Source organism: Glandiceps talaboti, chromosome 1 (assembly GCF_964340395.1).
Source record: "Glandiceps talaboti chromosome 1, keGlaTala1.1, whole genome shotgun sequence".
Classification (NCBI taxonomy): domain Eukaryota; kingdom Metazoa; phylum Hemichordata; class Enteropneusta; family Spengelidae; genus Glandiceps; species Glandiceps talaboti.
Window position 1 is genome coordinate 2155427 of NC_135549.1, and position 72089 is coordinate 2227515.

The 72089-nt window shown below is 36.4% G+C and overlaps 6 protein-coding genes across 7 annotated transcripts in view; 3 read left to right on the forward strand and 3 right to left on the reverse strand.

The window, feature by feature from the left end:
* The window catches only part of LOC144439819 (retinol dehydrogenase 11-like), a 6357-nt gene extending 5929 nt beyond the window's left edge, over nucleotides 1-428 (reverse strand). Inside the window, exon 1 of the mRNA XM_078129055.1 lies at nucleotides 156-428. The gene's annotated coding sequence lies outside the window, so the exon portion shown is untranslated. The remainder of the gene's footprint in view (nucleotides 1-155) is intronic.
* Nucleotides 429-2196: 1768 nt separating this feature from the next.
* On the reverse strand, nucleotides 2197-14681 carry LOC144437205 (DNA replication licensing factor mcm2-like). Its single transcript, XM_078126103.1, has 18 exons — nucleotides 14629-14681; nucleotides 13167-13363; nucleotides 12075-12244; nucleotides 11734-11819; nucleotides 10987-11161; nucleotides 9659-9878; nucleotides 8924-9131; nucleotides 8091-8225; nucleotides 7631-7822; nucleotides 7299-7392; nucleotides 6589-6839; nucleotides 6148-6312; nucleotides 5744-5818; nucleotides 5275-5361; nucleotides 4373-4525; nucleotides 3727-3909; nucleotides 3027-3182; nucleotides 2197-2601 (listed from the first exon to the last, which is right to left on the reverse strand). Exons 1-18 carry the CDS (start codon nucleotides 14632-14634, stop codon nucleotides 2488-2490), a joined length of 2667 nt encoding a protein of 888 aa, XP_077982229.1. The 5' UTR covers nucleotides 14635-14681; the 3' UTR covers nucleotides 2197-2487.
* A 269-nt stretch (nucleotides 14682-14950) lies between these two features.
* Nucleotides 14951-33659, forward strand: LOC144444725 (transmembrane protein adipocyte-associated 1 homolog). 2 transcript variants are annotated; one of them, XR_013481869.1, is made up of 11 exons: nucleotides 14951-15017; nucleotides 20300-20587; nucleotides 22539-22671; nucleotides 23083-23172; nucleotides 23905-24057; nucleotides 24538-24654; nucleotides 25109-25169; nucleotides 25473-25575; nucleotides 26316-26396; nucleotides 27322-27704; nucleotides 29242-33659. XR_013481869.1 is itself a non-coding variant. In XM_078134326.1 (11 exons), exons 2-11 carry the CDS (start codon nucleotides 20385-20387, stop codon nucleotides 29278-29280), a joined length of 1044 nt encoding a protein of 347 aa, XP_077990452.1. In that variant the 5' UTR covers nucleotides 14951-15017; nucleotides 20300-20384; the 3' UTR covers nucleotides 29281-33659. The 2 variants fall into 2 exon arrangements, 1 of the variants encoding a protein (XP_077990452.1); XM_078134326.1 differs by having other exon boundaries at nucleotides 27322-27385.
* Nucleotides 33660-37616: 3957 nt separating this feature from the next.
* On the forward strand, nucleotides 37617-49631 carry LOC144442105 (retinol dehydrogenase 11-like). Its single transcript, XM_078131377.1, has 7 exons — nucleotides 37617-37752; nucleotides 40217-40544; nucleotides 41119-41284; nucleotides 46078-46203; nucleotides 46772-46936; nucleotides 47250-47408; nucleotides 48236-49631. The coding sequence occupies exons 2-7, from the start codon at nucleotides 40341-40343 to the stop codon at nucleotides 48385-48387; spliced, it is 972 nt and encodes a 323-aa protein (XP_077987503.1). The 5' UTR covers nucleotides 37617-37752; nucleotides 40217-40340; the 3' UTR covers nucleotides 48388-49631.
* A 3284-nt stretch (nucleotides 49632-52915) lies between these two features.
* LOC144442096 (F-box only protein 7-like) lies at nucleotides 52916-59785 on the forward strand. Its single transcript, XM_078131369.1, has 9 exons — nucleotides 52916-53340; nucleotides 53753-54269; nucleotides 55157-55379; nucleotides 55891-55971; nucleotides 56213-56302; nucleotides 56766-56818; nucleotides 57419-57574; nucleotides 58271-58413; nucleotides 59200-59785. The coding sequence occupies exons 1-9, from the start codon at nucleotides 53240-53242 to the stop codon at nucleotides 59450-59452; spliced, it is 1617 nt and encodes a 538-aa protein (XP_077987495.1). The 5' UTR covers nucleotides 52916-53239; the 3' UTR covers nucleotides 59453-59785.
* A 3604-nt stretch (nucleotides 59786-63389) lies between these two features.
* Nucleotides 63390-72089, reverse strand: part of LOC144443174 (wnt inhibitory factor 1-like) — a 24675-nt gene continuing 15975 nt past the window's right edge. Inside the window, exons 4-8 of the mRNA XM_078132556.1 lie at nucleotides 67007-67150; nucleotides 66148-66252; nucleotides 65515-65610; nucleotides 64794-64889; nucleotides 63390-64203 (exon numbers count right to left, since the gene is read on the reverse strand). Coding sequence (XP_077988682.1) covers nucleotides 64121-64203; nucleotides 64794-64889; nucleotides 65515-65610; nucleotides 66148-66252; nucleotides 67007-67150 — 524 coding nt within the window. The 3' untranslated portion in view covers nucleotides 63390-64120. The remainder of the gene's footprint in view (nucleotides 64204-64793; nucleotides 64890-65514; nucleotides 65611-66147; nucleotides 66253-67006; nucleotides 67151-72089) is intronic.

A 72089-nucleotide genomic window follows, 5' to 3' on the forward strand; every position in this document is an offset into this window, starting at 1 on the left:
CAAAAACACGTCAAGCTGGATACTTTTTGCAATCTTTATAATTTTGATGTCTAGTTTGTGGAACTTAGACCATGGTAAAATTATACATTTATATTGTTGATCAAGAAGTTGAAAAGAACCAGATTTGTGACGGTATACTGGTATTAAAAACTCACCTATATCTTAGTATAAAGAAGAATACTAATACTATCTCGTGACGTTGAAGTTGAGCAAATACCTACGAGTACAGCTTACACAATGACGAGCACAATAATCATGATAATGTCTTCAATGTTATTAACACAGACGATGGGGCCGGGGAGAAATTAGATGTAAAAGTAAGTTCGGTCCACTCCTATTACATAAAGTTGTCGAACAGAAAAGAGAGTTCACGCACAAACCGCCGTACAAATACAATACAGACGACCAACTATACAGGACATGCAATCGTACACACGTCCAGTCGCTGACCTCCTATGACCTTGACAAGAGTTCAAAACTTTGATGTTTGCCATGTCATCTATAGAGGGCGGTATACCATACCAGTGCACTGCACTCGACTCGTGACAGTGTTAGTTGTAAGAGTGTTATGTAGGGCACAGGCAAAATGCGCGCACTTGTCCTTCAACATAGTTCCTTATTTGTTCTTTCTATGATGAGGAATATTTTGTAATTCATATTTTCATCTGGTTATGTAACTACAATATGGGAGAATCTCACAAAATTTGGATTGACAGTATGTTTTATTTGCGAGACAACTAAAATCAAAGATTTTCATATATCTCAAATGATGGCAAGAATAAATTTGTATATTGAGGCATGCAACAGCAGCTTCACTCTATCTGGTGGCAGCAATAGCAAGATTACATGATGTGTGATGCACAGTGTGTATGTTGACACATTATAAATTACTACTCTGTTGTCATATTACAATGTTCTGGAAACATTCTTGAATGTATGTCCTCTCAATCCTTGCAGTAACCTTTCTCTACATATTCTGTACAAATCACATAGTATGATTTTGTCTCATTGCATACCGCTATGAAAACAATGCTGTAAAGTGAAGGCCCTCACATGTCCAAGGTATATCAACTTACACAGTTCAGTACAAATATTCATATGTTTCTGTAACTTTAATAGAGAGAATTTAAAACATGGACACACTTCTGAAACAATGTCAATTATAAAATGGCAGCTTTATTTGAAAGGCAGTGAGTGATTCAAAATACACTGTATAAGATTTCAATATTAGGAATCAATTCAGTCTCTCAGGTAACAGTTCATAAAATATATAATATTCAGAGGTGCTATAGTGTGTTTGTAATGTATGTGTGCATGTATGGTTTATATGCATGCATGTGTGTGTGTGTGTGTGTGTGTGTGTGTGTGTGTGTGTGTGTGTGTGCGTGTGTGTGTGCGTGCGTGCATGCTCGCTTGCTTGCGACCAAGTGTCTCAGTCTGGAAGATTATTGTTGTATAGGGGCATCCCTTGAATGTTTATCTTGACATAAAGAGTTTCAAAGGCAGCAAGAGAAAACTCAATCCATTTGTAATACAACAAACTTGTAGCTACTTCTATAGCAATAGTATATTAAAAATAACACAATGGCAAAATAAATATATCAAATTTCACTATCTCAATTTGTTACCACAAGATTCAAGTGTGAATTTGTTAAACAGATGTTAGATACCTGACAAAAGTAGTCCGTAGATTATTCACACACACAAAAAAAAAACCCACCTCCATGAAATATCAGTGATGGTAGAGTCTGATATGATGTACAATATAAAGTTGAAGGACTATTGTTGACAAGAACCACACTCCATGAAATAACTGGATTCTAAACTACAAACTACAACTGTGCTAGACACATCTTTTTTTGTGTTCATAACAACTTTCTTTTTACTTTTAACACACTTACCATACTATTTTGTACATTAGTATCAAACAACACATTAAACTCACATGATTATGATTTCATTTTTTAAGAAAACTTTATACAGTCTGATATTTAGTACATAAACAAAATCCAATGTCTTCAACAAACTGTTCTCGCTGTTCATAGTATTTTGTGAAATTTTACAAAATGTTTCCCTAGTACATGTATGCCACATGACACAAATAGCATATGTCAGATTATACCTTCTGATATGAATACTCTTCATACACAACCAAATAGTTTTTTTTTTTTTTTTTTTTTTTGGGGGGGGGGGGGGGATTTGTGAACAACTCGTAAGTTGCTGTATACAAATTGGGAGTAGACTTATTTTTCTGCAAGAAGTTTCAGAATACAGTGCAAAAGTCAGAAAATGGTGGATTCATTGATGTAGACAATGGCAGCCATCTTGTTTATGCCATTTTCACAGTATTGTGTTCCACACACATAGCGTCTTTATTACAGTACACATTCAATTATGCAATCACAATACTGAATACTTCTGATTGTCTTCATATATATCACATTTATCCTTTCAATATATAATAATATATCATGTTCCTTAGCAAAGTTACACCACAGACTGTACAATGACTTTTCTCCTCATATCGTGTGTAAATCGGTGAGCTCTGAAAATCTCGCTGTCATAGAAACCAGCCAAGTTATGGATGTTGATCTGTCTTGCCTATAAAATACAGATAAAGAAAAAGAGGACATTAAATTCCTGTCAAATTAAAATAAGTGGGTTTTTACTCAGAAAGTGGAGAAATCTGGTGAAATTTGAATAGATTTCTAAAACACAGTTGTAATATTGAACAAAACATTTTGTAATGATCAGAAGCATTTTATTACACCATGGAAATCAGCCAGAAAAAATATGACAAACTCTGTAATTGTTAAGTTATCTAAATAGACAGATTAGACAGATGAGATCAGGATGAATGAAAATAAATTACCAATATATTGAAGGTATAAAAAAAAGAAGAAGCTGCCTTAGGCTTTATTTTGAATGAAAATTGTGGACAGACAATAAAATGAACATTGAAATTCTTTCAGTACAAATGTGGTATATAACAAACTGTCCGTTGCTATGACAATGGCTGTACTCACTTTTTCTGCAAGGTCTTTTTCTGATATTTCAATGTATTCTTGTTCACCGCCATGGCGTGTACGATGAAAACTGCTTTGTTCTTGTACCAACTGTTTCAAGATAAACAACAACAGTTCATTGTTGTCACGACGGAAGCCTAAATAGCGAGAAAAGTTCTGCAAGACAATGACAGGTAAAAGAACAGTTATTACATGTAATGTTTGGATCAAGTTCAAGCCATTATCAGACAGCAATCTCACAAACTCAGTCTGCAGAAAAAAATGAAGAATTTGTTTTGTGGGGAAATTACCAAGAGTTGTATACCTGTATTTTCTGATAATGCGATTACTGAGTTTTGGTAGACATTACTTTGTGCACATTTCACTGAGAGCCAGTATATCTTAACCTAGAATTGGACACCACTGGAAGTCCAGACATGTTAGTCAGATATTAGTACATAATCAACAGACATAGCATAATATATTCAATGGACTGAAAATGACAAAACTCTTTCTTCAATCCTTGGCAATCTGAGTGTGTATGGTAATAACTGTAGGATACATAACTTTGATTTCATACTCTGTATCGATGTGCAAATGTTCTCAACCGACAACACAAGATAGACTCAGAGAACTGACTTGTGAATCAAAAGAAAACTCTACAAATGAAATGATACTAAAATGATGTCCAATTTTACTTTGAATTCATATCTTCTCTTACCTTTCTCATACTACGCATAACACTGTATTTCTGTGTATCTATGAAACTCTCCAGCATTACACGTATTGCCATGTTCACATCATCTTCATTCACATGATCTCTTAAGTGCATCCTGGCATGAGCTTCTGCCATACGGATCATAGATTCAATGTGTCGAACAGTGATGGGAATACTTCCGGTTGCCTGAAAAGCAGCAAAGATGTGCATGACTATTGTAATCACGGTCTTCTTACAAGAATACAGTGTAACAAAATTATCTCCAAAACTACAAGTAACTATAACATTGACTGAGTAAATTGGTCAAAACCTTTCAGTTGGGTTCCACAAAAGTTTGGAAAATGTAGTAAAAGAACTTGGGCTCATGTAGATCTTTGATTTATGCCTAAAAGATATTGGTGACAGTGTTTTTGCTAAGGTGTGGTAACCCTGGTAACAGGCAGAGGTAAATTTGGTAAAACTGGCATAGTTCCCATACATTGTAATAGAATTTTGGAGGGAAACACCCCAGCAAAATGTTTGGGGAACTCAGGTAAGTTTACCTTCTTACTGCCCTTAGAAAAAAATTGGGTGAATACAAAAGCTGTGTGTGACTACTAAACAGAGTAGACATGCGTTAGAAAATTTCAAGTCAAATAGTCAGACTTACCATGGACTCTCTTCTAAGCTCAGAATACATCTTGGCAACTTTATCTTGATCCATTTGATGCAGTTTGGGGTGAACTTTCTCCTTGGAGTAAATCAAGTACTTTTTCAGTAAATCTTGGGGGATTTTTTCAACTCCAGAAATGGTAGGTAGTTCCTGTGTCACCAGAAAAAGAATAAAAAATGTAAGGAAGGAAAGCATAGGTAGTAATATTACAAGGAGTACACCTCATTTTACACAAAAGTGTCTAACATTTTTTATAAACTTTTCAAAACTTCTCAACAAATAAGATATCCATCCTAACAGCATAGCAAGACTAGAAATCTCAAATTGACATTTCTGGGTAACTGCATGAAATGTATGTGATGGGAAATTATGAACTGACTCATGAAAATGCTTTTACATTTTTTCCTGGAGTTGCATTCCCTGTTAATCCTCTTTCTCCTAGGGGTATTCGATTGTACACAAATAAATACTAGTTAGGAAAACCAGGATTGAGAAATCACAGATTCACAAACTAAACTAAGTTTGCAAAGTCATTTTCACTATATTTCATGGTCAAATTATTGTGATTTTTGTAGTAATTCTATCCCAGCAAACAGGCAAACAATCAGTTGACATTGTGAAAACTTTACTTATGACAATTTACTGTCTATGTACACCTGATATGCTAGATTGTAAGAGATGTCTTGTTGTTCAGCATAGTCAGTCTTCCTCTCTATATAATAGGGTGGCACAAAACATTGTGACTTACAAACAGATATACTGTCCATACTAGGAATCACAGTTAACATTCATTGTGTCTGTCTGTCTGTCTGTCTGTCTGTCTGTCTGTCTGTCTGTCTGTCTGTCTGTCTGTCTGTCTGTCTGTACACTTGATATGACTCCATAAATAACATACTTACAGGTAAAGGTGCATCAGGGTCATTGGGGTTACTGGACGGATGATGTCGTATATGACTGCTAACCACAAATCTTGCCAGTAACTCATCCTAAAATGAAATGTACACATAGTAATGTCATTTAGTGCTCAAAGTTTGTGACTTCTAACCATAAATCTGTCAACAATGTTTAACAACTTGTAAATTGTCACCGACTAGTATGCTAATATAGATGGCATGAAATGTTATCAATGAGTATGTCACACAGTGGGATCACTTTACTTGGGTGCTATGGGTTGTACACATTTCTATGAAAATTTACCATCATCAATGCGTCTACAGTGGCTCTTTCACTACACACAACACATCAAATTGACATACCTCTACTGGATCTACAGTCTCTCTTTCACAACACACAACACATCAAATTGACATACCTCTACTGGGTCTACAGTCTCTCTTTCACAACACACAACACATCAAATTGACATACCTCTACTGGATCTACAGTGTCTCTCACTACACACAACACATCAAATCTTGACAAAATTGGTTCAGTAAGGTCAACCTGTAGGTACAGAAAACAATAAACTTCAGTAACTAAAATATGTAAATGCATAAACAATTTGAAAGCATGAGACAAAGTCTACATTTATGATATTTATTGCAATTGAAAATTAACACAATATACAGAATCTGACATCATATAGTGTGCAATATTTTTAGTTTTATCAAGTGAGTGACCCTGTGTCTGTTGCCAGGGTTACCAACTTGTCACCTGACAATGTTAATCATAGGTCAGTGTTTTTGTTAGGGATGTCATATCTACCCAAGTTCCTTATATATCCTTATATTAGTCATTTTACTGGGGTTCCCAAACCAAATTTTCTGACTTACATTTTCAGCAAATGTGAGTGACGGGTTGTATCGCCCACCAATAGGGTTAGAGGCTGCAATGATAGAACACCTCGCCTGTAGCGACGTCACTATGCCAGCCTTGGATATAGAGATACTCTGCTGTTCCATGGCTTCATGGATACTGGTACGGTCTGCATCATTCATCTAGTGATATCAAAATGTATCAAAACACACATTACTGTAAATGCACTGCTTTATAAACTGAACTTGAATGGAAAGTAAAAGTGGTATTAATCAACGTGGTAAAACATCGTGTATTCAAATCCTGTCTTATGTATGTCAGGGACATATGAACTTCCCACTTAGCATTAGATGATCCCTTTTACAACCTAGCATACTTTGCATACAGGAGTTGCATTTTTCAGATCAGGTACATTTCTGCAATATTATTCATTGATCTATATACAGGCATACACTTACCTTATCAAACTCATCAATAAGGCATGTTCCTTTATCAGCTAATACTAGTGCTCCAGCCTCTAAGGTCCATTCTTTAGATACAGGATTTCTCTGCACATATGCAGTCAAACCAACAGCTGATGCACCCTGGCCTGTCGTAAAGACCGCCCTGGGTGCAGTCTTTTCTACATATTTCAAGAACTGTGATTTGGCTGTTCCTGGGTCACCACAGATCAGTACATTGATATCACCTCTGACTTTGTGTTTCTGACCTGATAACAAAACCACAAGATATGTGACTGGTTGGTTGGTGATGTACCATGTCTGATTGGCTTGTGATAGGCCACAACTGATTGGCTAATATGTCACCTCTGATTGGGTGATGATATGCCAATTCTGATTAGCTGCTAATAAACCACCCTATTTCACAATCATTGCAGTTGGAAATTGTAATTTGGAATTCTAGAAATCATAAACTTCAAAATTCACATGATTACATGGTTAGCAACAGACTGATTGATGACAATACCAACTATCTGATTGAAGTACTTTCCGTGGAAAAAATACACATGTATCAAAATAAAAAATAATGTGTACTACAACAAACATGAATATCTTTTCTCATAATCATTCACACTGAATATTGTTCATGTAAAACCTATTGTAATTAGTATTTCTAATTAAAGTCAGGTTAAACTAATTAACATAAATCTGATTATTCATAAACTTACCAGGATTCTTGGGTTCACCACCAAACATAGCCAATGCTATACCTCTTCTGATGTCCTCATGTCCGTAGATAGAGGGCGCCATACTTGCAAAAATCTGGAGAAAAAAATCAATGTTCGTTTTAAACACTATGTAAACAACATGGGATTGTTCATATCAATATTTGAAAAATTGTAGTTTTGATGAAAGAAAAGTTGCATTTACAATTATATATGTCTGTAATCATCACTGATTTGATTGAGATGTGAAGCATACCATAACAGCTGCTTGCACTCTCAGAGTTCCAATTTTCAAACTGAGAATATCTGACACAGATTTCAAGCATCATACTAACCCTTTCACTGATAGTTTCATCTTTAGACAGGGCAATGATAGTTTTGACATCATCATCTGTAAGACTGCCGACGGCCATCTTGTCATCTCTCCTGGTGATATGGTTGGCCTCAATAACTGTGGCAAATACTGGGAAACCATTGGCTGTGTTGAGGGAGCCATCATAGTTGTTATGATAAACACCTGTCAATTCCTACAGACAAATGATGAAGAACCAAAATTTAAAAAATTTAAAAATTACCGGTGATCACCACTGATTTGATCTACCAACTGTAACAAATACGGTACACTGTTGGCAGTTAAAATATTGCTACTTCAACAAAAGTATGGACAAGTCAATTTTCGAAAACAGGCACTCTTTTATTGCAAATAAATATATATATATTTTAGATTTAAAAAAGTCTGTATCCAGCCATTATTCTATAATTCTATTTGGCAACAAACACATTACATATACTCACAATTTCATCCCCTGGTTTACAACAGTCAACCAAATCAGCCAGCAATATGGCATCTTTAGATCTTGGTAGTCTGCCGGCAGCTACTTTACCAGGACTTTCCTGAATTGTAATACGCTGGTAGTTCTGGTACACTGTCTGTAGCAACAAACAAACAAACAAACAATGATGAGTAAATAGTTACTGTAATACGCTGGTAGTTCTGGTACACTCTCTGTAGAAACAAACAAACAATGGTGAGTAAATAGTTACTGTATATGCTATACTACTAAATAGAACATTTTACATCTAATGGTAGATCTCTCTAAATTATCTCGAGTATTAACCACCGATATAAAACTTTTCCTATTCCATAGAGGTCATATGGTTCCATATTGGTTGTCACTACACTCTGATATAAATCCTTCTGATATATGGAATGAGAAATGGTGGTATTTGGTATCAGTTTTGGACAAATTGGCTGATTATCAATGCTTGACTTTTGAGAAATTCAAACGTTAATGTGGAAATTTCATTCTACTCTGGCTTATACATAATTGTGCCTTCTAAGTTCTATATGAAGCCAATTTGATGTAGCACTAATGCATAGCAATTTCTTGTGACACTCCAAAACATGGTGTTACCCTATCCCTCACTACGTGACAGCTCACAAGTAAACTCTGTTTTATTTCAACCCCCACCACACAATTTTTAACTCATTTAGATGACACACTGGTGATAAGGTGTTCCTTGGAACCTACTAACTCTACTTTGTTTGGAATGACAAACACTTCTAAACTGACTCTGTGAATACAACAATCAAAACACTGACCTGACTTAGAGTGAAATTCACTTACTTGTTCCATGTTAATTTCAAATGGACCTGTTGACTGACATTCAGGGCATGAACCAGGTTTCACTTCTTGGTTTTGACTTTGATGAAATGGTCCCAAGATAAAACCACACTTACTACAGTCGTATTTAATCATACTAAGCTGAGGAAGTATACCTGTTGAACTTGTAACAACACCACTTGTACGAATCAGTTGATTTAAGTGTAGTTGTCTGGATAAAAAAAGTCAAAATTGTTGTTTGAACAATTAGTGGCACTTTTTTCATGCAAATTCTGCAATGCATGTTTTCTACTTTGTCTTCTTGAGATTTTGAAAGTAATGAAGTATTGGTTGGTTCAATGAAACATTTTCATGCATATTCCTTTGTAAAAACAGTGTCTACTACAACATAGATCTAAAGTGTGTATTTCAGGCCCCTTGTAAAGTAAATGATAAAGGTTTACATGAACAGTTATTGATGATCATCTAGTGCAATGTGTAGGCTGATCTTATTTTCAGTCATTTTGTCAGTACTAAACTCAAATGAAAACGTTTATTATACACATTGGCAGACAACCAATGTTTGTTTCCAAGTTTGTCTCAACATTCACTGCGGTATAACAGGCAACAGAATTTTGTTCGCGTTGCAGTACATCTCTAACTGATTGAAAACTCACCAATAAGTGATAAAAACATGGCAAAGAAACTCTGGATATTTCTCACCATCAAACATAACATGTACACTTTGAGCCCCCCTACCTTAAAGATCTGAGTTCTTCAACAAGTGGTAATTCAGCGATTCGTACATGGATTTCTTTAGCAATTCTCTCATACATTGGATACATAGACAAGACAACTTCTTTAGCTGCCTCATCAAATATCTTCAGCATCTCAGTTGGTGCTTCTGGTAGAAAGTATGCCAACACTTGTTCCCCTGATGCCAGCTTGTTGTAGTCTATCACTAAACTTTCTTTGTTGCCTGAAGGATAAAAAGAAAGATGAATATCTAGAAATGAAGGCAATATCTATGGCTATCACATTTGAAGTTTTATAATGTTGCCTAAAGGATAAAAAAGAAAGATGTATATCTAGAAATGAAGGAAATATCTATGGCTATCAAATTTTAAGTTTTATAATGAGTTGAGTTGACAAAGTATGATATAGATACATAAAAAGGTTAGGTATTAACCAAGCCTGTCTTTTTCCAAACGTTTTAGTACCACTTGGATATGCTGCCATTTTTTTTACCACATCTGAATACCTGGTCAGAGCTTTGTACCTATTATGAGTGAATGCTCTAGTAGTTAGAATAACACAAGTATATTTCACAATGAAGTTGAATTATTCATCAAAACCCATTCACTTATAGAATGTGCTTTTCAAAAACAAGAGTAGGTAAACACTACTCTACCAAAGCAGGAGTAAGCAGGAATAGACTGTGGTTTGATTGGTTAAATGTACATGTATGGGTACTGTGGTTTGATTGGCTACATGTATGGGTACTGTGGTTTGATTGGCTAAATGTATGGGTACTGTGGTTTGATTGGCTAAATGTATGGGTACTGTGGTTTGATTGGCTAAATGTATGGGTACTGTGGTTTGATTGGCTACATGTATGGGTACTGTGGTTTGATTGGCTAAATGTATGGGTACTGTGGTTTGATTGGCTACATGTATGGGTACTGTGGTTTGATTGGCTAAATGTATGGGTACTGTGGTTTGATTGGCTACATGTATGGGTACTGTGGTTTGATTGGCTAAATGTATGGGTACTGTGGTTTGATTGGCTAAATGTATGGGTACTGTGGTTTGATTGGTTAAATGTATGGGTACTGTGGTTTGATTGGCTAAATGTACATGTATGGGTACTGTGGTTTGATTGGCTACATGTATGGGTACTGTGGTTTGATTGGCTACATGTATGGGTACTGTGGTTTGATTGGCTACATGTATGGGCATGATGCCAACATACTAGTATTTGTATTCTAGCTTTGGAATACAGGTTAGGGAAGTACGTTGAGTCCTTTATCATCAAAGAAAGTGAAAGAAAACACAACACTTGGACATAAAAAGATAACAAAACTTACTTTCACACATCTGTCTAATCTTTTCTCTGTACAAATTATGACCTTTGGAGTCTACAAAAGACCTGAGGAAATTCTTGAAACGGTTGTAGATTTCTAATCTGGGTGCTGCCATGGAAACCCATTCTCTCACTGAATGTCCTTTCATATCTTCTAAGTTTTCAATACTCTCCAGCATCTAAAATGATACACAGTTTATATCTAAAATGATACACAGTTTATATCTATACATGATACACAGTTTATATCTATACATGATACACAGTTTATATCTATACATGATACACAGTTTATATCTATACATGATACACAGTTTATATCTATACATGATACACAGTTTATATCTATACATCACTCATGCTTTGCAAGTTCTCAATATTGATAGAAAAGGCATTAGAATAATTCTTACCCTCGCTATTTGGTAAAAAGTGAATAATACCTAATGATTGCCAGCATCATAATAATAGTCAATATTTATTTCTATGTTATGCATTCATTTTTATCTGACTTGGAAGAAATTTTTTACATTTTAATACATCGCTGTCATTCAGTGTTACGACAATATTACCAAACAGCAAATAGAATGCGACTAGTGTCCCTATATGCAAATTGAGGTCACTATGGGTCAATAGTCCATACAACTTGATATGATCTAAGCCAATCACTGAAGGCTATTATTATACTCCTTAGTACAGATAGAAGACCTAATAATAATATCACTTTAAGTACAATAATAAAACTTTCACTCACTTCTTCATCTTCTTCAACACCTTCAGCAGCTCTTTCAGCAAGACGTCTACGCCGACTTGGTCTGTCCTCTTCCTCGTCACTTTCATCTAGGTATCAAAAGAAAATTCTTAAACATCTGTAAAAGGTTCTCCCCTTCTTTTTGAAGCACTTGCTGAATAAAAATTAGTCAGTATTTTAGTTGGAATCAAAATAAAGCTAACCAATGAAAGAAGATTATATAATCAAATTAATTTAGTCGTGATTCACTCTTCAATATTTTACACAAACAATAAATCAGAAAATACCAAAATAGTCTGTAATATTTGAATTAAAGATAACAATCTCTACAAAGTCTAACTTACCATACAACAACCCTCTTCTAATACGTCCTGTTGCCAGTGCTTCATCTCTGTCTCTCTTCCTCAATTTTCTTTCTACTTCAGCACGGACTTCAGGTGCCAAATCATCGTATGATTCATCATCAAGCTCTCCTTCCTCATAGATATCCAATGCAGGAATAGGACGATAATCCCTGTAGTCATAGAAACAAAATTTGTTATCATTAAATGGAGAATATATTGTTCATGGTTCCAAGAATCAATTAGACAGTACAATGTAGTTACTATAGAACAATAAATTGGAAACAAATGCTACGTTTTCATCTTTCCAGATAGAGACATCAACACTGAATAATTAAATCGTTGCGTGATCAATGTCCGTAGTAGACGGATTAAAACGTTGCATTTGTTTCCAATTTATTGTTTTACAACTTACTGTTCTAGACGATCTCCAAATATCTACAACTTACTGTTCTAGACGATCTCCAAATATCTACAACTTACTGTTCTAGACGATCTACAAATATCTACAACTTACTGTTCTAGACGATCTCCAAATATCTACAACTTACTGTTCTAGACAATCTCCAAATATCTACAACTTACTGTTCTAGACGATCTACAAATATCTACAACTTACTGTTCTAGATGATCTACAAATATCTACAACTTACTGTTCTAGACAATCTCCAAATATCTACAACTTACTGTTCTAGACGATCTCCAAATATCTACAACTTACTGTTCTAGACGATCTCCAAATATCTACAACTTACTGTTCTAGACAATCTCCAAATATCTACAACTTACTGTTCTAGATGATCTCCAAATATCTACAACTTACTGTTCTACACAATCTCCAAATATCTACAACTTACTGTTCTAGACAATCTCCAAATATCTACAACTTACTGTTCTAGACAATCTCCAAATATCTACAACTTACTGTTCTACACAATCTCCAAATATCTACAACTTACTGTTCTAGACAATCTCCAAACATCTACAACTTACTGTTCTACACAATCTCCAAATATCTACAACTTACTGTTCTACACAATCTCCAAATATCTACAACTTACTGTTCTAGACAATCTCCAAACATCTACAACTTACTGTTCTAGACGATCTCCAAACAACTCTTCACCATCCTCCTCTTCCTCCTCCCTCTCCTCCAGTAATTCAGATTCGTCCTCAAATGGTGGAAGATCGCTACGGCCTGGACTTGAGGTAAATAAACCCCTCTCTGATCTACCCTCCCCTTGACTGGCTGGATCTGAAAATGGTTCTGATGATAATCTGTCTCTACGGTCCTGAAAGTAACATGTATCAATTGGGATCAAATCAGTAATGTCTACATACTTTCCTAAAATCAAATAAGGCAACAATGAGAATAATTCTTTTCTCAAAAGACTAAGTCTCTTTTGAAGAAATGTCTTCTTCTTTTTTTCTCTTTTAATTTTATGTCAAGGTAACATCCAATCAAATCATTCAAGACATAAATCTAAACAATTTTTTTTTTTTTACAAAATTAAGTCTTTGATCTTGATGGAAGGCTTTAATTTATCAAACTTGTAAATTTCATCTCCATCAATGAGGTGTTATTTCCAAACACATGTTGCCATGGTTACAATCAAACCAAAAAAATCTGTCAAGCTGTTCAAGTTCCTCCTTTCTGGAGTGACTTTACAATACCTATTTATGTGGAATGATCTTTGTGAGTATACAGTGACAATGAGTTGATGACATAGTTTGGGTGCCAACATGGTCTCTAGTCTAACCTCCTAGAGAGATTTGAAAGATTCGATGTAGGATAGCAAGACTACAATGGCATTTGTCCCTTTGTACAAATTGGAGTTGACCTGTTGACATCTTCTTTATTTTTATCCTTTGAAGTTTGCAATTCAGCAATGCAACAATTTGGTAAAAAGAGTCAGGACAATTTGAATGCAATGACGGTATGGTATGTTTTGTAGCTCTGTTTACTAAACATTATAGGGGCATTTGGATAGGACAAAATATTGCACAACTAGAAACATTTCTTCTAGCATGGAGGTATAAGGGGACTTCAAGTATTACAACGTCACCTTTAATAGTGTAATTTGATATAAATACCATTTGGAAACAGCTGGCAGAAAAATTGACAGATACCACGTGTCAGATCAATTTACACAATAGACATTCAAATTCAATGTTTGAAAGTTTTATTACTTGCACAACATACTAAGATCGTAGATAAGGGAAAATATTAGACCAAAAATAAAATGTTGACGTTGACAATTTTAACAATTCTACACCTAAACCAAGCACACATATCTAAATTCGTTAAAATAAGAACAACGTACACATTGCTCGATTCGCAGCTGACAATGGGGCACATGCTATTGATAGTACTCTGAATGTGTGATAGCTTTAAAATTTAAAATCCACGCTCGGTAAACAATTTGCAATACTCACAAAACATAACATGTAGTCCAAAAGTTTTATACACACACTATTTTCACATCACAGTACACACCGAAATAACCACTTGTGATAAAATTTCGAAATAAAACAAGTGAAACTTTCGAATACTCACCGCCATGGTTTCGAGCTTTGTTGTGAAGTTTAGAGTAGTTGAACTCGTGATCAAAAAACGCGGGAAAGGAAGGTCAGGTCAGAGGGGTCATAGATCTAGGAAATAGCGCCAAATAAAATGGCTGAAAAGATAGAAATGACATGACTATTGTGTAATATTTATTGAATCTACTTATTTATATAATTAATTTCATCGGATAAAGAATTTTATTTTATCTCTTTCAACAAATATCGGCCCTTTATCGGAAATACATTTGAAGAGGTGCGCAGTCATGTAAACCGTCGATATCGATAGATCACTACCCATGACGTCACTTCCGTTAGGAAAGTACGTCCTCAAATGAATGCAAATCTTCAGGTTGTGTGTGTCAGTAGACAACACAGAAGCAGGTACGTAAGCTTTTTACATGTCGAACGTAAATATTCTTTCGTTCCTCCATAGATATCGTTCTAATCGTATGATTTAATGTTCTGATGCCACTTTCGAGCCAATTTACTTTGCACAGCGTCGCTTATTTTATCGAAATTGTTTCATACTGTATGTAATATCGCCGTTATATTCATGTAGTCTATAGACAGGTACTGTATGTGTGAAACTGTCCGTTTGTCAAAATTGATTTGTGTACAACTTCGAATGTTTTTATCCCAGATGAAGTGTTACCACAAAGTAGCTAACACTATAAAGGGTACAAAACACAGCTTACACTTACACGTTGCTATCTGACCCCCACTCGCTACTGATAAACAGAGTGACACTTACTGTTATCATGTAGAACGATTGACGTACATTGCAAATTTAAAATGAAAATAAACACACACTGGCGTGATACTGCAACGCCCCGTTATTACTCGTTAATGCTTGTAATGCTGTGTATACACCGTGAGGCAAATCAACTGCTAATTGGAAATAGTTTATTTCGAAAATAAATCCCAGAAGGTATTTAATGTATTTTAAAATCTGTTAACGGTACGATAGTAGTGGTATGTGCGGACACGAAATGCCCGAATTAACGTATAAACGAATGGTGTGGTGTATTGTTGGACGTCATAATCATGTGGTATGATGTGATGTGATTGTGAAGGAACATTGTCCCATAAACAATGGGTTCACTGCCACTGTCAGTGACTCAGTGCGATAGCTTAAATCTCAGTCACTATGTAAGTTTTTAGCTTGTAAGTTGAAGATCGAAGATACAAGCTTGAAATAAATAGAACAATTGTATTTCTAAAGTTTCAGATGTCGTGAGTTTGACGTTTGAACGTCGCGTCATCACCCACACTAAAGTCTGTGCAGTAACTAAAATAAGGAAATGTATCTATTTGACTGGGTACAACATGTAGCTGGTGCCTGAGATCATAGTAATTTTACATTTAACCCAGTTGATAATTGTTCTGTAAGTTTAACTACATAGTATACCATGTCATGAAGATGCAACAACCAATTTTCATTCAATATTTTGGTTAATTACAAATAAATATTCATAGATTTTATATTCAATGCAACTTATCAAAATTTGACACTGAGTACAATAGCTGTCATCAGAATTGAGAATTGAATATGAAATTTAGATACAAAGTGTAATTTTTGTTCATACATGTACTCAAAATTATACAAAATATTTAGATAATTGTGATATAAAAAAAAAGTTTTGTATCTCAAATGGTGAGGAAAGAATTATGTTTGAACTTTTTGTTATAAATGTGAATTAGTTTTATTCTGTCCTTAACTTTCTTCTGTTTATAATTATTAGAAATGTTAGTATGTGTAAAATGCCCAGTTATGTGTATGGAGTGAAGAGCTTTTCCTTCAGAAAATAGTCACTGTAGGTCTGTAGCATACTTATTACTAGCTTGGGGACTTTGCTGTCTTCTGGTTTGACAATGTGTTGCTGCCAAGTCAACATGTTAAGTCAAATAGCCAAGTTTCTATGTAGCATCATTATGTCAGTACCAAACCTGTCTGTAATCAATAAGAGACACACAGGGCATTTCACTTCCTGTAAAGTTACTGCATAACAAAACAGGGTAGTAGTGAATACAATAGGAGACTTCAAAGCTTGGCTAATATAAAATCTACAGTGTTAGTTAGTTTCTTTTTCCTTTTTGTTTCATTTTCATTTCATTTTTCTAAAAAATGAAAATAGAGTTGTGAATGTCACAAACTATAAATTCATAAATTTAAGAAGTGAAAGGGAATTGAGGTATGTGTGAGTTTAGTGGTAGGTGGAAAAACTTTACAAATACATGGGTATGGCACAACTGTTTAGGACATTGAAGGCAGAAGAAGCCATGTTTATAGAGAATGAATGTCAGACCTTGGATCCATTTATTTGCATTTATTCTCTCATTGGTTTAACCAATGTACACCAAAATCAGATGCCATTTTAATACTATATACATAATATATGTAAGTTTTGACAAATATTGTTTCAGTATGAATCTGTCATCGGTACTAAATGATACAGGTCAGATCATTTTGTGTGGAAGTGCATGACCATATCACAGTAGTATTGTTTGTTTTTTGATAACAGATGGTTAACTCTGTACAGAGTGAAAATACATAATTATAGCTGTAGATGATATAAAGTGTTACATGGTTACTCAATATGTAATTATTTATTTATAAGGCTATCAACATGTACATATTATATGCAGATATTATTTTTAATAGAGAGTATTGATATTCAGCCTAAGGTCATACTCTATTCATGATTTGGGCGGCCCTTTTTATTTTTCTGTTTCTCATCTCCCGACCGACCCTAATTTGCAGCTCCGACATCAGAAAAAAAAAAAGTTTTTTTATTTCCGACCGACCCCTGAGCACAGCAAATTTGTAAGGTTCCCCATGGCGTCTTAGGCCAGTTCTGCCGAGGCCACGACCTTGCGACATTGGCCCCCTAAAATTACAAATGAAGCAATAATTTTCCCACCTTGCGTCGCTTTGGCGCATTCATTTTACGGCAGACATCAAAATTATCTAAGTCCACGGCCGGACCAGGCTAGGCTCTGACTCGACGTGAATCCCACAAGAAGTAATATAAGATACAGTGACAACGCGCAGTTCTATTGTTAACATAAAAAATGCCACAAAAAGATCAACTTTGATAAACTTGATCTACAAATTAAAATATTAGAGGGAGTAGATGAGACGTCGAAATGGACGTCTCTCCTCACATGTTTTGTCTACTGTCACTGTCGTGACCTCTGACCTACTCACTGACGTGTGCGAAACACTGAACTTGCTACCGGAAATCTATCTGCCATGCCACAGCTCAGAAGCCTTCGTGAACCAAATTTATGGGACAGGTTGTGAATTTCATTTGTTGATGGGTTAAATTAAATGAGTACAAGTTATTTTAATTCCGAAAAAGCTGTGTTAGGGGATCGTGTTGCATGATGTTGACAGTGCTAGTGACACATGTGAATGTTGGGCACTGAATCAATGCGTAATCACTGGCATGGCCGGGCCACTATAGACCGCCGATGCATGTGCGCCCGGTCAGACATGAAGAACGAACTTGTTGTGCAAATCAGAAAAAAATTAATGTAATATTTACAGAGCATCCCAACTTTGACTTTGTTGATAGTTTTAGTTAAAGATTCAAGTTCTGAGTTTCAAGGACACCTAGTGTCAGCTTTCCGTATCATTGCAAGTTTACGGTACGTAACTATGCTGTCATTTGATATAGCAGGACCAAATCATGATACACAGCCAGTAACGGTTAATTAATAAAAAAAAATTATTTTAAAGTTTGTTTGACTATTATTTGTAAGTTTTCGTTCACATTTGGTACTATTTAAAGTCAGGGATTTTTTTCTTCAAAATGTCATGAATTTGAAGAGGGAATGATAAACACAGCAGTGTACTAACAATTTTAAAAATGAAACAAGTGGTTACAAGTTTAGGATTTCTCAAAGTTTTTATTCAATCATATGTTCACTGTGACTTATTTTGAAGTTCATTGTCCTTGTCTGAAAAAAGGGAATTATAAATTTGAGCACTGCTATTCATTGATATTCAGATTAAAAATTGTGACTACCTGGCTGTCCAATCTTTCTAAACAATATATCATTCATATATATATATATATATATATATATATATATATATATATATATATATATATATATATATATATATATATATATATATATATATATATATATATATATATATATATATATATAACTTAAAATTACATAATCTTAATTGCCTTCTTTTTATAAGGTGTAATGTGTAGTACACAATTTTCAAAAAATAGCTTACTGAGAACTGTTATTATGAATGGAATTTTTTTATGTAGTTAGGTAATGGTCTATACGTAATGGAATATCTCAGACCACAGTATCTCTATAGTGGTCTGAGATAATTTATATGAATATTTCATAGACAATAATAATTGACCCTACTCCCTGTCAAATGACACCACTTTTTGGAACCAAGGGGCCTGTGTCCCCATGTCCCCATTTGTTGGAAACCTTGGCAGAACACCGCCGTCTAACCCCCCCCCCCCCCTCTCACCCACCCACCCACCCCACCCCCTTTGTTACGTCAGAGCAGCATGTGTCTTTCATCATGGCAGAAGCCGTTGAGGTTTGATGAGGGACAGGGCTCAAAATTAATACTGTCACGCGGTACATTTTGCTCCAATGTAATAATAGCTCAGAATATTTCCATCATTTTCAAAATTATACTTAAAATTGGTAAAAGTCATACTGCATTCCTAATTTCTTGACCAGTTTTTAGCTTTAAATCAGTTGTATTATCAGGGAAATGACCGACTCCATAGCGTTTCATGACCCATGACATGTATGACCTTTGAAGACATTCCGATGTTTACATTATTACTTTTAATTACTTTTAAACAGTAAATCCCAAAGGGGTTCTGAGTTCTAGAAATGTTTGACATGCTATCTGGTGGATTATTTTGACAAGTTCACACTGAAGAAATATGTTTCATAGAAGTAATGGTTTAAATAAATAAAAATTCATCTCGCACACTGATCACAATCACGTAAGTGTTTCAAAAAGTTACATACTAAAGTTCAAATTGGATAACTTGAAAACATTGTTAGTGATGGCAATGCCACTTTGATTAATAGGACGAATGTATTAGTACTCCTGATAAAATCACACAATAGTTCACGGCTACAGATATACACCCATCAGGATGATAAGTATTTAATCATCTTCTTACAAAGTTGTTCTACAGACTTGTCAACCTTGCTAAAATGAAGGAAAGAGACTTGTAACATGGAATTCAATAAAGAGAAGAGAAATGAAGCTGTATAGAGACTAACAGGACAGAAAGGACAGAGAATAGAACTGAAAAAATACATTTTTTTTTCTTGCCCCCCTTTTTTTTTTATTTCGCCCGCCCGACCCGCCTGACTATTCCATTGGAGATGAGAAACAAAAAAAAAAAAAACCTCACCCTTAGGTAGAATTACTTATAGTCTGAATTGCTGTCCTGTATTCTAAAGACTCGTTGTTGGCTTTTTAATCTAGCAATCATTTCAGGGTTGATGAGAATCACTGGATTTGAAAGCCAATGATAAGTCTCATGGCTAGCTCTCCTGCTAAGTAAAATACTTTGAGAGTCTTGAAATGGAAATGTTCACATGCTATAATATTATTATTGTGTATGACATTGTCATTATATCTCCTGTAGGTGATCTTACATTGTCTACCAAATGGTTATTGATACACCGACTCTATCCGCCAGTGAATTATGTGATCAGTATTATTACTAAAAAATGACAGTGGAAGTTGTAGCAGTGAAACCACTACTTGATATCAGTACTACACTACAGACAAATATTAGTATAAATGTCAGTACCCAGGTAACCAGTACAGTAGCACATCCCATGGTGACTAAGATACCTGTATCCAATGATACTAACAATGCATCACTACCTCCATGTTTGGCCATTCTATATGAAGAGATTAATGATTCCGGGTAGGTGTACATACTAACTTTAATCTGTGGCTCTGTACAGGCTTAAATGTGCACTAATCTATAATCAGTGGCAGTGATAGTCTGAGTGTTACACTGCATTGGGTGACTAGCTGAGACAAGGGTTCCTACCAAAATGATGGTACATTCCACATGGAAATGTGTACAAGTTTTGCAAGATTTTCCACCTTTGGTTCCCAAACCTTGAAGTTAGTATAAACCCTCTTAACGGTTTCCCCATCTCACTGAGGCATGTACTCATCTCACTGAGGCCATGTGTGTGTAAGCCAGTGATCCATTGCCAGGCACGCATATCAAAACAACAACAGTGAGGCTAAATATTGGGTCATGTGTAAATATTTTTAAGATACTCGACATTGTGTGAGAAGAGCCTTTGGCTCAACAATTTATCGAGTTTAAATAAAGTCAAATAATAATAAATAATAATAATGTGTACATCACTTTCTTTCTTTACATAACCTTAGATTATGACAAATTACAACCATTTTGTCATAAGGATATTTCTGTTTGAATAATTCTACTTTATAGCAGAACAAGGTATCAGTGAACAGTGAGCATAAGAATTAGAAGAGGAAACAAGTCCTCTTTCCACAGAAAAATGAAATAAACTGGTTTCATTGTACTAGTAATTTATAATTTGAATGCATCAATTGTTTATATATGAAATAATGAATCAAACTGAAAAGTATACAAAATTAATGCAATTCATAATTTTCAAGTAAAATTTTATTTTTAATGATTTTATTGATAATTTTTCATGTCCATAATTTTTGCAAAATTACATTTTTTTCCGACAAATGACAACAAAGACAATAATCTTTCTTCTTCAACCAACAATCTGTCAAATTTTATTGTAGAATCTTGCTAACATCCGTTTGTTGCCAGTTTTCTTTGGAGGTCATCACAAACCATGGCCTCCGACATATTACCGTAAGGGAAAAAGCAATCAATGTACTTTTTCAACACGCTTCATTGTTACTGTTACACAACTAAATAGTTATAGAAATGACATAACTCATTAATTAGTGTAATTTGGGGAATACTAGTCCACAATTTACATTTTTACAATTGTTCTCTTATGATGTAAAGTAATTAGAAATTATGGATTTCCAATAAATGCAAATACATGCTTACATTATGAATATTATAAATATCAACCCTATTACAATTTTGTTTTGTCAATTTTTCTGAGTTCTTACTAGGTTAATTCCTACTTTACAGGCATAAACAATAATTTTTCAGCCTTTATGTGTTTGTCAGATTTGTTGTCAACGTCAATGTCTTGTATTTCATACACAATGATGACTGAAAAGTGAATCACAGGAGTTGTGAAATACCAGGTTAAAGTGCTGCAGTGACACTTGCTTCTCATCCATGTAGCATATAGATATGAGTATTACCTGACTATTTAAATAATATAAACCCCCACCCCCACCCCACCCCAACCAGAGGGACATGTTTCTGCCACAAAATGCCCGAATTAGTGTATAAACGAATTTCACCCTATATCTTATCAGTAAAGTAAATGTTAATAACTTATGATTACAACTGAAAATATTGTTTCCATGCTTTGGAGCAATAATGTTGTAGTAGTTTTGAAATATACTTCAAAGCAACTTATTTACAATTGAGTTTTGTGTTTTCAACTCGCCCATGAATCCTGTAATTCAAGGTAGTGAGGATTTATTAAGTATTGTATGAATTTTTGATAGATCATGCATAAACTAAAAAAATGTAATACTTTAGACAGAATTAGGCAGAATCTATTGGAATGGGGGTTTTGAATTTTGTTATTTGCCCATCACTGAGTTTGGATCAAAAATTAAAATCTCCACTTGCCTGGATTCAAGGCTAAGACAGAATGTTCTTGAAAGAGTTAGTTAGCTGAATATATTTCATATCACTAATTTTACTCTCATTTCCTTTATTTCAGAGTCCGTGCATGGGATGTTGCCCTCCTCATCCCAAATGCAATATTTCTGTTATTCCTCCTTATCAACATCAAATCAGCACTTGCTAAGCTGAAAAACTCTAATAGTCCTATAATTACAACCTTTTATTTAATGGTGAGTGTGTTATCATTTTAACCTAGCATACAAAGATGATCATGTTAGAATTAGAAGTAAGTTATTTTCTTGAAATGACATCTGTTTTTGAAATACCATAACTTTGTTGATAACTGACTATATTCAAGTTTCCTTTACATATAAATATTTGTTTGTGATTGTGAAAGTAATCTGTTGGTACTTTATCAGATGTAGGATTCAGTCCTGTGTGACTGTAAGGTTGTTTGCACCCCAGGTTAGATACTTCAGGAAATGTAAAGGACAGTTATGTCATTATAAGTCTATGCCAGAGATGGTCATTTTACAGAGTTTTAAGCAGATTGTGGCAAGAACTTTATACAAATTGTGGCAAGAATTTTATACAAATTGTGGCAAGAATTTTATACAAATTGTGTATTGCTATTATTATAGGTGTTTGTTGTGGCATCTATCGGTGTAGCAAGATGTGTAGTATCAATGACTGTCAATGCTGCTTCAACTGTTGGATCTGACATTGACAAGGTGAGATGATGTTTCCTTGCATCTACAGCATATATACTAGTCTAGAGGCTATTTGTGGATCAAATGCCTTCACCTCATCTAGCTCAGTGAGAAATCATGAACCAAAAGTTGTTTATGCAAATGAGGTAACGTCTACCTGTTAGAATGGTGTAAACAGGGTATAAGTAGCATCCTGCCCTGACAAATATACCACATTTGAAAATTATGTAAATGCCCCCCATAAACACTAATGTGTGATTGGGCAGAAGTTTGTGATTGATTAACAAAGACACTGTGTTAATGACTGTGTGGATGGCTTCATTTGAATTTAAAATTTCATCTCAGGACCTCAATGAGCTGGACGTGTAGTGAGAAGAGATTTGATGCCACGGATAGCCTCTAGACTACATGTATACTGACGTTTGGCTTGTGTTAAACTTATAGAGTTACTGTATGATATCGTACAAAAACCAAAGTATGATTGTCAGAGTGCTAAGTAGTAATTTAAAAACATTTGTAGTGTATATGATCAACTGTTAATTGTCACCACAAAGCACTGTCCCTCTTTTACATAAAATGTGGGTGAGAAAAAAAAACAGTTGTCTGGCAAAGCCAAAGAAAAAAGTTAATATTTAAACAATAGAATGATCCTATGTAATCCTAATGCCCTATAGCACTCTGTGAAATTCAAACATACCATGTAAATTATTTTACTTATTTCATTCAAATACTTATTTCTTTCCCCAATTTCAGATCCTATGGTTGGTTTTGAAGTTTTTTGTGTTGGCCACAGAGCTGAGTGTACTTATATTTGGCCTTGCCTTTGGTCACTTGGATAGCAACTCCAGTATAAAGAGAGTTCTAGCATGTACCACACTTATAGCATTAGCATTTTCAGTGACACAGGTAAGATATGATGAAAGTTGGCTGGATGCTTTGGACATCAATTTTGCCTCTGATTTAGATGTCTGTAATGGCTGTATTTCATCAACATTGACAGTAAAAAAGGAGAACTGTATAGGATGCTTGGCTGTCAATGAGAACATTTGACAGATGTAAGCTACTAGAAGGAAGAAAAACACAATTTTTTAGCAAAACATTTTGTGTCGTTACTGATAAGCACATTATACATTATAATATTTAATATATTTTTCTTGATTTAGTCTTTTTTCTTGAGAATCTAATCCAAGGGGGCACTTACTTTCACTTCACATCTACTCACATCCAGTAAACATTCTTGATGACAACTATGTCGGTTCCTATATACATATTTGACCTGTCGTTGTAGCTGGACGTTATATCACAAAGAATCCGTCAAACATGATAAGGTTACAGACTGTAGCTTTTTAATGAAATAAAATAGTTGTGTAAATTTTGATGTTGTAGGGATTCCTAGAACTAGTACGTCCTGATCATAAATTTCAAGCAAATTCTAAAGACTATGATGTGTATGGCCATGGAGGTATGCTGTTCTGGTTTATCAGCTCTTCGTTCTTCTTCTTGGTAAGTAGTAATTATCTTTGTTTTAGATGTAGTTTGATGTCGTGATGTCTAACAGAGTTTTGAAGTTTATATTTTATAGAAAATTAAAGCTACTTTTTGAGAAAAAAAATTATTGCACAGGTCAAGAGAAAGTGAGTGGGTGGTGGATGGGTGGGAGGGAGGGAGGGGGAGGATGGGAGTGAGGGAGGGAGTGAGAGAGTGAGTGAGTGAGTGAGTGAGTGAATGAGTGAGTGAGTGAGTGAGTGAGTGAGTGTGTGAGCCCATTGGTTGTTGAATGAATGGCTCACAAGTGAATTTGAATTAGTAAATGACTGTGCAAAATGTATGTGTGTTGGAATAAATGAGAGTAACTTGATGAAATACAGTTTGATTCTAATCAAGATTTTAAGCTTGTATTCAAAGTATTAAGATGTAGCAAACCACTAAAACCAGATATATATGATTGTCATTTTAGGTATATTCATGTACTTTTATCTTGCCATTTACAAAATTGAAAGAGAAAATTCAGCTTCCAAGTAAGTATTGCACTTAACTTGAAACAAATATCATACATTGTTAATCTTTTTCCATATCCTTATACTGACTGGAACATTCTCACAAATGGTTTTGCTTGCTCCTTGTCCCTTGAAATATTCAAACCAAGGAATAACAACATAAATCAGTAACATTTTAGATAGAAATCATTGTTAATGCTGTCCACACATGCACCTACAGCCACAACTTTGTGCGATTTACCAAGTTTAAACAGAAACCTAAATTTTTATTTGACCACCAATGTATGGATTAGTAATCTATATTATGTGGTTTTTTTTTTACAGTAAAGAAGTCATTTTATGTGTATGTGTTCATCTTGGCCATTTTGAATCTACTACAAACAATAGGTGCAGTTTTAGTTTTTGTTGATGTCGATGCAGGTTTCTGGTAAGTATACTGGTTTATCTAGTCATAAACTTGAACATACAAGCAGTGTCATTGCCAGGACACATATTTAGCAAAAAAACAAAAAAAGTAACATTACTGGGACAAGCCATTAGCCAAGCAAGTGGACTTGTTATCAAAGAGTACCAATATTTACACATGTGATGATGGGCTCTTACATAACACAAGTAAACAGCTGTAAAACCTCTATTCGGCTGTCTGCATGGACTGCAATTGAGGCAAACCTTATCTCCGTCTTATATCAGTTATCAATTTATTAGGCTATTATAAGTAACGCTACAAACAGCTTTAGAGATGCAAACAACTTTTATGACACCCGTTTTCGCCAGGCAAGCCCGCGGGTTTGTTGCACTTGGACCGCTAATGGTTTGTGACTGTCATGCCAGAGAGTAACTTTTGTCTTTACATCACATCTACAACCAAGATGCAGTATTAAGGCTCTTCAAATCAACAAAGTAGAAAAACTGAATTGAGAAGGAATGACATGTAGCTTGTTCTGTCCTTACTGTATACTATATTTACCTCCAGACTAACATCATATTTGGCCTTTGATATGCAAAGTATCGATAATATATTGGATATTTTTATTTATTTCACATCAAGTGTTATCATCCAATCAGTGCATTCATACAAGAAGATAGGAATCTGTGAGTGTCAGTTACACATTTCTGTTTCATGTAATTTTTTTCTAACATTTGATATTTTGTTTTTGGTCCATCTAGTATTGTTGACATCACTACATATCTCTATTTTACCTGTTTTGCTCCGCTGATTTACTTGACTTTCCTCAGAGAGTTCTTTCAGTGAGTATAGTCCAACTGCTCTTTCATTTTGAAGTTTCTGAAAAAATGCTTTCTGTAGTAGGGAAATAGCAATCCGGCCATCTTGAATGACGCATTATGGGAAATGTGACATTATTCCATCACAGACGTCAATCACTCACTGTTGTAAACAATCCATCACATTATTTGTAACTACAAATAATCTTGTTCACTCAGACTATTGCAGGAGGGTTATCATTCCGATCACTCCAAAATGGTCAATGATCAACTTTCATGATCCTTGTTCAACATCAGAAGTAATATGCTAGGTGCCATCTTGATGTAACTTTAACATTTAGTAATTGTCAACATTCTGTCCAACTGTTGTGCTCCTAATTGCCACAATACCTCTTCCAAGAACAAAGATTGACATTTTTATTGGTTTCCAAAGTGAGCTAAACTTAATATTGAAGAGATTTCAAATTCTCTCTTAGATTTAATATTTTTTTAAATATCTTTTGAACACCCACTGATGTAAATCTCATGGTCACACAGTGGTCATGAAAGTGACACATATGTATACTTTTAAGTACAAATAATCCCACAGTCCTTGGTATCTTAGCATGTTCTGTTTGCATTACAAATTGGCTATTGACAATAAGATTAAAACTTGCATATCTGTCTGTGGAATTATAAGTTTTATCAGAAATTACTGACAGTAAATTAAAGATACAGGAATCATATAATGTACTTGTTCTGTGGTCATTTGTCGGTTAGAAGTGCAAAAATGAAGTTCAGCAATTGCGTTGATGGCTGAACCCCCCTCCCCCCACCCCCCAACCACCAACCCCACCCCCATGAATGAAGTTCATTTATTGAGCTTGTGTGAAATTGTGCAATCATCCTGTACATTATGTTATATGCCCAGTTCTAAGTCTTATGATGTTATTTTTTGTCGTCTCCACAGAACTCCAGCTACCACCATATTCTTTTCATACAAGGCCCAAGTGGACGATGGTGAAGACGGCGAGGTAAACATGCCTCACTCTTACAGTACTTCATCTAAAGAGTTATCATTTGGCTATGACAGTACTGAGTTTGATGGTCACAGTAGCTCTCTTGTCATCAATAGAGCTGACGATTCAAACACTGAAGAGGCTTGATTGATTCAAAGTCCATCTCAATGGCTCATGAACATGATTTACGGAATACATACACTGTCACTCTCGAGTCTGTCAGAACCGTGAATAACAATATCAATCAAAACTGATATCAGAGAACATGACTGTAGTATCAGCTGTCGTCAGCAAATGTACAATGTATGACAGTGTTTTCAACAAATTACATAATGTATGCGTAACTTAATATGTACTTTTACAAACAAACATACAATAGTGAAGAACATACCAAATATTTTTAGCTATACAAAATATATACAATACAAAATATCAAAAAGTGATATCATATATGAGAGTTATCTCGGCCAGGCCATGGTTTAGGTATATATGCACTTGGTATAACACAATGGAAAAGATAGTTCTGTGTTTCCTCTTGTCTTTGAATGATGGACCTCATCTTCTCTCTATGGCTACAGTACACTACATATCACATTTATCAATCTGTTTCCGCAAATATAGTCCTAGAATGTGAAATACTCTGCAACTTCCTGTAATTCTTTCCTTCACTACTTATTAATTTAAGGAGTCATCTATTAGTTTTCTTTAAAACTGTTCCTCTAATTTCTTGTATTGAGTAGACTAACAGCTAAACTCTTTCGCAAACTGAACTCTTTGACTTTGTGCTTTGTTATGAAATACACACATGTACAATAGAATACAATGTTGCCATGGTAACAATGCATGCGTATCTCAGATTGTGATCCTGTCGTAGCTGAGTGGTTTTCAATGAACTTTCATTGAAATTTTAACCATATATTTATTTTAAAAACCAACTTCTTTGTCAGATATATCAGATTTTTTTCGAGATTTGTTGACAACTTGTTAGAAGAGTATGTAGAGAAACATGAAAAGAAATTTAGACAAACATTGTACATTTCAGTTTGTAATTAGTTTATACCTGATGATTACTTTTATTTTTTTGTTTTGAGTTTGATTTGCATGCTGGTGCTTATTTACATATGGTCGTGGAAATTGTATTTCTGTGAAGAAATACTGTCAAAATGGTGGAAGGTAACATACAAAAATTCAGTCCATACTAAAAGTACATTGCTCATTTGAAGCAACAATTCATTCATTCCAGAAAGAAAAACTTGGAGATTTTGATTGAAAAACTTTTCAAATTTCAATTTCTCTTGCAATAGAAATGTTGCTGTTGCTTGCACAGCTTTGCACACATTTTATGCAGCGTATATTTCAAAATGCTTTTAACTGTTTAAAATCATACTCATTGCTGCAATGTAGTACAGCACACATTTTACTCAACTTGATTCTGCACAACATAATGCTTTGTAATGTCACACATGCAACACATTATACGTATTACATGTTCTTGTGTGGTCATGGTTGGTGAAAATACCTTTAAACATCACTGTGTACAGCTCTTGTAATAAGCAAGTTTCTGTGGATATGACCGTTTATTAAAAAACACTACAGTTAGACATGCCAAGTAGATTTGATGTGTCCAAACTGATGATTAGATGTAGAGATAACATTGGAAATAGTGTTATGTCTGTTTACTATTTATTGGTGATATAATGCTTTCATTGTTTATGTTTCTTCCTTGCAAACATAGTTTATGATTTCATTTTGACATAGATGTTTCAAATTGTTAAACCTAGTTAATATTTCTTAGAAATTAAGTGTTAAGGATATCCGTAAACCTTCAAGAGGAAGGGGACTTTTAAGAGAAAGACATTTTATTTCAACAGAACTCCCTCAGAAGTGATGGTAATCCTACCCTGAACTGATAACTGATTGGCAAGGTCTTTGATACTTATTGAAGGGGTGAGAATGCCAACAGACAGACAGAGACAACTAAAAGACAATGTTTACAGTCAAAACACTGACATTACTACAGTGCTGAACTCTAGAGGTATGTAGGCAGAGTACTTGACAAGGCAGGCTGAAAAGTCATTTTATTTTGCAGATAGGTTTGGATTTTTGATAATCTGGAGAAAAGTAGTTTGTTTGCTAGTAGACTAGGTAGTATGTGCCTTGCATCTTAACCCCCATTGTCAGTTGAAATAATCTGGATCATCATATGTATTTTTTATTTTTTTTAAATGGTTACCAAATTTTGCCATGCAAGATTCCAATATGGTACTCCAATGCTGTGTTACACCACAGACAAGGAAGAGACATGTTAATGGGGGGGGGATAAAACATTGATTTCCTTGAAAACGTTACAGACAGAGTACTCTCAATTCTTCTGAAATGGAGCAGAACAAACTTTTATATGGCAAAGTGAGGATTTGGAGGGAAATTTGGTCCCCAAGGTGCACTTGATTTGTTCCAATCTCAAACAATGTTGTTGCCTCTGTACTTTATACTATAGAACAGATTTTAATGGTTTCATTGTTTTTAAAATAATTACATTCTATTTACAATTTGTTGAATAAGAGGAGAGAATTATTAGGAAACTTATTGGAATTTCTCTTTTTTTAGGTTTGTAAAATGAGTCCAGTTGACACAAATACAATTTCTTTTAAAGTTGTGAAGAAAAAACTTAAATTTTTTTATTATTATGAAGTTATATTATGCATTCATGAAATGAATGCTAAGAATTTAATTGGAAGGTGTTGGGTTTTAGTCTAAATATATATGTACATATAATTATATCGGAGGAAGGTTGTGATTGTTAACATCACATGGTGTTATGTTAATTGTATATATTGCTTTCAAAGTCATATTTGAAAATATATAAGTATGTGAGAATTTGATTCAAATGAGAGAAAAAAAACCCACAGCTGTTGTTGCTATACAAAATTATACAAAAAAGGATTAAGTACATAAAAGTTTAAATCAGATTGGAAAAACATCAGCTGCTGTCGTAAAAGTGAGTGTGTTTACCAAAACAAAATCCTTGAATTGTTCAATCAGAATATGATAAATGAGCGTGTTTCTGGAGTACTGCTAACTTTCAATAACAATTTCTCATACTGGGTGCAATTATTTTGTCTTCATACTCATAGTGTGGTGTACGGTATGTTTGCTCAGATATTTTGTGGCAGAAATTAAAATATTTCATATATAATTTTATAGGAAATAATTGTTATCTGTTTTTATGACCAAAATATGGTTTGTAAATATGATACTAATACTTACCAGTACATGGAGACAAGTATTTGTGAAATGGGACCATTGTCTTTGAAGTGCAAACCAATCTAATTCGCTAACTGTCACATTTAAGACCAACTGCACTGACAGCCAGTTGTGAGAAGAACCAAATCATCATCTGACTAGATAAATATCTTACTAGCATTGCTACATGTTATCATCTGGCATGACAAGAACTGAAGTACAATTGTTACATTTTAATCAATTGGCATGCCTGAATATGTCTATATTGTTACAATGTGTATGATTTGGTGACAATCTGCTAAAATAATGTAGCAATGTTGGTAAGATTTTTGTTACACCAGATGAATAAAATGAAGCACTTTTAATAAGATATTTACAGAGCTGTTTGAATTCAACTGATTTCCATTGTATTTAAAATAGCAAACACTATTGTGACTGTTTAGCTCCAATGAAATCAACAAAATGTCAGTCTTGTACAAGTCAAAACAATACTTTTAACTCTATGGTCGTGTATCATGAACATGTTATACTTTTTGACCAAGAATGTAAGTTAGGAATGATCTTTCATTGTAGTATAGAAATTATGGAAGCAGGGTTCATTACTGATAAATGTTGTATGTCAAGTTAATGCCAATACTTTTTGACTGTTTTACTGCAGAGGTTTGTAGATAAGATGATGACACTTTAAATATAATTTGTAGGACAACATGAGTTATGTACATGTAAACTGAAAGCTTTGGTTTGATATGATTAATTTCATTATTTTTGTCCATATTTGGATGTAATGTGAGAGGTAATGATATAGACAGAGAGATTTGTAGTTGTGTGTATTCCTTTCATCAGTCAAGCCTCACAAGCTGTAACTGGACAGTTATTTGAAACTCTTTTGTTAGATACAATGATGTACTTGTACTATTGTACACCCTGAATACTGTTCAGGCATAGGGTGTAAGTCTGCAGGTAAACGTATAATAAATCAAGTCAAATTGATTTTTGGGTCCATACCTTAAAAGCAGCTCCCCTATGCATTCACAGTAGCAACCTTTTACTATACAGTGGATAAAATTGACCTCTAATTAACATATAACGTGTCTAATTGGTATTTTAAGAATTTTCAGTTAATATATTGTTGGTTATCTCATCAAAAAATTAAACTCCGGTTACAGCTAGTGCAGTTTTAACAAGATGATGTAGAAGACAATTCTTTCAGTGGAGTAAAGATACAGAATGTCGTTTTTGACATGTTTGTTCTTTTCAGTCATTTTATACAGAGCTATAACTGCACTGAAAAGTATGGTAATGTCATTTATCATGCAAGCTTTGATTCCTTTCAGAAATGTGTGTGTGACCTACTTTCACCCATTCACTGACTCATCATTGTGTATGATTTGAGCTGTGGCATAGTCATGGTTGGAGGCTCACCGACACAGCTGACACATCATTTGTTTATACCATTGTACTAAAGGTCCTGATTAGCTATAAGTTATGGGGGTCAAAGGTCACTGGAATGATGTGTGTTGACGTACATTTTAAATGTTATGTCCTTTGCATCAGTACTGTTTATTTCACTGCCAGATTCTAAACACAAAGTGATAACTGATTGAGAATGGCCTGATAACTAGTAATAGTGTCATACTCTAGTTCCTATTTGATATGATTTATGATTAGTACGATCATCTCCACTCACTACGTCTAGTTCCTATATGATATAATTTATGATTACTATGATCATCTCCACTCACTACGTCTAGTCAAAATCAAACATTTTACTGTTAATCTGGCTAAAGTGATAACTGATTGAGAATGGCCTGATAACTAGTAATAATGTCATACTCTAGTTCCTATTTGATATGATTTATGATTAGTACGATCATCTCCACTCACTACGTCTAGTCAAAGTTAAAATGTGTATCTGGCTAAAGTGATAACTGATTGAGAATGGCCTGATAACTAGTAATGGAGTTACTGTAATGCTGTAAAGACATTGTTTCATTTTCCTGTGTTAATATTACTCTCAGTTGTAGTATTTCCATCATTGGGCATTTCTAAATGTTAGTGTTCTTCACATGTACAACACATCAACAGATATGTAGCTACTTCCTCTTAAAACAGTATAGTCTACAAAGTGGGAAAGTAACCATTCTATGACATTACACCTTCAAGCCCATTTGTTAGGGATGCTTTTGTAAAGTTAATGTCTGTATCAGGGGGTTTTGTGTAAGAAGTGGGTGCAATGAACTTTGTAACAGTGCCCTTACAAGCTTTGCTGGAATTTGTTGTGTCATAGCGTCATAATGCTATCATGACCTTGTGATGGCGCCCTCAACGGTTTTAAGAGTATTTTGGTGGTAATTTTGTCGTTGCTTTCAGTTCAGGTCTGAGCTTTCTGGGACAGGTCTGTAGGGTCTGACTATTGATAGGTGGTGAGAGAGTTTTTAAGAATGTAAAAAAATTGAACTCTTGCTACTAAATACATATTATTTATCAGGATATCAGAAAGGTTTGGAATTTTTGTCAAAAGTTTTAAGTGAGATTTGTGTACCTGTATCATACTCCAAAAGGGTGTGATAAATAGCAAATAAATCCTTTTCAATTGCTGCTATATGTGTGTTTGTGTTTGTGTTTGTGTTTGTGTTTGTGTTTGTGTTGTACAGTTTTATTCAATCTGATTGAAATTCGATGTGGTGAAAGCAGAGGCGATCACTCCGAACAAAACAAACGTCACAACATGATGAATAGAGGTAAATAAGGACATCTAGCCGCTTTCACCACATCGGATTTCAATCAGATTGAGTTTTATTAAGCTTCTGTTAAAGTCTATTTGTTTTGTTTCAAGTAATGTACAATGTATATGAAACCTCAATTCAAAAATAAAGACAATGAAATTGCCATAGAAACCAGCATTTGATTGAATAGAAAACTGTTGATTAGATTATGTAAATGGCACTTGTTGTAATATTTACAAATTACAGTTTATTTACAAGTTGGTGTCTAAATTACAAAGTAATTTGTTGGAAAAATTTCATTGAAGAACAATTCATCACAAATCTAGTCTTTTATTTATCATTTTTCAGGTTTTTTTCAACCCAATTTCATATTAAATACTTTTTATAGAAATAATAAAATGGATATTATGAGATGAGGACAGATGGTGACGGCAACCTTTCATTCGAATGTTTGGTCATTGCTACCTGCTAGACTAAAAGTTAAGCCGTTGTGGGCGCTCTTCTCGTGAGGGGCGGGATGGTTAGATGGGGTGATCCCGGCAACGTATAGTACTAGTATTTCGATAGAGTGCCATCGGTTTCCATGGTCACTTTTACAACAAAAGACACAAAACTACTTTGAATCGTCAGCGTCTGTATCACGCATTCTCGCAAACCAGACTTTATCTTTCTTCTGAAACATTGGAAAATCACAATTAAACGTCTTTGACGGGAGCCTGTAACGTTGACCTTCACACATAAAACGTAAATATAAGTTATGATATGATCCAAGATACTAATACTTGCATGTCGTTTTCACTCCATTTATCCATTAATATCGGTTGTTTGTTAAGAGTCCCAACAACAAACTTCAAGTTTTATTGCTGTTTGTTAAAGTCACAAGTCATTGCCCTATATACCTGTATGCAAGATCATACGATAGCCCAGATAGCTAAGGGAACAAGCAGAATTAGGGGGGGGGGGGGCTGACGGGAAAATGGGGTGCGAGGGTGTCTTGGATATTCTGATAGTTTGAAGGGGAATCACGAAATATTTTGCTCATGATTTGAACCAACTTCAACCCCAGGAGCAGTCGTCTACCAAGAGAACGAACAGAATTTACGGAAGGGGGGGGGGGGGGCCTCGAAAAAAATGGGGGCTTTGAAAAATCTGCCGGGGCGAAAGGGGTCATGAATATTTGTTTTTGTTCCAACTTGATACCCACTCCTAAGACTGCTATTTCAAGTCTGTCCTATAAAGTTTAGTAGTAGAAACCTGTATGCCCAAGAATGTAGTCTGACAAAATTTGTCATATGTTGCCCTTATTGTTGTTGTTGTTGTTGTTGTTGTTGTTGTTGTTGTTGTTGCTACTGTTGTTGTTGTTGTTGTTGGTGGTGGTGGTGGTGGTGGTGGTGGTGGTGTTCGTGTTGGTATTGTTTTGGTGGGATTGTATACATTAACTCTTTAAAACGCTCAGGCCTTCGGTCCTCGAGATCAGTTTGCGATTAGACTAGTGTTGCGCCGGATCGGAGTTTAGATAAAACGGAGGAAAAAAAGGCGCGAGCGACTGGCGACAGTCGACAGTCTACACCAAGAACAAAATGAACTGTTTTTTTTTATTTTGTGAAAATGTAGCCTTTCACCCATCAGATGTTCATTCTGTTTATCACCCCAGGACTATTAAATTTGGTCCATTGTATGTAAATTTATTTTAAAATGAGACTTTCTGTCGTTAAAACCTTCATAAAGTTTGTAGTGGTCTGTTTTAGTGGGTCAAGGGGCAATCGTCTGTGAATTGACCTGAATCCTCGCCAATAAACAAACTAAACAGGTACTAGGTGGGTTCAGTGTTTTAACATTGTCCATATGCAAACGAAAAAACACGCTTTTATTTCATACCGTTGGCATAGGTTGGTCAACTTGATACTAACACGTGATTCTTGGTCAAAACTTGCAGCCAAAATAATCAAGTTTAGCGATTACCTTGTGTGGACTTTGCCAATGTGTGTCAAATATATACGATATCGTTCGGAATTAGTTTTGTAAAACACACCCGTTGTACATGTCAGAGTCAAACTCAAACGTATTGGCAGAGTCTATTTGATAGATAGTAGTATGGAATGTAGTATGGAATACTGCCAATGCTATTTCCTGGAATCAAAAGACTCGTAGACAATATCCCTTCATATCATACGATACAAGTTTTTCCTCCACTTTCAATTTCCCCGAAGTCCTTCTATCTACGGGTTATTCGTCCTTGTAGTCGTACCATTAACTCACATGGTACAAGGAACTGTACACAATTGTTAATTTGAATCATACTATTATCATCTTTTTTACCAAAAAAAAACTGTTGTTCTTTTCTTTTCACAAATCTTTCAATAAATGTTATCAATTATTTCTTGCTATTAAACAGAGCGAACTTTTTTGAAATGCAGTTCACTGCTGTATAAAGTTGTGTTATATCATGAATGGTGGGTCATTCGTTCATTGTCATCCATCGAGACCAAGCAATTCACTGCTGTTACGTATAAAGTTGTGTTATATCATGAATGGTGGGTCATTCGTTCATTATCATCCATCGAGACCAAGCAGTTCACAGCTGTTACGTATAAAGTTGTGTTATATCACGGTGGGTCATTCGTTCATTGTCATCCATCGAGACCAAGCAGTTCACTGCTGTTACGTATAAAGTTGTGATCACGGTGGGTCATTCGTTCATTGTCATCCATCGAGACCAAGCAGTTCACTGCTGTTACGTATAAAGTTGTGTTATATCATGGTGGGTCATTCGTTCATTATCATCCTTCGAGACCAAGCCAGCCAACCCAAACTTTGTTGTGGAAACGCCACCAAAAGATGAAGTTTGTTCAACAGTAAACGATACTATAGTGTGACAGTAAGTGTTCAGATCCAGAACATAGAACTTACTAGATTTAAAAGTTATCTCCTGGTTTTATACAAGATACAAGAAAACTTTTTTATCTCACGTAAGAGAAATTACGGTGACGTGGTTGTTTCATACATTAAACACATATGGAAATACCGATGAAGATAACGATATAGAAATATACACAAGATTTATGTCTCAAAATCCGAAATACGAACTTTAAAACTCCCAAATACACACTACAAATTACAAATTACAAAGTTTAACATCTTCTAAATATTACTAACACTGCTTAGACCTGAGTAAGTCAGAGATGTTGATTAAACCAAAGCAATGCAGAGTAAATAACTTTATCATCTAGTTTGGTTTAATATTCTGGTTGAAGTGGGCACAAAACTTGATTTGATTCTGACTTCTGAATTTTGGGACACGAGATGGTCTCCCTGATTACAACTCGATTTATTTGGTAGATGAAACCACACCTTAATTTGGTCCGACGAACCAGTCATGAGAAAAACACTGAGTTGACTGTCTAGTCATGGGGCAGCGGCGTGACCCACATTTACGATGGCGCTTGTTGCTACAAGCTTAGACAGAAGGGAACATTCAGTAAGTATAGGAGGAGGGGTAAATCAAACCCAGTCTGTTTCGTAAAATGTGACCCTTCTAAATTTCTAAAATAGTCCGCAACTTCCTTTCTCTATAACATGACACCACTCCTGTTCAGATATTTTTTTTAAATATGGGTCAGAATGCTATCAGACGTGAAAGGGGACATGAGTCTCAGGACGGATGGTAAAGACTCTGTCCCACAAACTCTAAAACTACTATATCCCACCGCTGTCACCACATTGATATATAAAGACATTAGTTGTTTCCCACTACTAGTAACACCAGTCTAAGAATTAATTTGTTTCAAGCCACTGCGTTAATTAATTCCCCTATTTGGAACTTATTTGCAGAGCTGAAAGCCAGAACTTTCAAAGACTAGATGGGCGCACTTCTGACATTGTCGCGACCAAGGTCACACGTCCCTGCCCCATTCCCATGTTCTAAAGTATAGCTCTCCCCCTAGAACCAGTTGGTAAAATCAGCCTGGCCCTCCCCATCTGTAATTACCGAAGACTCCCTAATAACCTACCTGTAAAAAGCAGGACAGTTTAGAGTTTCAAGGCAAAAATCTCCATAATAAAAACGAGTAATGTTTGCAGCGACCTTGTTTTGGTGGGCTCAGTTGTTTGTGGATAGATAAGGCCAGGCTCGACATCAATGAGCCCTCGTGTACTCTGTTTGACATCAAAGATAAGGGGTTTGCATATCAAACAAGTGAGTCACATATAGAAAACCGGTTCTGCTATGTCATTTGTATATACGGTACACTTTAGGCCTGATACTCGAATGAGTGGCATAAACAATAAAATACTACCCTCTCGTTCAAAGTATACCATTATTTTATGGGATAACAAAGATCGGATTCACATCGAAGAAGCGGAGTAGTTGCCACTTCAAAGATGGCTATCAATTAAGTAAGGCACGTATTCCAGGTGAGTTTATTCAAACTAAAATTATTACTTTTCATACTTTTAAAGGAGCGATGAAACGTCGCTTCTTTTTGGCGAGCATGTGTGGTATGATGTAATAGAGGTGTTTAAGCTTATACCAAACACTGTCAGTTCGTTTTATTTGTCTATTATACATCAAAGATGACCAATATTTGTAACAGAGAATTAATCGAACGACTTCTTACTATACTTTTTACTACATCTCTCTACAGTCCTAGAAGCACTTATTCATTATACTTTACCTTGCGATATAGCTTATAGAGTACAGTATAGCTTATAGAGTATAGTATAGCTTATAGAGTACAGTATAGCTTATAGAGTACAGTATAGCTTATAGAGTAGAGTATAGCTTATAGAGTACAGTATAGCTTATAGAGTACAGTATAGCTTATATAGTACAGTATAGCTTATAGAGTATAGTATAGTTTATAGAGTACAGTATAGCTTATATAGTACAGTATAGCTTATAGAGTATAGTATAGCTTATAGAGTAGAGTATAGCTTATAGAGTACAGTATAGCTTATAGAGTATAGTATAGCTTATAGAGTACAGTATAGCTTATATAGTACAGTATAGCTTATAGAGTATAGTATAGCTTATAGAGTACAGTATAGCTTATAGAGTACAGTATAGCTTATAGAGTACAGTATAGCTTATAGAGTATAGTATAGCTTATAGAGTACAGTATAGCTTATAGAGTATAGTATAGCTTATAGAGTATAGTATAGTTTATAGAGTACAGTATAGCTTATATAGTACAGTATAGCTTATAGAGTATAGTATAGCTTATAGAGTACAGTATAGCTTATATAGTACAGTATAGCTTATAGAGTACAGTATAGTTTATAGAGTACAGTATAGCTTATAGAGTACAGTATAGCTTATAGAGTATAGTATAGCTTATAGAGTACAGTATAGCTTATAGAGTATAGTATAGCTTATAGAGTACAGTATAGCTTATAGAGTACAGTATAGCTTATAGAGTATAGTATAGCTTATAGAGTATAGTATAGCTTATAGAGTATAGTATAGCTTATAGAGTATAGTATAGCTTATAGAGTACAGTATAGCTTATAGAGTATAGTATAGCTTATAGAGTACAGTATAGCTTATAGAGTACAGTATAGCTTATAGAGTACAGTATAGCTTATAGAGTACAGTATAGCTTATAGAGTACAGTATAGCTTATAGAGTACAGTATAGCTTATAGAGTACAGTATAGCTTATAGAGTATAGTATAGCTTATAGAGTACAGTATAGCTTATAGAGTACAGTATAGCTTATAGAGTACAGTATAGCTTATAGAGTACAGTATAGCTTATAGAGTACAGTTTGACAAACGGGAATAACATGACAAATAATAATAGAATAACAATACTTACAGCTGTAAATAAAATATATTTGTTTAAACTGGTTAAGTCTTAAAGTTAGCTATTTCCTTTTTTTAAGTCTTAGATACTAGATTCTCGTATCTATATCCAGAAATACTAAGCACTCGTCTGTTACATGTAATGTTATGATACGTCTCTTAACGATTGACGTCATACCCGCGTGTATTAAGTGATTATCCACACCGTCCATCTCATATACAATGATGAATCAACTTAAATTCATCTTATACCTCCAAAAATAACAACAACCTCATTTCTAACCAAGTAAAATTATTCATGTTAGTTTTTATTCGGCAATTGAGTATCATTTATAACGTATACACATTTGTATATATTAGTAGAAACACGTCAACGTGTCGATTTGAGACAACTTTACATTTCTGTGTGTGTGTGTGTGTGTGTGTGTGTGTATGTATGTATGTATGTATGTATGTATGTATGTATGTATGTATGTGTGTGTGTGTATGTATGTATGTATGTATGTATGTATGTATGTGTGTATGTATGTATGTATGTATGTATGTATGTATGTATGTATGTATGTATGTGTGTGTGTGTGTGTGTGTTCGTGCATAACGTGGCGATGCTGAAGGACGTCTCCATTGAATCCATTGAATTGAATTCGACCTTACTGTGTGTGTTATTATACTAGTATTCGTGCCTGCCATATTAATAGTGATCAATCTGTGTACATATGTGAGAAATACGTGCAGTTCTGCTCGTAAAAAATGCTTTAATGTAATACTATATCAGGTGTTAGCAGTGCGCTTTGGGTAGGATAATTGAGGTGATGTCGTCATTAAATACAGTTGACACCAAAACATGACTAGAAAAACTCACCCATCTTTACACCTCACCCTGAAAACAAACACAGCTTCGAAAAAAAACATAAGAAAACTGTTACGAGTTTGTGTAGTGTGCAATTCACCTAGTGTAACAGTTTGTCTTCACCAGGTTGTTTGGTAGATGATTGAATCTACATCCAAACGTACCATAACTTTGATACGAGTAAATAATCCGAAATGAAATACAAATCTTTTTATTCTACCCACAGGTTAAAAAAGAGTACAACCCATCACTACAAATCACTTGGCATTGGAAAACCCCTGTTTGGTGTTTGCTAAATTCTGAATCTATATTTATTTTGTTCCTGCTTCAGTAAGTCTGGTGACGAAACAATGGTACACACGGATGAAATCAACAGTTGTCAAAAAGTTTGTATAATCACCGGGTCAAACTCGGGCATCGGGTTTGAATCGGCCAAGTACATGATACAGAGAGGATATGAAGTCATTCTAGCATGTCGTAGTGACGACCGCGGCAAAGCTGCCGAGCGTAAACTACGTGAATGTATATCGAGTGCCCGTGTCTCGTATATCAAGGTAAGATACTAGTAACACATTAGCTTATGGCTTAGTTTCACTCCCACGTTTGTTTGATGACAGTGGCATAGGTTATTTGACATTTGTCCAAATCCAACAGGAAATGACATGCAGCATATTTTACATTTACTTATTTTATCTACGACTAAAGGCTTTTCGCACGAACAATAAAATAGACTCAAAGAAGCGGCATTTTTTGCTAATTTACAGCAGAGAGAGAGAGAGAGAGAGAGAGAGAGAGAGAGAGAGAGAGAGAGAGAGAGAGAGAGAGAGAGAGAGAGACAGACAGACAGACAGACAGACAGACAGACAGACAGACAGACAGACAGACAGACAGACAGAAATATAAAGATAAAGAAAGTGAAACGTGTCTTTACTGTAATTGACATTTCCTTTCGAATTCTGACACATATAAAAGATTTTGGAGAAGCAATTCTTAAAGTGTGTGACTCGGCCTTTTAAAAAACCTCTATACAAAGTTTTGAACATTCTCATTCATAAAAGTACCTTGAAAAATGAAGTTAACTGTCCTTGCTGAATTAAAAATGATGTAAATCGCCTTTTTCCCTATTAGTTGGATTTATCATCGTTAAAGTCTATCCATGGATTTGTCGATGAATTCCATAGTACTGGAAAGCCTCTACATGTCCTCCTCAACAACGCTGGATTTTCGGCTGGAAAGTTGGGCCGCCTGGAAACAGAGGACGGATACGAGATGACGTTTGGTGTCAATCACCTGGGTTAGTAGTTTGACTTATCATTCGTTGCACGTGAGAATTCAATAATTCACCATAAACATCACGACTGTATAACATCATTAGTGTCTCGTAAGTCTGGGGTTATAATCATCTCACGTGAGCCTGTACAATATAAGCCTTGTTGTACAAAGTCAGCCAACGGGTATGTGTAGCCTAAGGTCGAATGCATCAGGGAGAATTTTGTGTATCATTAAAAAAGTAATAGTAAAATAAGTGCCTACGGTCAGCAAAACAACAACATCAAAATAGCTAACATAAAAATAGTCAATATTTCGGAGTTAACCCTACATCCAAATTCTAAGTTCTCAACATCTGAAATTGTGTGGGGAAGATTTCACGTGCTTATAATGATGATATAATTACAATGATATATCTCTCATAATCTCATAAGTATGCCGGGGATTTCAACTCTGAATGAAGGCTTAATCCCTAAACGTCAGCGTTAACGTTGTTTCGCCATTTTTTTGACATTGAATTGGTCGAGGACACATTTTATCTTACCAACTTTCATGTAAAACTATGTTGTTTTATCGTCACGAACACACTTTTTCTTTTATACAAAGAAACAAATAAAGTTGGATTCCATTTGATAGACCTTTATGTCAATCAGACAGAAATATTTGACGGCTATATATGTAGGTGGGGATGATGATGATGATGATGATGATGATGATGATGATGATGATGATGATGATGATGGTGGTGGTGGTGGTGGTGGTGGTGGTGGTGGTGGTGGTGATGGTGATGATGATGATGGTATGGAAAGCCGGTTGGGACCATCGTCGACAACGCTACATTGCATAGAAAAAGCCTATCAAAGTCGTCGTCGTCATCGGCTGTTGTCGACGATAAAACTAGCTACACACGCCAATGTGGACCTTCATCGTCGTCGTCATCACCATCACCATGCATACAAAAGTTTTCGTCATCGTTGGCCAAGTATGCGACATCATCGTTGATGCCTTGTAACAAGTTCGTCATCGTCGATGGCCTAATATACTATGCGACACCATCGATGTTGAAAAATGCACATGCGCAGAAGATGCCTTTTAACAAAGTTGTTGTCGTTGGCAACCTTGCAACATGCATCGTCGTTGGCCGAGGGCGACGATGACAACAAGAAGTGCTTGCACCAATGGCACTCGGACAAAACAGCGTCAACAGCTAGCGTTGAGGACGTAAATGCAACACTTTTATCGTGTTTATTTCCGGCTGTTTATACTCATAGCTTGTATTTTCAAAGAATCTGGGTTGTATTCATGACTGACATTTCTAACCCCATGTATGGAAAGCCGGTTGGGACCATCGTCATCAACGCTACATTGCATAGAAAAAGCCTATCAAAGTCGTCGTCGTCATCGGCTGTTGTCGACGATAAAACTAGCTACACACGCCAATGTGGACCTTCATCGTCGTCGTCATCAACATCACCATGCATGCAAAAGTTTTCGTCATCGTTGGCCAAGTATGCGACATCATCGTTGATGCCTTATTTGCGACACCACCGATGTTGAAAAACGCACATGCGCAGAAGATGCCTTTGCGTCTTCGTCGACGGTCTAAATCAAGAATACTAAAAATAGCCTTTGCAACACCATCGATGGAACCCATCGATGGTGTTGCAAAGGCTATTTTTAGTCGCAACTTTGTAACATGCATCGTCGTTGGCCGAGGGCGACGATGACATCATGCGACATCATCGAGGCAACTTACCAGTGTACATTGACGATATCCAACACCGGTACTCGGCGATACTTTAATACCATGAAAAACAAACCCATAAAAAACGTAACGCCTTAAGTGTAAATAAACGTTTAGTAAATAAACGATTTTTTCTTGATCTCTAATTAATGTGTGTCTGATATTACGTTTTATTTGTAGCCCTGTTTGAGAAAAATATTTTTAGCGAAACACAAGTAGGAAAACCAAAACTACACCCAAGGGATCATCAAAATATCATAATGATTATGATGACTACATCTCAAAATGACATGCTAAATTTATTTCCCTACACACTATGACAACTTGACATGATAAATACTGAACACTGCCGAGTTCCAGGCATGGGGTTAGAAATGTCAGTCATGAATACAACCCAGATTCTTTGAAAATACAAGCTATGAGTATAAACAGCCGGAAATAAACACGATAAAAGTGTTGCATTTACGTCCTCAACGCTAGCTGTTGACGCTGTTTTGTCCGAGTGCCATTGGTGCAAGCACTTCTTGTTGTCATCGTCGCCCTCGGCCAACGACGATGCATGTTGCAAGGTTGCCAACGACAACAACTTTGTTAAAAGGCATCTTCTGCGCATGTGCATTTTTCAACATCGATGGTGTCGCATAGTATATTAGGCCATCGACGATGACGAACTTGTTACAAGTATGGAAAGCCGGTTGGGACCATCGTCATCAACGCTACATTGCATAGAAAAAGCCTATCAAAGTCGTCGTCGTCATCGGCTGTTGTCGACGATAAAACTAGCTACACACGCCAATGTGGACCTTCATCGTCGTCGTCATCAACATCACCATGCATGCAAAAGTTTTCGTCATCGTTGGCCAAGTATGCGACATCATCGTTGATGCCTTATTTGCGACACCACCGATGTTGAAAAACGCACATGCGCAGAAGATGCCTTTGCGTCTTCGTCGACGGTCTAAATCAAGAATACTAAAAATAGCCTTTGCAACACCATCGATGGAACCCATCGATGGTGTTGCAAAGGTTATTTTTAGTCGCAACTTTGTAACATGCATCGTCGTTGGCCGAGGGCGACGATGACATCATGCGACATCATCGAGGCAACTTACCAGTGTACATTGACGATATCCAACACCGGTACTCGGCGATACTTTAATACCATGAAAAACAAACCCATAAAAAACGTAACGCCTTAAGTGTAAATAAACGTTTAGTAAATAAACGATTTTTTCTTGATCTCTAATTAATGTGTGTCTGATATTACGTTTTATTTGTAGCCCTGTTTGAGAAAAATATTTTTAGCGAAACACAAGTAGGAAAACCAAAACTACACCCAAGGGATCATCAAAATATCATAATGATTATGATGACTACATCTCAAAATGACATGCTAAATTTATTTCCCTACACACTATGACAACTTGACATGATAAATACTGAACACTGCCGAGTTCCAGGCATGGGGTTAGAAATGTCAGTCATGAATACAACCCAGATTCTTTGAAAATACAAGCTATGAGTATAAACAGCCGGAAATAAACACGATAAAAGTGTTGCATTTACGTCCTCAACGCTAGCTGTTGACGCTGTTTTGTCCGAGTGCCATTGGTGCAAGCACTTCTTGTTGTCATCGTCGCCCTCGGCCAACGACGATGCATGTTGCAAGGTTGCCAACGACAACAACTTTGTTAAAAGGCATCTTCTGCGCATGTGCATTTTTCAACATCGATGGTGTCGCATAGTATATTAGGCCATCGACGATGACGAACTTGTTACAAGGCATCAACGATGATGTCGCATACTTGGCCAACGATGACGAAAACTTTTGTATGCATGGTGATGGTGATGACGACGACGATGAAGGTCCACATTGGCGTGTGTAGCTAGTTTTATCGTCGACAACAGCCGATGACGACGACGACTTTGATAGGCTTTTTCTATGCAATGTAGCGTTGATGACGATGGTCCCAACCGGCTTTCCATATACAAGGCATCAACGATGATGTCGCATACTTGGCCAACGATGACGAAAACTTTTGTATGCATGGTGATGGTGATGACGACGACGATGAAGGTCCACATTGGCGTGTGTAGCTAGTTTTATCGTCGACAACAGCCGATGACGACGACGACTTTGATAGGCTTTTTCTATGCAATGTAGCGTTGTCGACGATGGTCCCAACCGGCTTTCCATACCCATGCCTGGAACTCGGCAGTGTTCAGTATTTATCATGTCAAGTTGTCATAGTGTGTAGGGAAATAAATTTAGCATGTCATTTTGAGATGTAGTCATCATAATCATTATGATATTTTGATGATCCCTTGGGTGTAGTTTTGGTTTTCCTACTTGTGTTTCGCTAAAAATATTTTTCTCAAACAGGGCTACAAATAAAACGTAATATCAGACACACATTAATTAGAGATCAAGAAAAAATCGTTTATTTACTAAACGTTTATTTACACTTAAGGCGTTACGTTTTTTATGGGTTTGTTTTTCATGGTATTAAAGTATCGCCGAGTACCGGTGTTGGATATCGTCAATGTACACTGGTAAGTTGCCTCGATGATGTCGCATGATGTCATCGTCGCCCTCGGCCAACGACGATGCATGTTACAAAGTTGCGACTAAAAATAGCCTTTGCAACACCATCGATGGGTTCCATCGATGGTGTTGCAAAGGCTATTTTTAGTATTCTTGATTTAGACCGTCGACGAAGACGCAAAGGCATCTTCTGCGCATGTGCGTTTTTCAACATCGGTGGTGTCGCAAATAAGGCATCAACGATGATGTCGCATACTTGGCCAACGATGACGAAAACTTTTGCATGCATGGTGATGTTGATGACGACGACGATGAAGGTCCACATTGGCGTGTGTAGCTAGTTTTATCGTCGACAACAGCCGATGACGACGACGACTTTGATAGGCTTTTTCTATGCAATGTAGCGTTGATGACGATGGTCCCAACCGGCTTTCCATATGATGGTGGTGGTGGTGGTGGTGGTGGTGGTGGTGGTGGTGGTGGTGGTGATGATGATGATGATGGTGATGGTATCACATTTTTCATTTAGGTCATTTTCTACTGACAAACTTATTACTTGAAGACTTGAAGAAAACTGCCAAAGAATGTGGAGAATCCAGGATTATTATGACGTCATCAAAACTTCATGATCCATCAAATCTAGGAGGTAGAAAAGGTAAATCCATGTACATGTACATTTATCTCAGTTGTTGATGTTACTTGATATTATTGAATGTGGTTCTTATCGAACTATCTCATTGGAACTGAACGGAATTAAATATTATAAAGCGGGGATATTAACGTAGAACAGCATGGATCATCATGATTTTAGTTTGAACTTCAGGCACATATAGCTTTAATATCTTCTCTCAGACTGTACACTTGTTTCATCTTGTGTTCAAATTGCTAAAGCATGTGATATCGTAAAGGTGAAAAGAGCTCTGTATGTCGAAACGTTCACCATACATTTATGAATTATGCTTTAAAAACTTCCAAGTTCGTAACATGTATAAACTATGTCGAACTAAGACTGGGTGTGATCGGTTATAAAACACCAAATTTGAAGTTTCAGTGGAACTCGTGCCTTGAGAATATCCCAGCCTGATACATGTTACTCTTACACCGCCCAAGCATACAAGTGTAAGTCGGAATACTGCGTTATTTTTGGACCAAAGCTAATCAACCTTCCAGCTTTTATTCCAACAATGACGTGAATCACGTGATGTTGTCTCATTCCATTCCAGGTTTGCCTGCTCATCTAGACTTTGACAACATTATGCTTGCTAACGAGGGTACATTTGACAGTGTTTTAGCTTACAAAAACTCTAAACTTGCTAATATACTGTTTACGTACGAATTGGCTAGAAGACTTGAAGGTACTGGAGTCACTAGCAATGCTTTCCATCCAGGTACGATGCTGAATCCTTTACACACGTACATCTATACAGTTCTTGTAGAATATAATTGATAGATAAAAAGGTGACTTTTTGAACTACAACTTATGAAATTCGCAATGGTATTAAATTCGATGGTTGCATGGTATCTGAGTGTGTTATGTATGTATGTATGTATGTATGTATGTATGTATGTATGTATGTATGTATGTATGTATGTATGTATGTATGTACTGTATGTATGTATGTATGTATATACATAAGTGTATGAGTGTGTAACTCTTGACATACGGTTTATCATAACTATTTTCCCTATTTTCGAAATTAGGTTTCATTGCATCTACACAGTTATTACGTCATTTTGGTTGGTCGCTAAAAATGACGATGTACCTATTGTATCCCATAATGAAATGGTATGGTGCAGTCCATCCTTTACAACACGCTGCTGAAATGATGGCGTTCTTAGCAACAGATCTAACTCTTAAAGGTATGAAAGGTATTAAGGTACAGATTTACAGTAGTGGTAGTATCCATTTTTTCATGACTGTATACAGTTGTGGGTGTAGCACTAGACTTGTTGAAAGACATACCATTGAAATAATATCGACCTTTAATAGCTACCCGTTAACATCAAATACAGGAGACTATAGATTAGATGGAGGAAATGAGGAATGGCAAGAAATGGCTGGTGGAAAAAAACTCAAAATACCAAATAATCGATCGATAACTACTAATCCATAATAACGAGAATAAGGTCCCAAATGGTCCAAATGTTAGACACTCCCCTCGAACATAATTTGTATTATGATGTATACATACGATTGAAATCGCAAAAAATATTGAGCAGGGCACGGACTTTCTACTGCTCATTGGCTTTGAGCCTTTGGCGCAAGGAATAAATTATCTTACTATGTAGTGAGTTCTCTGGGATGGACCAGATTTACTGAGATGTTACCAATAATGCACACAATATATAAATCTGAGGGCGTGATTTTCAAGTCACATGTATATCATTTCACCACCTGAGGGCGACCTTCAAGAGAACGGTGCAATGAATTCGAACGTCGATATCATGAGAACATGTAACTGGAAGTTTTACTCAACAAGTTACTTAGTATTCAAAGTCAAAGTCCTATCGGCAGGTAGCACAACACCAGAAACAATGCTTAATATTTCTACAATGTTGATTGAGTACTTTCTGCGAAGAACTCGAAAGCATTCGTTTTAAACTTCTAAAACTGTGCTGGTTATTGCTTTTCAAAAGTTCACACTTGCTTAACTATCCTTTAATTTTCATTTATTACATCCTTTTAGGTATAACTGGAAAATACTTTGAGAATTTTGAAGAAATCCAAAGTTCGAAGGAATCACAGAACCAAGCTGTTGCTTCAAAACTATGGAGGCTTAGTGAAGAATTAGTGCACTTGACAACACTGGAGGAAACAAAATATGAAACAACTACATGACTATGTACATTCCCTATGTGGGAGAGTATAGTACATGAAGTGCCTTCAAGATGGCAATTAGCATACTTGAAGATACAAGAAGAGGGATTTGACATAATTATAAATGATTCCTTTTATCTCACAAAACTAATACTAACTTTGCAAGAGTGGTAGTATAACACTTTTTGTGAGAGCAGAAACATAACTCTCAAGAATGATCAGTAAAATGCCATGCTACTGTACATCTGAGAACAATGTGAATTGAAAAATTTTGACTTCAAGAATGTTGTTGACCTGCATTCTGACAGTAGAAAATACATTATGTTTTCCATGAAGAGACACAGCCAAAATGTGTAGTATGTATTACGTTATTTATTAACAGTCCAGCAGACACAAATAAATAAATATATAAAAACGAAAGTTTCAAAGGTGAAAACAAGAATGGACAGATCAACATTTACAACATAGACAATTTATCATGATTTTATACCATTCTACTGGTACTATCCTAAGTCACCACATTAAATATCCCTGGTTTACAATTAATTGCACACAATTCCAAATATTCAACAGTGAATTTTCATTGGCATATCATTAATATCCTAACCGTTCACATTTGAAACTCAAAAGCTGAATCTGCACATAGAAATATTGTTAAGTTTTACACTGAGATTGTACAATGAACTACATGATGAACTACTCTGAGGATAGTCACAAACTGAACATCAGGCATTATTAACCGATGTTAAACATTTTTGACCGATATTCATACTGTCTGCAGAAATACATTTCACTTTCAGATACATGACATAATGTATTCAAGTCTGAGAAAATAAATTTTTTGCAGAATTTCATTTTCTTGTTCATAAAGTTGTCACCAAGGACAAGGATTTTGAAGCTCAATGAATGAATCAAACTAAAATTCCTACCCTTGGAGAAAACACATTCTATTTGTTGACTTGTGTGATAACTGGATACAGTCTGACAAATATGATATCAGTAAGAGATGAAGAAATCACACACTTCTTATTGAATTCAAGACCACTTATATAGCTACAATATCTACATCAGAAAAACATCTGATATCAACTATACACTATACACTATATATATATTCCTTTGTATTGGAAATGAGTTGTTATTTGAATCACTTTCTCCTTTGTAGAATTGTAGGAGTATCAAAATCAAGTCTTTGCACAGATTTTTGCAAGTTGATAGATCTACTGTTGATGTTAGATGTAGATTTAAAACTATCAGATGCATTTTACAGATATTTAAAACTGTAAATATTATAGCTGTATTAGAATAAAAATACAATAAGTAAATAAAGTATGCATAAACTGATGGTTCCCTTCTGTGAGAAAATAAAACTTTTGACTCATGAAACTGATTTACAATTAATTTCATTATTGCAGTCTCTTATCCAGTAATGTGGAAATGTACATTTCATGAACACCCAGTGCAAAATGAAATATCTTTAAATCTCACAAGGTTATTACATAGAGATTCAGTCACATGATGCATACACTCTTTACAATCTCCTGTAGATCAAAGGTATGAAACTGGTTTGCAAAGAACACAATCAAACCAATTGTATTAATTAGCTAGTACAGACGAAATGAAATGCCAATGAAAAAAGTGTTTGAGAAATTTAAAACATTATTGAATGATAAGCTGTTAATCTACATAATATTGCTACAAGAAAATTTGTTGATTTTACAAATGTGTTCAACTAGTTCCCAAAGACTAAATTCTGTACAATATTGAGCCTGGTACACCATGTTAGTATACAAAGATATTTTAGTCACCACAATTTTTCATGTTTCTCACTCTCAGCAAAAAATGTGTAGAATGTAAGATACACAGTGTCATTCCATCCTCACTGGCCTGCTCTATCAAAGGGTTGATTGATGTGTGACAGCATCCATGACCAATGTGTCATGGTGTATCTTACAAACTATGTTGTCAGTCAAAAATGTCCTGGTTTTCAGTATTTTGGAAGGAGTTTGGTAGATGTGTCATACAAATGATTAAAATCAAGTTTATATATTTATTATAAGGGGTGAACAAATCCACTGGTCCTGGGTTCAGGACTAGCAATTTTTTTGGGCAGACCACTCAAATTTGACCTTGTCTGGTCCGTCGGACCAGTTCCGTACTGTTAATAACTATGTTAAAACGTCGTCTGAACATACAGATTCATAGGCAAGATTTAATGTTTCACATAAGCGGGACTTGGGACCATAAATTCTTTCAGCAGGACCACTGGATTTTTTAAGTCACTGGTCCAGGGACCACCAGTTCACAAAATGATTTGTTCACCCCAGACTATGTACGATAGTTCTGAATTTCAGTACAGTGACTTATCATTTACAATATAGAATTGAATAATGTAATACTGTAAAAAATACACACTGCCTAAATTTGATAAAGTTTGGAGTACAATAGTGGTCCAAGTAGGGACGACATTAATAAAACAAATGAAGGACAAAGCATGTGATTTCTTTAGTATGAGGCTGGAGTGGGATTTAGGGTTTTTGACCAAAATAAGTTTTCGTTTAAAATTTTTTTTCCACAGCCAAATTTTTCATGGATGCACTTGTTTGTGTATATAGATGGAGTAAAACTGAAAGACACTTTTTCCCTTTTCACATAGTAGTCTAGTGTCTGTTTTCATTAGAGGTGAAACATTGTGAAATATCAGCCAGTTTAGATGGGGTTGGGGGTCTGTGGCAAACTACAGGATTGTAGTATTTTATCAAACCTGAAAGATGCCTTCTATTTATATAATGATGGTTACGTAAGTGGACCAATGGTTGGACCTTTCAGACATAAGTGGACCAACGGTTGGACCTTTCAGATGTAAGTGGATCAACGGTTGGACCTTTCAGACGTAAGTTGACCAACAGTTGAACGTTTCAGACGTAAGTGGACCAATGGTTGGACCTTTCAGACGTAAGTGGATCAACGGTTGGACCTTTCAGACGTAAGTCGATCAACGGTTGGACCTTTCAGACGTAAGTGGACCAACGGTTGGACGTTTCAGACGTAAGTGGACCAACGGTTGGACCTTTCAGACGTAAGTGGACCAACGGTTGGACCTTTCAGACGTAAGTGGACCAACGGTTGAACGTTTCAGACGTAAGTGGACCAATGGTTGGACCTTTCAAACGTAAGTGGACCAACGGTTGGACCTTTCAGACGTAAGTGGACCAATGGTTGGACCTTTTAGATGTAAGTGGACCAATGGTTGGACCTTTCAGACGTAAGTGGACCAATGGTTGGACCTTTCAGATGTAAGTGGACCAATGGTTGGACCTTTCAGACGTAAGTGGACCAATGGTTGGACCTTTCAGACGTAAGTGGACCAATGGTTGGACCTTTCAGTCTATATTTTATCCTTCATATATTGATCTTTTGATGTAGGGCCTTATCTATGACATAACTGATACACTTCTAGAATTGGAAATATAAATATGTCTGTTATCAAGAAGACATCTTAATATTAGGAAGTTCTGTATGTTCTACCAGGCTTTGACAGCCTAACTAAATAATCTTTCTGAACCGAATTGCTAAAAAAGTTCGAGTGGCACAACTTCTCTTTAAAAGTTAGTAGTTCATATAAATACACAGTTTCCAACAAAGTTACTTCTTCTTAGCCTTGGACTTGATATTAATAGTAGTATTCTGACCACCCATGATAACAAAATTACCACGTCCTTTGATATCAGCAACATTAGTGGTTCTCGTTGACTGCGATTGATGCTTCATCGTCACATTAGCTTTGCCACCAGATGCAACAGCTTGGTTTGGTGCACCACCAGCCGTGTCTGTCTGTTCTTCCTTTGACTGTCGAGTATAGGCGAGGAGCGCACGTCCATTTTCAGTCTCTTTGACACCGACCCCAACTTCTTCTTTTTCAGTGACACCAATGTTCTGTACAATAGTTTGGTCAAGTTTTTCGACCAGGTGTGGATAGGGCTCTTCAAGGGCTTTACGAAATTCCGGATACGCGTTCGGATTCGTGGATTTTTCTAAAAGATTTAAAAGTCTTGCTGCCCTATCTTGTCTTGTTTTCTCTGCTCTGATTCGCTCATCGTCGTCGATGTCAAAAGTGAATGAAGCGATCAAGTGATCAAGAACGTACTTCACATCCAAGTCTTTCACTAACTCGACGCGATTGACACGAAGACGGCGAATTTCCTCTTCTTTCATATTTCTCCTATGTTGCTGTTATAATCCTTGATGCAATATTGAATATATCGACAACAAACGGATGATATTCGTAGAACCTCGGCGAATGACAATGACTCAGATCCGGCCGGAGAATAACCCTGACTGTCGTATTACATTTGTATCCTGTACAAACTGTGCTTGACGATGACGATAGCGGTGGTGGGAATGTAATAAATCTCGATTTACCGTAAAGTTGAAATGTTATATCCTCCGACTCGACGATATACCTTACAAAAGTACATGGGTAATTATATTGACAGCAAAGTGTGTGTGGTTCCGTTGCGTCGCTCACTCATTCACTCACAGACACAGACATGTCGCAGTTCCTTGCGTTATTCACTTCCGGGTTACTGTCACGTAGAATCTCAGTCCTCTAAAAAATATTACCCTATTAAAAAATTAAAAAAAATTAAGAAAATTCATGAAAACCAAAAACTGAATAATCTAAAAGCTATTTATATAAACTATACAGAAAAATTCAGCAAAAGAACCGATACGGTAAGATCTCGCATGCTTCTTTTCAACAACGAGATCATGTGAGGTCGCGAGGAGGTCACACTGAAAGCTAAAACTTGCAGCAACCTCGGCTGTCAGTGTCAACAGTGTTCTCAAGACTTCGCATGTTTATGTCAAAACGATGAAACTGCGAGTTAGACTAAGTGGACGAACTGAAAGGATCGATACTGGGGAAAATGCATCACTTGGTCGTTTGAACGAGATAGTCGTCACTACTTTTGGGTAAGTTTATGATTTATCAGGATCTGCATGTACGATGTGTGTGTTTTCCTCACGATCGATCGTGAATGAAGGGAAGTTGTATACATTCCACTTGTCATCAATGTTATCATAAAGGGAAAAAAATCATGCTAGATAGCTAGGTAACTACGTTATTTCATTACAATACAGTACATATACACAGGAAGTCTTCTTTGTTACCGCTAGTATGTACTGGTTACATCACTTTGTGTCTGTATGTATGGATTCCACTATGACAGTATCTAATGCTGTCTAATCACAATGTGTCAATGTGATAAAAAGGTTACATATTATTGTTGTATACATGAATGAAAACTTAGATTTGATAAATTGTCTTACCCATCTTTGAGATTGAGTGTTTTTTTATTTTCTACATAAATATTTTATTCTGTAGGTTAGAAGTGGACTCATTTCTAATCACATTGAATGGTAAAGATGCCTTAGTTGGGACACCAAACAAAGAATTAAAAGACTTTGATCTTGTTTCTGGGGACTTGATTCGAGTGGTTCTTAAAGATGGTGCTGCAGCACCAGCACTTCAACACCACCACCACCACCACCAGCAGCAGCAGCAGCAGCAGCAACAACAACAACAACAACAACAACAACAACAACAACAGAGTACAAGTGATGGCAGATCACAATCACATGATAAGGATGATGTTAAAACCAAAACTAAAAATGACATACAAGAAGAAAATTCTGGATCTGGGAAAGAGACACAATGCATGGAAACTGATGAAGCGCAAACTGTTGATGTTTCAGAACCTATGTTGTGTAGAGATTCTACAGCTGATTCAGTTCCCTATAGATTAGTGAGACTATTTACAGAAACTGAGCCAAGTAATGTCAATGAGGCATTGTGTATTGTTCTACATGTGTTGATGATAGAAACTGGATTCTGTGATAAGGTCAGTATATATGCAGTCACAATCAAAAGTTAGTGTTCTCTTTTAAATTATAAAATATTTTGTCTGGGCACCCTTACCCATCAGTCCCCACCCTCACTTATCAACCATCATCCATCAGCCCCCACCCTCACACATCAGTCCCCATCCACACCCATCCGGCCCCACCATTTTGCCTAAAGAAAAGTAAAGGTGGAATTCCACCATATATCTTACCCTTTGTCAATTGGTTAGCATTTTGTTAATATCAGTAAGAAGGTGCAATCTACCAGACTTTGCAATGGTTCCCCACAAAAATACAACTTCAATGGAAACATACATGTATGCCACTGGGTTTTACCAGGTTCCTGTCTTTATATGTATGTATATGTCTGCATAAAAAAATCAATGGGAGCAATTCCCAGCATGAAAAAATCATTAACGGAAACAAAAAAAAGAGAGACGAAAATGTAGAGCTAACCCAAATATCTGAAACCCAGCTTGAAATAGTAGTCTGTAATGTGATGGGGTGCCCTCACGTGTCAGCACTCCTTTCTTGTGAATGGGCAGGTTAGAGTGGAGTGACATTATGTATGAACTTGGAACTGTTCAATTTGTTTATTTTTATCAGATTTTGTTTATTTTTATCAGATTTTGTTTATTTTTATCAGATTTTGTTTATTTTTATCAGCTTTGATGGTCCTTGAACAACATACAATCTTGATTGTCTATGCGTATCAGTTTTTACAGGATAGATTTGAAAGTGATGATGAAATAGAGATGACATTACAATAATCCTTGACTTTATTTATAAATAAATTATGTAATCAACAAGTAGTGTTTTATTTTGATAATACAATATTGGCTATAACTGTGATGTTGACATTTTTATTTTAAATGTTTTATTTCAGCAACAAAGAAAGGAGACTGAATCCACTGACCAGGTGCAGGGGGGTGCAGCAACTGATGTTGACATGATTGCTGATGGTGAAAACAAAACTGTATCAACATATCTTATGCCTCATGATTGGAGGAAACCTGGTTCTTATAAACTTGTATACATACATCCTGCCTGTGAGGGCGCTGTGTGCACTGTCACTTGTGTTCCAATGGGACCTGTACTAGTTGTGCATGGTAAGTTATATTCCTCTCATTTCAAGAGTATGTTATTAAATCTTTTGGTGTATAGTTTCAGTATAAAGATTTGTCAGTGTGGTCACTCTCCCACATACACAAATAGAACACCTGCAATGACAGATCTGTATATAAACTGTTAAAAACATTTTGACTTGACCAGATTTCTTTTATGGTTAGTATGAACAGTGGGAACTACATATGAATTTAGCGTAATCATACAGCTAAAAGTGAATGTAATATATGGTAATGGTGATATGATCGAATTTTCCATTTTATGATACTCTGTATGCTCAACCACAATGTGAAAACACATTTGTTCCTTAAAAATATTATGTATGTGTACTTGGTTCATGCATTGACCAACCAGAAATAGGGCCCCAGACAGAGACGGACTATACATTAGGAAGAAATATTTATTTTCATAACACTTTATACTAGCTAATAGGCTTTGTAGTAACAACATAATTATTATTTTCATTAATTATGAACTCTTATTTTCATAATCCAGGTATTATTGAAGGCTGCAAAGGAACGCAATGTCAACTCAAATTGAAAAGTAGAGATTATGTAAATACACCAACGAATCAAAGTAAGTACTTAACATATCATTTGCATGAGTAACATTAGCATATCATTTACATGATTAGTAAAGAATTAGCCAAGATCATTACAGATGAATCAGAGATATTTGATTTTTTAAAAATCACCTGACTTTTTTGTTTTATTTTTATTTTTTCTCTTTTCTGCTTTTTTTTTAATGAACTTCAAATCCAAATGCATGATTGCAATGTTCTGATCATGCTTATTTCTCATCCACATTTATTTTACAGATGTTGCACAAGTATATCAACAACTACCAGTACTTTCCCGTATTTTCAAAGATGGCTTATCCTATCCATTGTTAGCAGCAATGAGAGCAGGTTGGTTGGAAATGTGTGTGACATGAGTTAGATTTGTAGGAGTACTCATATTGAATGTAAATGTTGTGATAGTATATATAGCCCTCATTTCACTAATACAGAAATTATTGAATGAGTACTTCTTGTGTTTTCTTAACCTACCTGGATTTTATCCTATACCTTGTCAAACATTCAATAAGATGATGAGGAAAAAGTACCATGTCTTATATTTCAGGAATTGACAGTGAAACTTTTGTTAAGGAGAACAAACTTACCAGAGGAATATCACATCATTGACAGCTTGCTGTAACAAGAGCTTATGAAATTACTGTGTGTGTATTTTAGTGTAACCGCATAAATTACCATTTATCGAGATTTATTTTTACATTTGCAGCAGCACAACATTGTAACTATTGAATTTTAAACTGTTCTAAAGAACTGCATTTAATTGATTTTATATATTTTTTGTGTCTTATGTAAACAGAACTTGGTCAACCACCGTTACATGGCCTCCTTGCATTGGTTACAGAAATACAGGTATATCCATACATCTTGAAATATGAACATCAATAAATCATTTTTTCAACATTTTGTCCTTGATTTATATGATTTTGAATTTTATTTAAAAAATGGTAGTCATAAAATTATATAATAAATGTCACACATGAAGTGTAACACATGCCATAATGTGTAGTTCACATAGGTATTAAACATACAGTATGTCACTCGTGGGACAACATGTTGGAAACAATCTATTGTCCTGAATCATCACATAGTAAATGATAGGGAAATGCCAAATGTTGATGTACCACAAGAAATTTCTGTGCATCGGTGGTGTATCAAAATTAGGTCAGACTAAGTTACCATGTATTCCTACATCAGGGTTCTCCCCATGCAGGTCAAATACTGGTCGTACCGATCAGTACTCAGAAAATGATGTAATCACATCAATATATTTCCAATCAACCTCATGGCCATTATACATCTCTTTTGATATCAGTGGAATTTTGAATTAATTAGCTTGAATATTTATGACTGATCGGCACTCCTTTGGGACTAGAGAGAACCCTGATACATTATAGACATTTATGTATTGGTGATGAAAAATACATTGCTGTTATTGATATTATCTTTCAGTTGAAAATATTGAGTTTATTGGATGCAAGAAGTCTAGTTGCTATGGCTTCTGTCTGTAAAGATCTTCGTATTCTAACTAACGATGCATCACTGTGGAGGAGACTGTATCTTAGAGATTTTGGTACAAGCAGTCAGCAACATGCTAATTGGAAGTCAGTGAGTATAACATATTGTTTTCTTAGATTATGTTGAACTGTGTCATGGGAAACACAACCCCTTTCACCATCTATCCTCGGACACTTCTCACTCGTATATAGGAGATCTCCTCGTGTCACTCTTCTGGAAATACAATTTCTGTTCAAAGGACATTCAGAGCTCAGGAGTAGTAACATGAGCACACCTGCAAATCAAATTCAGGATGAGTTTAGGGGGGTTTCAATTCACCATAAGTACTAACACTATGATCATTGGTCTGGTAGCGTGTCAGGAAATCTCTTGTACTTGTGTTTAGACAGGACAGTTTTAGAATGGGTTAAGAAGGGATTTGAGAGATGTCATGTAGTTATACTAGACCAGGGCAGTTTCAGAATTGTTCTGAGAGGATTTCAGGAGACCTCTTACAGTTAGCCTAGGTCAGGCCAGTTCCAGAATAGTTTCAGGAGATCTCCAATATGTTATCCTAAGTCAGGATAGTTTCAGAATGGGTACAGGAGGGTTTGATATGCAAAGTTTATGATTTCTTGTAATTTTGGAAGTATAAGTCTTTCCAGGTAGTGTTCATGATTTTGTCATTTATATATCGTGAGTGATTGTCATTCTACAAGTTACTGAAGTTTTACAACCTCAGTAAAGTTTAAACTCAAATGATTTTATGTATAAATATCACATGAATACTTTCTTGTTGTTTTGTAGATGTATATAATGAAGTACAAGCAAAGAATAGAGGCACATCGTAGAGTGTTTGTACCAACACCACCAATCTTACCAAATCCCCTATTTGGTATGCCCCCACAATTCCACCCACCATTGCCTCCCATGATGCCACCAGGTTTCAGGTAAGTAGTAATGACAATACTAATCTTACCAAATCCCCTATTTGGTATGCCCCCACAATTCCACCCACCATTGCCTCCCATGATGCCACCAGGTTTCAGGTAAGTAGTAATGACAATACTAATCTTACCAAATCCCCTATTTGGTATGCCCCCACAATTCCACCCACCATTGCCTCCCATGATGCCACCAGGTTTCAGGTAAGTAGTAATGACAATACCAATCTTACCAAATCCCCTATTTGGTATGCCCCCGCAATTCCACCCACCATTGCCTCCCATGATGCCACCAGGTTTCAGGTAACTAGTAATGACAATACCAATCTTACCAAATCCCCTACTTGGTATGCCCCCACAATTCCACCCACCATTGCCTCCCATGATGCCACCAGGTTTCAGGTAAGTAGTAATGACAATACCAATCTTACCAAATCCCCTATTTGGTATGCCCCCACAATTCCACCCACCATTGCCTCCCATGATGCCACCAGGTTTCAGGTAACTAGTAATGACAATACCAATCTTACCAAATCCCCTATTTGGTATGCCCCCATAATTCCACCCACCATTGCCTCCCATGATGCCACCAGGTTTTAGGTAACTAGTAATGACAATACCAATCTTACCAAATCTCCTATTTAATGTGTAAAAAATATAAACAACAACAAAATATTGTCTCAGTTACAGAGTGTGACTGAGGCTTTGAAATATGTTTGACCTGTAAACACAACACATTTCTTGTCACTTAACAGCAGATAATCAGCTGCATCTTCAAACCTTTCGTTACAGAGGAGGAGACTATGATCGTGATCCATTCGCCCCTGGAATAGCTCCTGGAAATCCATTCAACCCACTTCAGCCCCCAGGTCTTCCCAGATTACCAGGTTCCCGCTATGATCCTATCAATCCTTTACCTGATCAGCCATTTGCACCAGGAAGAGGAGGGGGAGTCCGTGATTCCAGAGGATCTAGAAACTTTTCAGGTGTTAGGAAACCATTTGGGTTTGGAGGTGGAGGGTTTGGAGGAGGTGGACTGATTTAGAGGGGAGGGGGGGTATTGTTCAGTGTTGTTCATCAATAATGGTTAATTCTGTTAAAGACTTTGGTAACAGCAATGACATGATAAGCCACTGAGTTAAGTCAGCAATGGCATGATAAACCACTGAGTTAAGTCATAAATGGCATTAAAATCAACTTTGTCTGCAAATGTTGACAGTCATGATGAAACATGCTTCCAGGTATTCAACTACCGGGTATATTTCCTCATTTCTATAGAAAATTGCAGTATGCATGCAATCAGTGTCTTTGAAGTTTGCAACATTATTGGAATGTACAGTTGTACAGTATTTCAGTTTTAATAAAATTGAACATTACATTCTAGCAAATTTCTAGATTATAATGTATGAACATATACACAAATGGTGTTTGTCAGAACTCATAGTGAGCACCAGTACTTCATGTGTTTGAGATAGTTGTCCAGTCACATAGAATCAGCTGCCCAAAGACTTACCTGTGATGGCAGTTGCTTTTGTCAAGACATGTCTGTAACTAGACAAGAATCATCATTTACAAAAAAATGTTGCAGAATTATGATGATCATAAAGGTGTTCCAGTTGTCTGTAAGGTATGCCATGTTGGGGTACCTTCACTATGAACTATCCTTTCAAAGAGCAGGTCAAGGAGGATGGTCTACCCTTTCAGAGAGCAGGTCAATGAGGATGGACTACCCCTTTCAGAGAGCAGGTCAATGAGGATGGACTACCCCTTTCAGAGAGCAGCAGGTCAATGAAGATGGACTACCCCTTTCAAAGAGCAGCAGGTCAATGAAGATGGACTACCCCTTTCAAAGAGCAGCAGGTCAATGAAGATGGACTACCCCTTTCAAAGAGCAGCAGGTCAATGAAGATGGACTACCCCTTTCAAAGAGCAGCAGGTCAATGAAGATGGACTACCCCTTTCAAAGAGCAGCAGGTCAGTGAGGATGGACTACCCCTTTCAAAGAGCAGCAGGTGTCAGTGAAGATGGACTACCCCTTTCAAAGAGCAGGTGTCAGTGAGGATGGACTACCCCTTTCAAAGAGCAGCAGGTCAGTGAGGATGGACTACCCCTTTCAAAGAGCAGCTGGTGTCAGTGAGGATGGACTACCCCTTTCAAAGAGCAGCAGGTGTCAGTGAAGATGGACTACCCCTTTCAAAGAGCAACAGGTCAGTGAGGATGGACTACCCCTTTCAAAGAGCAGCAGGTGTCAGTGAGGATGGACTACCCCTTTCAAAGAGCAGCAGGTGTCAATGAAGATGGACTACCCCTTTCAAAGAGCAGCAGGTCAGTGAGGATGGACTCCCCCTTTCAAAGAGCTGGTCAGTGAGGATGGACTACCCCTTTCAAAGAGCAGCAGGTCAGTGAGGATGGACTACCCCTTTCAAAGAGCAACAGGTCAGTGAGGATGGACTACCCCTTTCAAAGAGCAGCAGGTCAATGAGGATGGACTACCCCTTTCAAAGAGCTGGTCAGTGAGGATGGACTACCCCTTTCAAAGAGCAGGTCAATGGGGATGGACTACCCCTTTCAAAGAGCAGGTCAGTGAGGATGGACTCCCCCTTTCAAAGAGCAGGTCAATGGGGATGGACTACCCCTTTCAAAGAGCTGGTCAGTGAGGATGGACTCCCCCTTTCAAAGAGCAGGTCAATGGGGATGGACTACCCCTTTCAAAGAGCAGGTCAATGGGGATGGACTACCCCTTTCAAAGAGCAGCAGGTCAGTGAGGATGGACTACCCCTTTCAAAGAGCAGCAGGTCAATGAAGATGGACTACCCCTTTCAAAGAGCAGGTCAATGGGGATGGACTACCCCTTTCAAAGAGCAGCAGGTCAATGAGGATGGACTACCCCTTTCAAAGAGCAGCAGGTCAATGAGGATGGACTACCCCTTTCAAAGAGCAGCAGGTCAGTGACGATGGACTACCCCTTTCAAAGAGCAGGTCAGTGAGGATGAAATGACATGACATTTTACAATGTAGTCTTGCAGGAGAAAAGAAATAAAAAATACACACAACATAGAGAATATGAAAGACATTGGAATTCAAGATTTATTTTTCTATGACATGAAATATATGTTAACTCAGCTACAAGAAAAACATAGAGTCTAGCTGAGTATGCCATTTGACAGAACAAGCATGATATTGCATAAATAACAGCACACTTTGTAGGGTATGCTTAGTCTGTAGTACAAGTGACAACATGGAGCATTTTCATAAAGATCTGAATGTCTAAGAATACCAGGATTTTTTTTAAATAAGATAGTCTAGGCTTAAATATTGTACACTCATTGTACATTTGATATTTGAAATGTTTTAAAAACGAAAAACAACTGTTTTGCTTGCTACAAGTAAGCATCGTCATAAAACCTCAGGCTTTTTTATGGCACTTTTCAAGACGCATCTCAAATCAGCAGGAAAACATTCTCTGCCTTGCAAGAATACAAATTATTAACTTAATACCTAAAACAAACCCTTCAGTCTACCTAACAAAGGTGGGCAAACATAAAGTTGTCTATAAATGTAAATTTTTAAAAGTCGTATGTGATAAACAGTACTCTCTTGTCCTGTGATGCAACATTGAAAAGTGAATCTATTACAGGTAGTACTAGTATTCGTAGGGGCTACACATTCTCGGACAAATAGCGCCCTCTAATGACAGACCAAATCATATCGTCGGTCACTTTTAACATCCACATCGAAGATATATTTTTTGTGGATCATCATAGAGTATGCGCACATACTACATTAGGTCAATATTTGCATTCCCAGATGAATACTAAAGTACAACTTTAAATTATTGAAGTCTTGTAGCCACATTTTTTGTGAATTCAAAGTTTTATAAAGTTTTGATGTAAAATTTTGAGACAATACACTTTAAAAAACACTTAGTCTACATGCACTTGCAAAAAGTCAACAATACAAAAATGCATAAAAAATTAAAGGAAAATCTATTTTTAAGGAGAATCTGCTCCCAGCTGTGGAACATATAGGAGGAAAGTGGTACATATACACAGCTGTAAAGGCTCCTTTTTATGTGAGAGTTATGTAACTATCCAATATCCATACAGGCATCTATCATCACACTCTAATGGAGTCCCATCTTTGGCTAAAATCAGTGCACAAAATAAGAATACACAATGCTCACTTATACTTGTGACGATGTGAAAGAGATGGTGGAGCATCCAAAGACCGTAAAGTTAGTGTGAAAGAGATGGCGGGGCATCCAAAGACCGTAAAGTTAGTGTGAAAGAGATGGTGGAGCATCCAAAGACCGTGAAGTTAGTGTGAAAGAGATGGTGGGGCATCCAAAGACCGTAAAGTTAGTGTGAAAGAGATGGTGGAGCATCCAAAGACCGTAAAGTTAGTGTGAAAGAGATGGTGGAGCATCCAAAGACCGTAAAGTTAGTGTGAAAGAGATGGTGGAGCATCCAAAGACCGTAAAGTTAGTGTGAAAGAGATGGTGGAGCATCCAAAGACCGTAAAGTTAGTGTGAAAGAGATGGTGGAGCATCCAAAGACCGTAAAGTTAGTGTGAAAGAGATGGTGGAGCATCCAAAGACCGTAAAGTTAGTGTGAAAGAGATGGTGGAGCATCCAAAGACCGTAATGTTAGTGTGAAAGAGATGGTGGGGCATCCAAAGACCGTAAAGTTAGTGTGAAAGAGATGGTGGGGCATCCAAAGACCGTAAAGTTAGTGTGAAAGAGATGGTGGGGCATCCAAAGACCGTAAAGTTAGTGTGAAAGAGATGGTGGGGCATCCAAAGACCGTAAAGTTAGTGTGAAAGAGATGGTGGGGCATCCAAAGACCGTAAAGTTAGTGTGAAAGAGATGGTGGAGCATCCAAAGACCGTAAAGTTAGTGTGAAAGAGATGGTGGAGCATCCAAACACCGTAAAGTTAGTGTGAAAGAGATGGTGGAGCATCCAAAGACCGTAAAGTTAGTGTGAAAGAGACGGTGGAGCATCCAAAGACCGTAAAGTTAGTGTGAAAGAGATGGTGGAGCATCCAAAGACCGTAAAGTTAGTGTGAAAGAGATGGTGGAGCATCCAAAGACCGTAAAGTTAGTGTGAAAGAGATGGTGGAGCATCCAAAGACCGTAAAGTTAGTGTGAATGAGATGGTGGAGCATCCAAAGACCGTAAAGTTAGTGTGAAAGAGATGGTGGAGCATTCAAAGACCGTAAAGTTAGTGTGAAAGAGATGGTGGAGCATCCAAAGACCGTAAAGTTAGTGTGAAAGAGATGGTGGGGCATCCAAAGACCGGTAAGCGGTAAAACTAAAACTTGTATTTGTGTAAGGAGTTACTTTTATAGGAACCAACACCTTTACAGACTGTAATATGGATACCAATTTACTCCATTGTTCCATCAGCTGGGAACCAATCTAGCGCCGCACGGCATTCCCCGGATTGCATAGTGCCCTCTATCGACGCCGAATGACAACGATTGTTTGTTAAAACTAGTGACTGACTAGTATGTTCCTACTCGGCTTACAAGTACATATTAACTCGACAGTCTATTTTTAGCAAATCTAGAATCTCCTAAGATAATAAGATAATATATGAACTGGAAAGCACTCTAAGTAGACAGCAGACATAGAGACGAATACTTTCTGTATACTATAGCAAGTTGTGCCACTTCATTGCTCATGACTTAGTTGTCATTGTATTCAAATACCAATCTAATGTTGATGCTTCTTGTGTCTCTTATTCTTCTTGTTTTTTCTACGAGGACTGGTACTCCCACGGAAGATATCTTCTAGCTCTATAAGGGTGGTGAAATACAAAGATAAGATGTTGGAAATATGTTTTGCTCATACAGTTATATTGCATTTAATTGATCAATGTTTTGTGTATGGCTATTGGCCTTCTGTACTAACATTTATAGTTGCCATATCGATATCTGACGCTAGAAAATAAAAGTAAATGTTTACTTATACAAACAAACAAACAAACAAACAAACAAACAAACAACTAAGGATAGGAATAAATGATAGTAAGAGATGATAAAATAAGAGTGCATGGTCAGAAATATAACTACTTTCTGTTCCGAACTCTCAAAGGCTAAATACAGATATATGTACTGTCAAATATAGATAGAGGCTTCCATGGTGAGGTGTGTGTGTGTGTGTGCGTGCGTGTGTGCGTCTCTGCGCGCGTGCGTGTATATTTGCCATTGATTTTCATTAGCTGCATACTTTTGATACCGTGTGGTGGCATGTCTCTGTGTATAGAGGGCGACAGAGTAATCACGGGTATTCATTTTCAAAAACAGTGTAACACGTATTCTACCTCCTCTATGTGTAAATAATGGCCAGAAATACCACACAATTACTATACACAAATTCCACTTACTTTTGTTGCAGTATTTGCCATACCAATATTTATGGCACTCACACTTTCCTGGCTCAACACAGCGTCCGTGGGGACCACATGGATAACCACACAAGGCTGCAAATGAGGTAAAACATCGAACACTCTGACATATAAACTTTGTTATGTGAGCTAGTCTAGTGTACCACTCTCGAATCTGCTAAAGTACGGACAGGGAAAATATCGAGATCCAACACGAAATTTGCCATGTGACACTACGGGTGAGTCTGAATGCATGATATCCCCCCCCCACCCACCATCCCAGAATTCAGTGGCTATAATTATGACATTAATAAGAACAAACACAAGTCAGACAAAAGATATAATGTATATAGAGTGAAATAACCGTATGAATTAAATCTGCTATTTCAATGAAATTCTTTTTCAAAAAGAGTTGGATTTCTATTTAAACTAATGGTAGGGGCGAAGTTAAAACGTCTCGTCTCGAAGAAAGTTGCTCTAAAAAACGTTGAGTTATCCCGGCCCCATCCCCCTCAACATACACACATGCACAGACAGGTGTTTTACTCACTCACTCACTCACTCACTCACTCACTCACTCACTCACTCACTCACTCACTCACTCAGAATTTGATAACTTGGATCAAAATCAATCAGTAAGCTTCACAGCCATTATAACTGAATATTCACAGTGCAGTGAACAGTGTGACACCGTAACGTAATAAACTTCAACAGGTCTTACCTAGCTCACAATGTTTTCCACGGAATCCATCTTGGCATGCACAGATACCGGGTGAAATACAAGTTCCATCGTTATAGCAGTGTGGATAACACAATGCTGGAAAAAAGAGCGGGAATTCACATTTATATTTTCAAACAATCCCTTGGTTAAGTTGATGAAATCCAAGCTAAATATCGTTTTAAAAACTTTCAAAGCGTGTCATCTATTTAGAAAACTGACCCGACATTTCCTAGTGATGACATTTTCTGATATTCAATCCTATGAAAAACTTTAATGTTCTTCAAAATATTTTGGCGATGGGGTGTTTGTTATACCATCAAGTTAAAATCAATACCATAAACGCACACGGGTCACAAACTATACATAAATATTATTTATCATATTTATCAAATGGATACATAATTACACTTTGACATTTTCTTCTATTGTGTTGGCATTGTATATTTTCGCCTTCTAAACTTAGCTAATAGCTGCATCTCGTATCTACAGTACAGTACTAGTCTGACTAGACTTGACTCCCCAGTGTTGACGCTCTTGGCAATATGGAATTCAAGAACCGTTACGGCAGATATTGCAAAATCACACGTGTGCAGTCTGTAATTTTATATTCTTAGAAAATCTATATTGCTTTACCTTGCCCGCACGCTGGACCGTAATAACCATCGGGACAATTACACAGACCGTGCTGGTCACAGAAACCACCATTCTGACACCAAGGGTCGCAAGATGAAGATGACGCTGGTGGAAGAGTAGACAAAAAATTGTAAATGGGAATTAGATAAAATGTTCTGGTAGTGGTGTGTCAGAATAATAAAGGGCGTACGCGTCTCCCTGGGCAACCTTGAATTATCAGAGTTTCTTTAGTGCCATACTTCTTGTCATCATAAACCAGGTTTAACCGTTTGGGGGCGTGCTAACATGTACAACTCTGAAAGCAAACAATTCAAGGGATGATCACAGAAGACAGTAAGAATGCTTTGATAATTCAAGATGCTTACAGGTGTAAACATTATGAATGTGTTCTTATTTGTAAAAGGTATATTTCAGAATAACTGGCTCAAGGAAGATCTGAACTGACACATATATTGAACGTGCTCGGGAAAAACTTGTAAATCTTCATCTCAGGGCTGTGTGTTCCTGGTCGGGTTGCTCTAAATACCCTGCCAATGTCGATAAGACCTCTACCATTACAACGTAAACTATGAACTGTAAGTCGTCAGCGATTTTTTCTGGTTTGAACGATACAGACAGATCACGTATTCTAACTTAAAAAGTCGATTCTCGGCAACGAACCACTTTGTCAAGGTGTCAGAACTCCTTTTTTGTCTTGTTTAATTTTCTTAGCTCTTTGTAGGTTCCTTGAGTCCTTTTATTTAGGGGACGTGATTTAGTAATCATTGTGGTCAAATATTGGCATCACTTCTACTTTTCTCACATTTTACAGTGGCATTATACATCTGCATGTCACCAAATATAGGTTTGATTTGCATACCTTTGAGACACTGTTTTCTGAAGCGAATGTTCAGCGGCGAAATGTCAATATCTTCATTAAGTCTGGTATCTGTAAGTTTTAGAGTTATCATGACTGCAGCGACACCGTCTTTGTTACCAGTGCATTGAAAGAAAATTTGGAAATCTACGGACACAACAGAGAAATAGAAATTTCATTAAGAAAGAGTAATCATAATTTTAAGAGCTACAACGAAAATTTATAATACTAATAAGCTTATCCTAACAGTTTCAGAAATGTGAGGACTTAGGCTATTTAAAGGAATAATCCCGATACGTCAGCTAGTTTCAATTTTAAATTTTTGGATCGAAAATATTTGATTTTGTACGCGCAGTGGGGCCTTGATACTTGACGTGTGGTCTGAATGTACAAATGTATAGATTCACTCGTGACTTCGGTCCCGACAAGTAGGCCAATCTAGCCTTTGGAAGTTGTGGCCGTAAGTCAGCTTTGCCAATAGATCCAAACATGGGAATTAATTAATGCAGTACCTTCACACAAATTCACTGTGTTGATAGTAGTGGGAAACAACCGATACCTTTAAAATTATCAATGTGGTGGTAGCGGTGGTGGGATCGAGGCCTTACCATTGATTCTGTGATTCATGTCCCTTTTCACGTCTGAAAGTATTTTAACACGGGCCTCAGGAATGTTTGAATGGGGAGGCTAGGGGGTCATGTGTTAGAGAAAAAGGAAATAGAAGGAGACCACATTTTACGCAACAGACTGGGCTTGTTTCCCCGGGGGGAACCCCCCCCCCCCCCCCACAGTAATTACTGAATGCTCTGTTATGCACCCCCTGTAATTATTGTAGGCTGTTATGCAACCCCTCCCCCGTAATTACTGAAGGCTCTGTTATGCACCCCCTGTAATTATTGCAGGCTGTTATGCAACCCCTACCCCGTAATTACTGAAGGCTCTGTTATGCATCCCTCCCCCTGTAATTACTGAAGGCTCTGTTATGCGCACGGCTCTCAATTAAGGATTACAAGGATGAATGAAGGTAAAACATTAAATATCAACATTGTGTAAAAAAGTTAGGCATAGACAAGATAGTATGTCAAGTACACAATTATCTGTACCAAGTTGAATCAATTTGAAGACCGACTCCGGATTCATCAACGATGTCAACTGTTGTTATTACAGTCATATATCAATCACTACTGAGACAGACTAGCAGACAGCAGGACTATACCGCACACATTTTATTTCACTGAATATTTTTTACAGTTAGTTTTGACATGTGAAAGGAAATTGAGAGAGAGATATGGATAAACATATCTGACAGCGTATAAATACATTTGTCCGGTTTAGTGGGAGGAAAAGACCATAAATTTATCAGTTCAAGAGACAATTCTTCCATGACCACAGCCGTTGTCATCACCATGACGACCACCACCGACACCTCACTATCTATCCTCAACACCATGAACACTGCTGCCGCCACCAACAATAACATCGCCGAGACCATAACAATATGGCGACATCGTCTCCTCCTCAGCTGAGGGCCTAGTTCTCAACAACTGAATATTAAAGAGGTTAACAAGTGTTGCTGGTATGATGGAGTTTCTATGTCTGCATGGATGTGTAAATATATATGGACTTTTAATGTTATACATTGGAGGACTGAGTCCTGTCATATTTGGCAGGGGTGTTCGTTGGAAAATTGAATTCAAACTTAAATGATCGCACCATATGTGTAAAATATTATCATGGTGCATGGTGTTTGTGGTCAGAAGACTCAAACTCAAAAATCTACCGTGTATGCCACATCTGCTCGATTTGGTGGGATATTTCTATTGTTCCTAGATGGACGAAATATCTGGCAAGTAGATCTGATCCGTGGTATTCTAATTAGATCAAAAATGTTATTTTTTGGTTTGATATGTGACGTCATGAGATGCATTCATTAAAAAACCACATGGTAGTTTGATCAAAGGATACCCAATTGGATAAACTAGAAAAACGTTGGTAGAAAATGTTAATGTAGTACGTTCTTAGCAACGGCGACTATAACATAACAACCGTGTGACTGGAATGACCCAGGCTTCACTAATAGAATGAACTGATCAAGATTTTCATAGTCATTTATACTACAATGCCATTGGCGCCATTTTGTAACTTTATAAATCCTACCTATTAGAGTGTGGTTCGGAATGAATTAACTGTAGACAACCTATATGATTATTTATAAGGTAATTGGAGCAAATTTTGACTGTCTGTATAACACATACTGTGATGCGACGAACTCAAGGACTGACTGGTTGGTGTGATATTGATGATGTATCTGTTTCACCACACCCCAACCATCATTTACTTACTTACTATCATATCACTTTCTACACGTATAAATTCGAAGATTTTGGGGACTTTATTTGTAAAATCGAAAGTTTCGTTATTCCAGTCAATTTCGATTTGAATGTTCGGCCAATTAGAAGTATAACATAAGTTTTACTGTGCGACTTATTTTCCATAAAATGGAACCTAGCCATCACTAAGACCAGACGACCTCAGTTACAAACCATGTGTACTATATCCTTGGAATACCTAAGATTCTCAATTAAAATTACATGAACTGTGTGTAATTATCTCCATCTATATAATCCATGAAAATTCATCAAGTAGTTCAAATTGTTACATACAGGTTAACCAACATCACAAAATCACGAATTATTTCACAAGCCAAAGTGTGAGTAAACAAAACCAGCGCGACGACAACACACTATATAACATACTGTAAAGTTAGGTCACAGACTCTCTATTTGGGGGTCGGTCTTCTAACTAAAATATCACACCCAACTACATACAATATCCCGAAGGAAACTTTAATTGCCCTGCCACACACATGTATACGTATCTGGAGACCAGCAAACCACACGGAGGTCATAACCTCTGTAAAATAGCAGGCCACTCCACAGTCAATGTTCGTCAGCTACTTCTTTTCCTACATTGATAAAAACCGTGTCTTGGGCATGTAAGGAGTCAAAGGTCACACAGTGGGTAACTGTAGTGTTTGTATAATATTTGTCTGTGATTTTCAGTTGGTCAGATTGGTTTCCGTTTGATCTTAACGACAATAGTCTTCTCATGATCGATGTAAAATCTGACCGCCACAGGCTTCACTTGACTTATCGCAAGTTCTATAGGAATGTAGTTATAACTATAAACGTGCTGAATAAAAATCACCATTTGTGATTACACTTTATAGTTCACTGCAATGATAATAATTTTGGCGCGAAGCATCAAACTTTGAAGGATTTCAATCCCATATTTGTCAAAGTTATTACTACACTCTTTGTCACAAAAGCTTAGCATTTGGGTGTTTGAGACACACACAATTCTTGTTCAAGACACACAATCCGTGTTTGAGACACACTGAATCCTGGTCATAAGAGCTTAGCATTTGCCGTTTTGTGCAACAATTTACTCTAAAACAGTTTGATGTGTTCTGTGTTTTGTAATATGCAGTAGCAAATTTATGGAATTTATGATAATCACCTGGTTAGATTTATGAAAAAGGGTTTGGGCAATCTATATAAAGAATCGAAATGAAACGATATCAGACCAGAATATAGCAGTCGATAAATCTCTATTGCTATGGAATGGTAATTTGAAATTCAGAAAATTGTTAAAGTAAAATTGTGAAAAATTGTTCACCACGTGCGGCCTGGCATATGATGGCGACACAAATTCAGAATCATGATTTGTGTTTTGTGACAACCATACAGAAAGAATGGGATGGCATAATCATATATCTGCAAATGAAGCGCCAACTGAAGGACGAATTTGGGTATTGTCTGCCAGGCCACGTGTTTAAAACTTTTGCAAAGACAAATACACATTTATTATTGTCCTTTTTTATAACACATGGCCTTCGAATTTTGATGTACTAATTCTCCTAAAATATGGACTATTTATCTTGCCGTGTATAATGATGAGTCGTAACTATTAAATTGTTGCCATTTATCATCTTCATAATGATCTGTTTCTGTTCAAATGAACAGTAATATCCCCCACCACACACACACACTCAAACGCGCACACACATGCATCTATATGTTTCATAGTAACAGTACAATGTTGATGTCATTCCAGCAAACTTCAGCAATCTTCCACTCGCGCAGATTTTAGGAGAACGATCTACCGTTACCGCTAAGAGGTCATTGATATTTCGACGATGTGATAAGTCATCATTTGGAGAACTAGAGAGAGAGAATGGACCTAATTTTCATCCCCTTTTACGCCTGAGAGCGAAAAACTATTACCAGTCCCAGACAGATAGTAAAAATATATAGTTTGCTTACATCACTTCGTTTGACCCATAAATTGTGCTAGTACAGAGTGAAGGGGAAAGCTATGTCTGGTACTTACAGTAGACAAACTTTCGGTAGTAAACTTTTTATTTAACGAACATGTTTCATGACATTTGATGGTTCTGTTTTGATAAGAGGTGAAGTGATATGTGTTCTGAGTATATAGATAGTCTGTGACCTAAATTCATGAGGGCACTCTCACGTTAAGGACAGTTTAGGCGGTTAACAGAAATGAGATTTACTGCTAGAGGGGTATCAGAGATTGATATGTAGATGGGTAATAAAATAATTGACATGTTCGGGAATGTTTGACATGAATACATTTGATCGATATGATGGAGTATGTGAAATAACAATACGGAGGAGAAGATATGTAGTCAGAACTTTTACGGTGATGGCGAAGTAACAAAAAGAGGTAGTTGAAATTAAAAAAAAATAAAGACCGACATTTTGAAAAATTCAAAATGTATTAATTGTATTAAGCATGGAAAGGTCGGTCTCCAAATAACTTTGACGCAACCTTGAATTATTTTGAATAACGTCATCATTTCTCTCTGCCTGTTGCCAGCCTTGCTACTTAATTTCATGAAGATAAATTGAAGGAATAATTCCAATACTAAATGTTTGTCAATTAGTTTGTCAGTCTGAAATAAAGATTAGATTTTCAACAACATTTGCCTAAAGTCACGGTTATTGAACCCATTGGACGCTAGATAAATGTTAAAGGAAATTCCTTGGGATAAAAGTTAGAT

Excerpts from the sequence above, each read along its gene's own strand:
- LOC144437205 (XM_078126103.1), bottom strand. Across the intron at positions 5,819-6,147 it reads CACTCACATTTGCTGAAAAT|GTTGACCTTACTGAACCAAT; the intron begins GTAAGTCAGAAA and ends CTGTACCTACAG. Across the intron at positions 2,602-3,026 it reads AAAAAGACCTTGCAGAAAAA|GCAAGACAGATCAACATCCA; the intron begins GTGAGTACAGCC and ends TGTATTTTATAG.
- LOC144444725 (XM_078134326.1), top strand. The coding sequence starts at position 20,385 with ATGACAGTGGAAGTTGTAGCAGTGAAACCACTACTTGATATCAGTACT. Across the intron at positions 20,588-22,538 it reads GAAGAGATTAATGATTCCGG|AGTCCGTGCATGGGATGTTG; the intron begins GTAGGTGTACAT and ends CCTTTATTTCAG. Across the intron at positions 23,173-23,904 it reads TTGGATCTGACATTGACAAG|ATCCTATGGTTGGTTTTGAA; the intron begins GTGAGATGATGT and ends CCCCAATTTCAG.
- LOC144442105 (XM_078131377.1), top strand. The coding sequence starts at position 40,341 with ATGGTACACACGGATGAAATCAACAGTTGTCAAAAAGTTTGTATAATC. Across the intron at positions 41,285-46,077 it reads GTTTGGTGTCAATCACCTGG|GTCATTTTCTACTGACAAAC; the intron begins GTTAGTAGTTTG and ends TTTTTCATTTAG. Across the intron at positions 46,204-46,771 it reads AAATCTAGGAGGTAGAAAAG|GTTTGCCTGCTCATCTAGAC; the intron begins GTAAATCCATGT and ends ATTCCATTCCAG.
- LOC144442096 (XM_078131369.1), top strand. The coding sequence starts at position 53,240 with ATGAAACTGCGAGTTAGACTAAGTGGACGAACTGAAAGGATCGATACT. Across the intron at positions 53,341-53,752 it reads ATAGTCGTCACTACTTTTGG|GTTAGAAGTGGACTCATTTC; the intron begins GTAAGTTTATGA and ends TTTATTCTGTAG. Across the intron at positions 55,972-56,212 it reads AAATACACCAACGAATCAAA|ATGTTGCACAAGTATATCAA; the intron begins GTAAGTACTTAA and ends TTTATTTTACAG.